This window comes from Pristiophorus japonicus, chromosome 15 (assembly GCF_044704955.1).
Source record: "Pristiophorus japonicus isolate sPriJap1 chromosome 15, sPriJap1.hap1, whole genome shotgun sequence".
NCBI lineage: Eukaryota > Metazoa > Chordata > Chondrichthyes > Pristiophoridae > Pristiophorus > Pristiophorus japonicus.
Genome location: NC_091991.1, coordinates 112572794 through 112638843, shown reverse-complemented (window position 1 = coordinate 112638843; position 66050 = coordinate 112572794). Strand labels below are relative to the sequence as shown.

Below are 66050 nucleotides of genomic sequence, written 5' to 3'. Positions count from 1 at the left end.
ATCTGCTCCCCTCATCCCCCAGACACACTCACTCTCTCCTATCTCTGCCCGCACTCCCCCATTCCCCATCTATCTCTGTCCCCCCTCACTCTCCCCCTCTATCTCTGGTCCCCTCTCACTCTCCCCCAAGCCCCTCACTCCCCCCAGTCCCCCCTCTAACTCACTCCCCTGTACTCTCTTCGCTCCACTCACTCCCTGTACTCTCTTCCCTCCCTGTACTCTCCTTCCCTCCACTCACTCCCTGTACTCTCTTCCCTCCCCTCACTCCCTGTACTCTCTCCCCTCCCCTCACTCCCGGTACTCTCTCCCCTCCCCTCACTCCCTGTACTCTCTCCCCTCCCCTCACTCCCTGTACTCTCTCCCATCCCCTCACTCCCTGTACTCTCTCCCATCCCCTCACTCCCTGTACTCTCTCCCATCCCCTCACTCCCTGTACTCTCTCCCATCCCCTCACTCCCTGTACTCTCTCCCATCCCCTCACTCCCTGTACTCTCCATCCCCTCCCCTCACCCCCTGTACTCTCCACCCCCTCCCCTCACTCCCTATACTCGTCCTCACTCCCCCTATCACTCTCCCCCTCACTCCCTCCCCCTCCGCAGGTTTTACTCACGCTCTCCCACCAGCAGTATCCTCACACCCTCCCCTCACCCTTCCCTTCACTCTCTCCCCCCATCACTAACTCTCCCTCCCTTCACTCCGCGGCGTTTACTCACGCTCTCCCCTCACCTTTCCCCTCCCTCTCCCCTCACCTTTCCCCTCCCTCTCCCCTCACCTTTCCCCTCCCTCTCCCCTCACCTTTCCCCTCCCTCTCTGACCCTATCTCTCTCTCCCTCCCTTCACTGTCCCCGATCACTCTCTCCCTCCCCTCACTCTCCCCCTCACACTCGCTCCCTCACACTCTCCCCCCGCGGAGTTTACTCGCGCTCTCCCCCTCCCTCCCTCACTCCCTCTCTCTCTCTCTCTCTCTCTCCCCCCTCAGGTTTACTCACGCTCTCCCACCAGCAGTATCCTCACGTCTCCCCTCATGGTCGCGCGGCGCGAACCGATCTCCGAGTGCGTTAATGTCAGTCACTTGGGAAACTGGGCACCAATCGATCCCTTCCCAATCGATGCCGGAGGCCGAGGAGCGGTCAGACCGGCCGAGCTCGGCAACTTCCAGAGAGCGGCCAAAGGCCGTTCGGCAACTTCCGGAATAGTTCGGGCCTTTCCGGAGAGCAGGCCGGCCGAGCTCGGCAACTTCCGGAATAGTTCGGGCCTTTCCGGAGAGCAGGCCGGCCGAGCTCGGCAACTTCCGGAGAGCAGGCCGGCCGAGCTCGGCACCTTCCGGAGAGAAGGCCGGTGGAGCTCGGCAACTTCCGGAATCGTGCAGACGTGTTCGACTTTTTTCTGGCTCATCAAAATCTATTGCCGGGATTGTATTTGCCATTTTGAGAATTGCAATATTGGCTCCCCATTCCTCAATGACTAAAGTTTAAAATCTTTATGTTCATTTTAAATCCCTCCATGGTTTCCTCGCAGCCCATCTCTGAAACATAAGAACATAAGAAATAGGAGTAGGAGTAGGCCATTTGGCCCCTCGAGCCTGCTCCGCCATTCAATAAGATCATGGCTGATGTGAGAGCTGGAGCACTGGGCCCTGGAACATCGTGGCGGAGGTGTGGCGGATGAGGGTACTGGGCCCAGAAGAGCCGAGGGCCCAGGGGCAGCACGGGCCAGCCCACACTGCGATGTGTGTGCGCACTCGGTCCGTGCAGCAGAGCAGGTATCCAGTCGTCCTGGTTCAATCCTTGCCACTGGTTAAAGACCTAGCTCTGTCGAGCCTGTGTGGTGGCTGATGTGCAACGGTCACCACACGTTAAAAAAATCCACGCACAGGCATCTTCCACCCCCTCAATTGGAGTTCAGGTCTGGAACATTGGGTCCTTCATTGAAACATCTGTGAACTCTTGTGGAGGCAAGTCATCCTCGTTCGAGCGATGTATGATGATGATGGCTAATCTGATCTTGGCCTCAACTCCACTTTCCTGTTCGCTCTCCTTAACCCTTGTCTCCCTTATCATTCAAAAATCTGTCTACCTTCACCTTAAATATATTCAATGACTCAGCCTCCACAGCTCTCTGAGGTAGAGAATTCCAAACATTCATGACCCTCTGAGAGAAGAAATTCCTAATTTCCGTTATAAATGAGCGACCCCTTATTTTGAAACTGTGCCCCCTAGTTCTAGATTCCCCCACGAGGAGAAACAGCCTCTCTGCATCCAGCCTGTCAAGCCCCCTCAGTATCTTATATGTTTCAATAAGATCCCCTCTCATTCTTCTAAACTCCAATGAGTAGAGGCCCAACCTGCTCATCCTTTCTTCATAAGACAATCCCTTCATCTTAGGAATCAACCTCGTGAACCTTCTCTGAATGGCCTCCAATGCAAGTATCTCCTTCCTTAAATAAGGAGACCAAAACTGTACGCAGAACTCTAGGTGTGGTCTTACCAAGTTGTACCAGAACATCCCTACTTTTATACTCCATCCCCCTTGCAACAAAGGCCAACATTCCATTTGCCTTCCTAATTCGTTACTGTACCTGCATACTAACTTTTTGTTTCATGAACAAGGACCACCAGATCCCCCTGTACCACAGCATTTTGTAATCTCTCCTCATTTAAATAATAATTAGCTTTTTTATTTTTCCTACCAAAGTGGATAACCTCACATTTTCCCACATTATACTCTATCTGCCACATTTTTGCCCATTCACTTAGCCTATCTATATCCCTTTGTAAATTATTAGCGTCCTCCTCACAGCTTGCTTTCTCACCTATCTTTGTATCATCAGCAAACTTGGCTACATTACACTCGTCCCTTCATCCAAGTCATTAATATAAATTGTAAATAGTTGAGGCCCCAGCACTGATCCCTGTGGCACCCCACTAGTTAGTTTGCCAACCGGAAAATGACCCATTTATCCCGATTCTCTGCTTTCTGTTAGTTAGCCAAACCTCTATCCATGCTAATATATTACCCCTAACCCCATGAGCTCTTACCTTGTGCAGTAACCTTTTATGTGGCACCTTATCGAAAGCCTTCTGGAAATCCAAATACACCACATCCACTGGTCCCTTTATCCACCCTGATCGTTACATCCTCAAAGAACACGAGCAAATTTGTCAAACATAATTTCCCTTTCATAAAACCATGCTGACTCTGACTGCATTATGCTTTTCCAAATGTCCTGCTATTACTTCTTTAATGATGGACTCCAGCATTTTCCCAATGGCAGATGTTAGGCTAACTGGTCTATATTTTCCTGCTTTCTGTCCACCTCCTCTCTTAAATAGGGGCGTTACATTTGCGGTTTTCCAGTCCGCTGGAACCTCTCCAGAATCCTGGGAATTTTGATAGATTACAACCAATGCATCCACTATCTCTGCAGCCATCTCTTTAAAGACCCTAGGATGTAGGCCATTAGGTCCAGAGGACTTGTCCACCTTTAATCCTATTAGTTTGCCTAGTACTTTTTCTCTAGTGATAGTGATTGTTTTAAGTCCCCCCCCCCTCCCACTAGCCCTTTGATTATCAATTATTGGGATGCTTTTCATGTCTTCTACCGTGAAGACTGATACAAAATAATTGTTTAAAGTTTCTGCCATTGCTGTTTCCCATTATTAATTCCCCAGTCTCATCCTCTAAGGGACCAACGTTTACTTTAGCTACGCTCTTCCTTTTTATATACCTGTAAAAGCTCTTACTGTCTGTTTTTATATTTCTTGCTAGTTTACTCTCATATGTTATCTTCTCTCTCTTTATAATTTTTTTAGTCGTCCTTTGCTGCTTTCTAAAAATTTCCCAATCCTCTGACCTTCCATTGTTCTTCGCAACATTGTATGCCTTTGTTTTCAATTTGATACCATCCTTTACTTCCTTAGTTAGCCAGGGATTCTTAGAGTCTTTCTTTCTCACTGGAATATATCTTTGCTGAGAGTTATGAAATATCTCCTTAAATGTTTGCCACTGCTTTTCTATAGTCTTACCCTTTAATATATTTTCCCAGTCCACTTTAACCAACTCTGCCTTCATACCTTTGTAATTACCTTTATTTAAGTTCAGGACACTAGTTTGAGAACTAGCTTTTTCACCCTCAAACTGAATTTGAAATTCTACCATGCTATGATCACTCTTCCCAAGAGGATCCTTCACTACGAGATCATTAATTAATCCAGACTCCTTACACATTACCAGATCTAAAATAGTCTGCTCCCTGGTTGGTTTCACAATGTATTGTTCGAAGAAACCATCCCGCATACACTCTATGAACTCTTCCTCCAGGCTACCTTTGCCAATTTGATTTGTCCAATCAATATGAAGATTAAAATCACCAATGATTATTGTCGTACTTTTCTTACAAGCCTGTAGACCACTCCCATCAGTGACTTCCTATCCTTATTGTTCCTTATCTGCACCCAAATTGATTTATCCCTCTCTTTGTCAATTGTGGCTCAGTGGGTAGCACTCTTGCCTCTGAGTCAGAAGGTTGTGGATTCAAGTCTTCCTCCAGAGACTTGAGCACAAAAGGTCTAGGCTGACACTCCAGTGCAGCACTGAAGGAGGTGGAGGTGCTGTCTTTTGAACGAGACGCTAAACCGAGGCCCTGTCTGCTCTCTCAAGTGGACGTAAAAAATCCCATGCAACTATTTCGAAGAAGAGCAGGGGAATTATCCCCGGTGTCCTGGCCAATATTTTTCCCTCAATCAACATAACAAAAAAAGATTATCAGGTCATCATTACATTGCTGTTTGTGGGAGCTTGCTTGTGCACAAATTGGCTGTCGCGTTTCCTACATTGCAACAGCGACTACACATCAAAAAGTACTTAATTGGCTGTAAATTGCTTTGCGACGTGAGCGCTATAAAAATTCAAGTCTTTCTTCTTTCTTTTCCATCTCCACCTGAACACTCCCTTCCTGACTCCACCTTCTTGGCCATCTCCTCCACTTTTTGCCCTATTGGCAACACCTGGGTCTTAATCTGTGAAATTCCTTCCTCTAACCCATCCGCCTCCCCCTTTAAAACCTCCTCAGTACCCATCTCTTCAACCAAGCTTCCGGTCACCTTTCATATAACTTGCAGCACAGAAACAGGCCATTCAGCCCAACTGGTCGATGCTGTCATTTATGCTTCACATGAGCCTCCTTCCCCCCCCCCCCTTTCATCTCACCCTATCAACACATCCCACATCCTTCTATTCCTTCCTCACACACGTGCTTATCCAGCTTCCCCGAAATGCATTTTTGCTATTCGCCTCAACTACTCCATGTGATAGTGAGTTCCACATTCTAAACACTCTCTAGGTGAAGAAGTTTCTCCTGAATTCCCTATTTTCCAATTCCTAATCTTTTCTGGCTCATCATCTGTTCTCCATATACTTAGTTGTGAGACACCGGGAACATAGCTTACCTTAAATAAACAGAAGTTGTTGCATTTGCGGGTCAGATATATATTGCACAGCACAATAATGCTCTTTACAGAAATAAACTTTATTCATTGGTCAAATACAAACACATCCATAAAGTATTGTGTACTGCGTGAAGTCATGGCATGATTCACAAGGCATATTTCAGATGGTGTTCATATTAAATATATTTTATTCTTATATCAACATTTAACAGAGGCTACATTTTCAGTTAAGGTACAAGTTCACAGCCACATTTGCACCAATGACAGTAGGAGCCATTCTTGTAAGATACCCGAGTCGATACGTTTAGGATTTGGTTTAATCTCATGTAATTTCTTTTGACTTATGGAATTGTACTGTAGCTAGAAGTAATGAAATGGTTAAAGTTGTCCATTCCCAGGATGTTTTAGCGGTAGAAACCAGGTCTGATGAAAGGTCATTGACCTGAAACATTAACTCGGTTTCTCTCTCGCCAGATGCTGCCTGACCTGCCGAGTGTTTCCAGCGTTTTCTGTTTTTATATACGTCTTACCAACTGTCAGTCTTGGTGTCAATTTACACCAAAATCCTTTCGCAGTTGAAATGTTCTGCCTTAGTCATAATAAACGCAAGTGCTTATCGAGCATACACATGTACAACTCGTACAACCTATTTCTCCATTTCATGATCACTGTATTCAGAGTTTCCAGCACGTAATCACCGTACATCAAAATCAAAAAAATACATTTCATTCCATTCGATATAACGCTGAACTTAAGTTAAACTTAGCTAAATAGTTTTATTTTATATTAAATTTATATGTTGTTCTGGTTGCACAGGCTTGGCAAATAACTAATAGTTGAAATGTTTATTTTCTTCTAATTGCATAGTATCAGATTCTTCAGAAACATATTGGAGATTTTTATGTCGATATCTTCCAAATTGCTCCATTTTTTCCAGCATCCTCTCTTGGTGTCAATGATATTCTTGCCAAACACGAAGATCACTCAAACGTGGTCCGTACTGGGGTTCGTAGTCAAGGTCCGTGGATCAGGTGTCGTTCAAGCGCAGCAAGGTTCCGGTCGTGGTTGGTATGCTGTTTTGAAAAGTAAAATATATAAACTGGGACTTCTCAGCCCCCAACAACCCAATTGTAACAAGAGATAGAAATGGAACGTTTTCACTTCACGATAGCTTTTAAAGAGGGAAGTGGATGAGTATTTGAAAAATGAAATCATCTTAAAGGGCAAAGGGACAGAACTAAGTGGATAACTCCTACAGAGAGCCAGCACTGTGCAATGGGCCAAATGGCCTTTCTGTGCTGTAAAACTCGATAGAATCAGAGGTTACAGTATCCTTGTCCTTTTTTTAATTTGGCAAAAAAAATCAAATATATTAAAAGACATTTTTGAAACAGATTATTCATTATTTATAGTCCTTTTGTTGTCCTAAAATGTTTCTGTTTTAGGTCCGTCACATATCATCCCCCCAGCTATGATGGGATGAAAGTGGCCTTCTCCCAGGGCCTCTGCAGTTCAGTGAGCTGCGACCAATGCAGCCTTGACAGCAGCCTTGCACTACTCATCCAGGAGTAGCTTTCCTTTCAAACAGAATTTTGCGTGAGGTTCATAGCGTCTCTCCGTCGAAATGGGACACTAGTTCTGCGGGAGTTTGCAAACGTGGCCCTACCAGCCTGTGGCAGAGCAGCAAGAAACCAACCATCAAGGCAGAGCTCCGATCCAGTCTTCGCCCAGTGAGGACACACAGTTACAGCACAGGTCGCTGGATAGAGATCAGGAGCAGGCATCTTGGCCCATTTTCTCCCTTCTGACCTTGGGCGCCGAGGCCAATTGTAACAACCCAGCTAAGATCAGATGACTTAGCAGAGACTGGAAATTGAACCAAGGGAACGTACTTGGTCCGTATAGCTCAGATACTCTCCATTTCATCAAAACTTAAAGACAAATTCCCAGTAACTTTGTGAACACCATATATATGTTATACATTGATTTAACTTAAAGGATATTTCACCATTTCACCAACTCTGCTCCAACGATGTCATGAACGTGATACTGGATCCCCAACTTTACTGCAGAGGTTACTTTCCGAGTTTCCAGGTCCGACTGCAAAACTTCGTTGTACTTGGCTTTCCGGATCATACCAAGAACAGCTTTACGACCTGCAACATGGAACCAACACAGGGGGTTATATTTTAGCAGGCGTTTAACTGTGGAACAATGTCCAAGAGCAACCCAGGCTAACTTGCCCAGGCACCAACCCTTCCTACCCACCCAGGAGAAGAAATGCTGACACAAGACGGGGAGAGAACTCCAGGTGTAAACCTGGATTGGAACACTGCAACAGCATCACACCATATTCCACACTGCCACAGTAATTGCACAACAATTAAACATGGGATTTGAAATATTTCTATCATTTTCTTGAATAAACTTTATTTATTTATAAAAATGTATTCACTAAGAATTAACTTGCATTTCTATAGCGCCTTTCACCGCCTCAGCCAAAGCACTTTACAGCCAATTAAATTAAAATGGAGATGAGGAGGAATTTCTTCTCTCAGAGAGTGGTGAATCTTTGTAATTCTCTTCCCCAGAAAGCTGTGGAGGCTGGGTCATTGAATATATTTAAGGTGGAAATAAACAGATTTTTGAATGATAGGAGAGTCAAGTGTTATGGGGAGCGGGCAGGGAAGTGGAGTTGAGGCCAAGATCAGATCAGCCATAATCTTATTGAATGGCAGAGCAGGCTCAAGGGACCAAATGGCCGACTCCTGCTCCTAATTGTTATGAAATACTTTGAAGCGTAGCGATTATTTTGTAGGGAAATGGGGCATCCAATTTGCACAAAGCAAGGTCCAACAAACAGCAATGTTACAATATGTTTTAACAATTGCGATGGAGGGATAAATATTGACCCAGGACACTGGGAAGAACTCACCTGTTCTTCTTCGTGAGAGGCGGGAGTTCGGGAGGCGAGCGGCCTACAAGAGGCCCGTCAGTGAGCAGCGGGAGTTCGGGAGAGGCGGGAGTTCGGGAGGGAGCGGCCTATAAAAGGCCCGTCAGTGAGCAGCGGGAGATCGGGAGAGGCGGGAGTTCGGGAAGCGAGCGGCCTATAAAAGGCCCGTCAGTGAGCAGCGGGAGTTCGTGAGAGGCGGGAGTTCGGGAGGCGAGCATTCTATAAAAGGCCCAGCCGGTGCAGCTGCAGCAGGGAGGCAAAAAAGTAGAAAGAAATCGAACGGTGATGTCACAACCAAAGGGGTAAGTGATTGGCTGGTGATTGGTAAGTAGCTTTTCTTTTTCTTTTCTATATCAGTAACATTTAGCATTATTGTTGCCAAATTAAGTTTATCTCGGGGTTAAGTCATGGCAGGAGAGCTCGGACACGTGTTATGCTCCTCCTGTACTATGTTGGACCTCATCCCATTTTTTACCTATATCGTTGGTACCTATATGCACCACGACTACTGGCTGTTCACCCTCGCTTTTCAGAATGTCCTGCACCCGCTCCGAGACATCCTATGTAGCAAGTCAGGGACGCTTCCGGTGTCCCTGACGACTACGTGTGCGGGAAGTGCATCCGCCTCCAGCTCCTGACGGACTGCATTGCACCCTGAAGCTGCGGGTGGATTCACTCTGGAGCATCCACAATGCTGAGAATGACGTGAATAGCACGTTTAGCGAGTTGGTCTTACTGCAGGTAAAGGGTACACAGCCAGATAGTAAATGGGTGACCAACAGGAAGAACAGTGCAAGGAAGGTAGTGCAGGGGTCCTCTGCGGTCATCCCCCTGCAAAACAGATACACCGCTTTGGGTACTGTTGAGGGGGATGACTCATCAGGGGGGAGCAGCAGCAGCCAAGTTCATGGCACCGTGGTTGGCTCTGCTGCACAGGAGGGCAGGAAAAAGAGTGGGAGAGCGATAGTGATAGGGGATTCAATTGTAAGGGGAATAGATAGGCATTTCTGCGGCCACAACCGAGATTCCAGGATGGTATGTTGCCTCCCTGGTGCAAGGGTCAAGGATGTCTCGGAGCAGGTGCAGGACATTCTGAAAAGGGAGGGTGAACAGCCAGTTGTCGTGGTGCATATAGGTACCAACAATATAGGTAAAAAAACAGGATGAGGTCCTACAAGACGAATTTAGGGAGCTAGGAGCTAAATTAAAAAGTAGGACCTCAAAAGTAGTAATCTCAGGATTGCTACCAGTGCCACGTGCTAGTCAGAGTAAGAATCGCAGGATAGCTCAGATGAATACTTGAGGAGTGGTGCAAAAGGGAGGGATTCAAATTCCTGGGACATTGGAACCGGTTCTGGGGGAGGTGGGACCAGTACAAACCGGACGGTCTGCACCTGGGCAGGACCGGAACCAATGTCCTAGGGGGAGTGTTTGCTAGTGCTGTTGGGGAGGAGTTAAACTAAAATGGCAGGGGGATGGGAACCTATGCAGGGAGACAGAGGGAAATAAAATGGAGGCAAAAGCAAAAGATAGAAAGGAGAATAGTAAAAGTGGAGGGCAGAGAAACCCAAGGCAAAAAACAAAAAGGATCACATTACAGCAAAATTCTAAAAGGGGCAAAGTGTGTTAAAAAGACAAGCCTGAAGGCTCTGTGCCTCAATGCGAGGAGTATTCAGAATAAGGTGGACGAATTAACTGTGCAGTTAACTGTGCAGCAGTTAACGGATATGATGTAATTGGCATCACGGAGACATGGCTCCAGGGTGACCAAGGCTGGGAACTCAACATCCAGGGGTATTCAACATTTAGGAAGGATAGGCAGAGAGGAAAAGGAGGCGGGGTGGCGTTGCTGGTGAAAGAGGAAATTAATGCAATAGTAAGGAGGGACATTAGCCTGGATGATGTGGAATCGGTATGGGTGGAGCTGCGGAATACCAAAGGGCAGAAAACGTTCGTTGGAGTTGTGTACAGACCACTAAACAGTAGTAGTGAGGTTGGGGACAGCATCAAACAAGAAATAAGGGATGTGTGCAATAAAGGTACAGCAGTTATCATGGGCGATTTTAATCTACATATTGATTGGGCTAACCAAACTGGTAGCAATGCGATGGAGCAGGATTTCCTGGAGTGTATTTGGGATAGTTTTCTAGACCAATATGTCGAGGAACCAACTAGAGAGCTGGCCATCCTAGACTGGGTGATGTGTAATGAGAAGGGACTAATTAGCAATCTTGTTGTGCGAGGCCCCTTGGGGAAGAGTGACCATAATATGGTAGAATTCGTTATTAAGTTTGAGAGTGACACAGTTAATTCAGAAACTAGGGTCCTGAACTTAAGGAAAGGTAACTTCGACGGTATGAGGAGTGAATTGGCTAGAATAGACTGGCAGAGGATACTTAAAGGGTTGACGGTGGACAGGCAATGGCAAACATTTAAAGATCACATGGATGAACTTCAGCAATTGTACATCCCAGTCTGGAGTAAAAATAAAACGGGGAAGGTGGCTCAACTGTGGCTAACAAGGGAAATTAAGGATAGTGTTAAAGCCAAGGAAGAGGCATATAAATTGGCTAGAAAAAGCAACAAACCTGAGGACTGGGAGAAATTTAGAATTCAACAGAGGTGGACTAAGGGTTTAATTAAGAGGGGGAAAATAGAGTACGAGAGGAAGCTTGCAGGGAACATAAAAACTGACTGCAAAAGCTTCTATAAATATGTGAAGAGAAAAAGATTAGTGAAAACAAATGTAGGTCCCTTGCAGTTGGATTCAGGTGAATTTATAATGGGGAACAAAGAAATGGCAGACCAACTGAACAAATACTTTGGTTCTGTCTTCACGAGGGAAGACACAAATAACCTTCCGGAAGTACTAGGGGACTGAGGGTCTAGTGAGAAGGAGGAACTGAGGGATATCCTTATGAGGCGGGAAATTGTGTTAGGGGAAATTGATGGGATTGAAGGACGATAAATCCCTGGGGCCTGATAGTCTGCATCCCAGAGTACTTAAGGAAGTGGCTCTAGAAATAGTGGATGCATTGGTGATCATTTTCCAACAGTCTATCGACTCTGGATCAGTTCCTATGGACTGGAGGGTAGCTAATGTAACACCGCTTTTTAAAAAAGGAGAGAAAACGGGTAATTATAGACCAGTTAGCCTGACATCAGTAGTGGGGAAAATATTGGAATCAATCATGAAGGATGAAATAGCAGCACATTTGGAAAGCAGTGACAGGATCGGTCTAAGTCAGCATGGATTTATGAAAGGAAAATCATGCTTGACGAATCTTCTGGAATTTTTTGAGGATGTAACTAGCAGGGTGGACAAGGGAGAACCAGTGGATGTGGTGTATTTGGACTTGCAAAAGGCTTTTGACAAGGTCCCGCAAAAGAGATTGGTGTGCAAAATCAAAGTGCATGGTATTGGGGGTAATGTACTGACGTGGATAGAGAACTGGTTGGCAGACAGGAAGAAGAGAGTCGGGATAAACGGGTCCTTTTCAGAATGGCAGGCAGTGACTAGTGGAGTGCCGCAGGGCTCCGTGCTGGAACCCCAGCTCTTTACAATATACATTAACGATTTAGATGAAGGAATTGAGTGTAATATCTTAAAGGTTGCAGATGACACTAAGCTGGGTGGCGGTGTGAGCTGTGAGGAGGCTGCAGGGTGACTTGGACAGGTTAGGTGAGTGTGCAAATGCATGGCAGATGCAGTATAATGTGGATAAATGTGAGGTTATCCATTTTGGGGGCAAAAACACGAAGGCAGATTATCTGAATGGTGGCAGATTAGGAAAAGGGGAAGTGCAACGAGACCTGGGTGTCTTGGTTCATCAGTCATTGAAAGTTGGCATGCAGATACAGCAGGCGGTGAAGAAGGCAAATGGTATGTTGGCCTTCATAGCTAGGGGATTTGAGTACAGGAGCAGGGAGGTCTTACAGGACCTTAGTGAGACCTCACCTGGAATATTGTGATCAGTTTTGGTCTCCTAATCTGAGGAAGGACGTTCTTGCAATTGAGGGAGTGCAGCGAAGGTTCACCAGACTAATTCCAGGGATGGCTGGATTGTCATATGAGCAGAGACTGGATCAACTGGGCCTTTATTTACTGAAGTTTAGAAGGATGAGAGGGGATCTCATAGAAACGTATAAGATTCTGATGGGATTACACAGGTTAGATGCGGGAAGAATGTTCCCGATGTTGGGGAAGTCCAGAAGCAGGGGACATAGTCTTAGGATAAGGGGTAGGCCATTTAGGACTGAGATGAGGAGAAACTTCACTCAGAGAGTTGTTAACCTGTGGAATTCCCTGACGCAGAGAGTTGTTGATGCCAGTTCATTGGATATATTCAAGAGAGAGTTAGATATGGCCCTTACGGCTAAAGGGATCCAGGGGTATGGAGAGAAAGCAGGAAAGGGGCACTGAGGGAGTGATCAGCCATGATCTTATTGAATGGTGGTGCAGGCTCGAAGGGCCGAATGGCCTACTCCTGCACCTATTTTCTATGTGTCCATGTTTCGAATAGTGCCCTGGGATCTTTTACATCCAGCCGAGAGAGCAGATGGGAGCTCAGTTTCACACTGTAGCACTCCCTCAGTGCTGCACTGAAGTGTCAGCCTAGATTATGTGCCCAAGTGTCTGGAGTGGGGCTTAAACCCACGACCTTCTGAGTCAGAGGCGAGTGTGCTACCCAGAGCCACGGCCAACACAACTTCATTTTCAGCCATCAAGTAACAATATCTGAGAGACAAACAGCACCACAAAACCATCTGCAGCCTTCTGATCGAGTTCAAAGTAGCTTGTGCCCGTCAGTAACAGTCCCACCAATTACGTTGTGATGGGACTTGCCTTTCACAAAATATTTCACAAATCGGCCTGCGCCTGGAATAGCGAGCCACCAGCTTCCGACATCTCTCACCGTAAGAAGTCCTGCATTCACCAGCTGCCTGCCAACAAAAATGAAAATATTTCAAAAGGAAAGTAACCAGGAAACCATTACATTCACTTCCAGGCGATCACGTTATCGGAACAGAATCTGTTGGCATGGTGCAGATTAGAGCTACTTCATGGGCACGCGTGACGATGAATAAGGTTTTGCAGAGTCTACAACCTGCATAAAACCCATATGCAAATTTACAAGACATTAAACCAAAGGTCCTGTTTGCCTGATCCATTAATCCAAGTGGACATTAATGAACACATGGCACTATTTGAAGAGTTCTTCCAAGTGTTCTGGTCACCAAACACCTCCAAAAACTGATTAACTGGATATTCTTCTTATTGTGTTCCTAACACAGATGAGGCTGCACACAGGGAGGTTAAAGTAACAGTGACCTCAGTCTTTAATAAGACACTCCAGAGTGAGGAACAGGCCTTAGGGGCCGGCTTATATACAGTGCTCCCAAGGGATGCTGGGATCCCTTGGGACTTCAGGGGATGAGCTCCCTGGTGGTGGAACATGGGAGTGCATGCTTTACAGATACACAACATCACTCCCCCCACAAAGTCAAAGTGAAAACTATTTACAAGGTGAGGCGGTCGGGAGCCTTTCTTTCCCTGGTGGACCGCCTCGGTACAAATGTCTGTTCTGGTCTGTTGGCTGTGCCCTCGCTGGGCTGGAGTGTTGTTGACCCTACAGGGCTGCTAGGTGAGCCTGGCCTTGCTGGGCTGTTCGGCGTGATGGGTTCGATTTCCTGCTCCAGCGTGGTGTCGTTGATCCTTTAGGTGTGTGTTGTGCGCTTGAAAAAAGTGGTGTCTGCTGTGGGTTGTTCAGGGCAGTCTGTGAACCGCAGCCTCCTTTGGTCCAGGTGCTTTCTGCAAATTTGTCCATTGTCTAGTTTGACTACAAGCACCCTATTCCCGTGCCCGCGATCCACTTGGGTCCATGTCCATAGTTTAGCACATACACAGGGTCATTCAGATCAATTTCCCGTGACACAGTGGCGCGGCCATCGTTTACATTTTGTTGCTGCTGCCTGCTCTCTACCTGATCATGAAGGTTGGGGTGAACCAGCGAGAGTCTGATTTTAAGTGTCCCTTTCATGAGTAGCTCAGCCGGGGGCACCCCTGTGAGCGAGTGGGGTCTCGTGCGGTAGCTGAGTAGTACTCGGGGCAGGCGGGTTTGGAGTGAACCTTCTGTGACTCATTAAAGGCTCTGTTTGATGGTTTGTACTGCCCGCTCTGCCTGCCCATTGGAGGCTGGTTTAAACGGGGCCGAGGTGACATGTTTGATCCCATTGCAGGTCATGAATTCTTTAAATTCGGCACTGGTAAAACATGGCCCGTTGTCACTGACCAGTATGTCAGGCAGGCCGTGGGTGGCAAACATGGCCCTCAGGTTTTCAATGCTGGCGGTGGCAGTGCTTCCCGACATTATTTCACATTCAATCCATTTTGAAAAAAGCATCCACCACCACCAGGAACATTTTACCGAGAAACGGGCCCGCATAGACGATGCGTCACATGCTAGCACAAGTCTTTTACACGGGTTATACAATACAAGCAGCTTGTTGGAGCATAAAATGTTTCTGGCTTTTTCAAGAAATTATTTGTTTTTTTCCCTATACCCAGTTCTCACCTTTGCGCAATAACACATGTAGGGGCTCTAAAAGGGTGCTTAACCCCAATAGGAAGTTACCAAAATAGTTGGAGTCGTCCCAGGAACGAGCGCAGCTCCGTGATGTTCTGTGGCCTGGGCGCGTTCCTGATAGACTCTGTCTTCGCGTCTGTGGGCCGAATGCCGTCCGCCGCGATCTTTCTCCCCAAAAACTCCACTTCTGTTGCAATGAAGACGCATTTCGACCTCTTCGACAAAGCCCTACGCGATCCAGATGCTGGAGGACCTCCTCCAGGTTTTGTAGGTGCTCGGCGGTTTCCCGACCAGTGACCAATATATCGTCCTGAAAGACCACCGTGTGTGGTACTGACTTGAGTAGGCTCTCCATGTTTCTCTGGGAGATCGCTGCAGCCGACCGAATTTCAAATGGGCATCTGTTGTAGATGAACAGTCCCTTGTGCGTGTTGATGCAGGTGAGGCCCTTCGAAGACTCCTGTAGCTCCTGCGTCATGTAGACCGAAGTCAGGTCGAGCTTGGTGAACATCTTGCCTCCTGCCAGCGTCGCAAATAGATCGTCTGCCTTAGGTAGCGGGTATTGGTCCTGTAGCGAGTAACGATTAATAGTTACTTTATAATCGCCGCAAATCCTGACCGTGCCATCACTTTTGAGTACTGGAACAATCGGGCTGGCCCACTTGCTGAATTCCACTGGGGAGATGATGCCCTCGTGTTGAAGCCTGTCCAGCTCGATTTCCACTCTCTCCCTCATCATGTGAGGTACCGCTCACGCCTTGTGGTGAATGGGTCGTACCTCTGGGACCAAGTGGATCCGCACCTTCGCTCCGGAAAAGTTTCCAATGCCTGGAAAGGGAAGGAAATTTGTTAAGAACCTGGGTACATGAGGCCTCATCGACATGTGATAGCGCTCGGATGTCATCCCAGTTCCAGCGGATTTTACCCAGCCAGCGCCTTCCAAGCAGTGTGGGGCCATTGCCCGGGGCAATCCAGAGTGGCAGTTCATGCACCGTGCCCTCGTAGATGACCTTGACTATGGCGCTGCCTAGGACAGTGATAAGCTCTTTGGTGTACGTTCTCAGTTTCGTGTGGATGGGGCTCAGGGCTGGTCTGAATGCCTTGTTGCACCACAGTCTCTCAAACATCTTTTTACTCATGATGGATTGGCTAGCGCCAGTGTCCAGTTCCATGGCTACGGGTAAGCCATTGAATTTTACATTTAGCATTATAGGTGGACATTTCGTCAAAAATGTGTGCACCCCGTGTACTTCAGCATCTGCCTCCTCTCTCTGAGGCTCGAAATTGCTTTGATCCACCATGGACCGATCTTCCTCTGCCACGTGGTGGTTAGCAGGTTTTGCAGAGCTTGCAGCTCATTTGCAAGCTCGTTGGAGGTGCCCCATTGTTCCACAGCTCTTGCAAACATATCCTTTGAAGCGGCATGAATAGGCTGAATGGAAGCCTCCACAACGCCAACAAGGTGTGAATTGCCTTGCATTCATCCTTTGTTGGGGACTCGGAGTCATCTGGGTCACTTGAGGCCTGCTGGCAGTTGCAGATTCGTGGGTTCTGCCCTGTACATTTCTGCTCGCAAACACAGTTCCAGTTAATTTATGAACATTGCCAGCACTTGTGTGCTGTGAGATTAGTTTAGTGTTATCACTGGTGGACATAAACGCCTGTGCCATCGCAATGGCCTTACTGAGGGTCGGTGTCTCTGCAGTCAAAAGTTTTCATAGGATGGTCTCGTGGCCAATGCCCAGTACAAAAAAGTCTCTGAGCATTTGCTCCAGGTAGCCATCAAACTCACATTGTCCTGCAAGTTGCCTTAGCTCGGCGACGTAGCTCGCCACTTCCTGACCTTCAGATCGTTAGCACATGTAGAACCGATACCTCGCCATCAGCACGCTCTCCCTCGGGTTAAGATGCTCCCGAACCAGTGTACACAGCTCCTCATACGACTTATCTGTGGGTTTCACCGGAGCCAGAAGATTCTTCATGAGGCTGTAGGTCGGTGCCCCGCAGACTGTGAGGAGGACCGCTCTCCTTTTTGCAGCGCTTCCTTCTCCGTCCAGCTCGTTGGCTACAAGGTACTGGTCTAGCCGTTCGACATAGGCTTCCCAGTCCTCACCCTCCGAGAACTTCTCCAGGATGCCCAGTTTGCTGCATCTTTACGTTGGATTCGTATTCTCGTCGCCAGTTGTTGTGTTCCTAACACAGATGAGGCTGCACAACGGGAGGTTAAAGTAACAGTGACCTCAGTCTTTAATAAGACACTCCAGAGTGAGGAACAGGCCTTAGGGGCCGGCTTATATACAGTGCTCCCAAGGGATGCTGGGATCCCTTGGGACTTCAGGGGATGAGCTCCCTGGTGGCGGAACATGGGAGTGCATGCTTTACAGATAAACAACACTTCTGATTGCCGTCATTACAATGAAAAAAAGAGAAACCTCTCCGTGAAGCAAATGGAAGCAATGCTTCAGCATGTCTTTCACACTCGGAGCCTGGTTAGAAACATAGAAACATAGAAAATAGGTGCAGGAGTAGGCCATTCGGCCCTTCGAGCCTGCACCGCCATTCAATAAGATCATGGCTGATCATTCCCTCAGTACCCATTTCCTGCTTTCTCTTCATATCCCTTGATCCCTTTAGTCGTAAGGGCCATATCTAACTCCCTCTTGAATATATCCAATGAACTGGCATCAACAACTCTCTGCTGCAGAGAATTCCACAGGTTAATAACTCTCTGAGTGAAGAAGTTTCTCCCCATCTCAGTCCTAAATGGCTTACCCCTTATCCTAAGACTGTGTCCCCTGGTTCTGGACTTCCCCAACATCGGGAACATTCTTCCCGCATCTAACCTGTCCAGTCCCGTCAGAATCTTATACGTTTCTATGAGATCCCCTCTGATCCTTCTAAACTCCAGTGAATAAAGGCCCAATTGATCCAGTCGCTCCTCATATGTCAGTCCTGCCATCCCGGGAATCAGTCTGGTGAACCTTCGCTGCACTCCCTCAATAGCAAGAACGTCCTTCCTCAGATTAGGAGATTAGAAGACCAAAACTGTACGCAATATTCCAACTGAGGCCTCACTAAGGCCCTGTACAACTGCAGTAAGACCTCCCTGCTCCTATACTCAAATCCCCTAGCTATGAAGGCCAACATACCATTTGCCTTCTTCACTGCCTGCTGTACCTGCATGCCAACCTTCAATGACTGATGAACCATGACACCCAAGTCTCGTTGCAGCTCCCTTTTTCCTAATCTTCCGCCATTCAGATAATATTCTGCCTTCGTGTTTTTGCCCCCAAAATGGATAACCTCACATTTATCCACATTATACTGCATCTGCCATGCAGTTGCCCACTCACCTAACCTGTCCAAGTCACCCTGCAGCCTCTTAGAGTCCCCCTCACAGCTCACACCGCCACCCAGTTTAGTATCATCTGCAAACTTGGAGATATTACACTCAATTCCTTCATCCAAATCGTTAATGTATATTGTAAAGAGCTGGGGTCCCAGCACTGAGCCCTGCGGCACTCCACTAGTCACTGCCTGCCATTCTGAAAAGGACGCATTTATTCCTACTCTTTGCTTCCTGTCTGCCAACCAGTTCTCTATCCACGTCAATACATTACCCCCAATACCATGTGCCGTAATTTTGCACACCAATCTCTTGTGCGGGACCTTGTCAAAAGCCTTTTGAAAGTCCAAATACACCACACCCACTGGTTCTCCCTTGTCCACTCTGCTCGTTACATCCTCAAAAAATTCCAGAAGATTCGTCAAGCATGATTTCCCCTTCATAAATCCATGCTGACTTGGTTCGATCCTGTCACTGCTTTCCAAATATGCTGCTATTTCATCTTTAATGATTGATTCCAAAATTTTCCCCACTACTGATGTCAGGCTAACCGGTCTATAATTACCCGTTTTCTCTCTCCCTCCTTTTTTTAAAAGTGGTGTTACATTAGCTACCCTCCAGTCCATAGGGACTGGTCCAGAGTCGATAGACCGTTGGAAAATGATCACCAATGCATCCACTATTTCTCGGGCCATTTCCTTAAGTACTCTGGGATGCAGACTATCAGGGATTTATCGGCCTTCAATCCCATCAATTTCCCTAACACAATTTCCGGCCTAATAAGTTCCTCCTTCTCACGAGCTTCACTATCCCCTGGTACAATCGGAAGGTTATTTTTGTCTTTCTTCGTGAAGACAGAACCGAAGTATTTGTTCAATTGGTCTGCCATTTCTTTTATTTAGGTTTTTTTGCGATCAAAATAACAAATGATTTTCCATCAGTGAGCAAAAATCAGAACACTTCCTAAAAGAGAATGGCTGTAAATAAACCCGTTTGAATTGTTACTTTAAAAAACTCAAGAGGCTATTCATGTCAGAAAAATACTTACACAGTGTACTCATTGAATGGCATAACAGGCTTGAGTGGCTGAAAATCCTACTCCTGTTCCTATCAGACAAGAGGCAATTCTTTCGTGTTTGATTCCTTTGCATTATCCTGGGTACTCACGTTATTTCTTGGTCATGAAACGAAAACTCCTTCAGCATTTTATCTTCGTTGAAACCAATATCTGTACAGGAGGTCAGCACGGTCTCCAGAAACCTTTGTACTGTTAGAGCACTCTCTCTTGTCGCTGTCGCAGCCAAAACTTTACTTTTATAATCTTCACTAAATACAACGCCGAACACATCCGTGTCAAATCCAAACTGGAAAATCCGAACATCTCCCAGATCCTTCATCTCATTCTGATCAACATACAGGAATGAAGACATTGACATTATTTATTCGGTTACTTGTATTTTAAATTTAGGTAGATTTGAATATCCTGATCTGCCTTATCTTTGCTTATGTTCTTTCAACTTTGGCAGTACCCTGCAATATTGACTTATTTAGAGGGTAAACCTAGGCAGTGACATGCAATAAAGGCATGAAGATTGATCCTTGAGGTCACCTTACAAATACAGTTTGGAGCAATTCTTGATATTAGAGAGGTGACTATAACTAGTCACTGTATCAGCCTTGGCTCAGTGGGTAGCACACTCACCTCAGAGTCAGATGGTTGCGGGTTCAAGTCCCACTCCAGGGACTTGAGCACATAGTCCTGGCTAACACAGTACTGAGGGAGTGCTGAAGAAAAGTCATACGCCTGAAATGTTAACTCTGCTTCTCTCCCACAGAGGTTGTCTGATCTGCAGACTGTTTCCAGCATTTTCTGTTTTTACTGAACAAGGAATTCAAATGGATATAAAGTGACTTGTAAGAACATAAGAAATAGGAGCTGGAGTACGTCCTACAGGCCCTCGAGCCTGCTCCGCCATTCAATAAGATCATGGTTGATCATCGACCTCAACTCCACTATCCTGCCCGATCTCCATATCCCTTGATTCCCCTAGACTGCAAAAATCTATCTATCTCAACCTTGAATATACTCAAAGACTGAGCCTCCACAGTCCTCTGGGACAGTGAAATCCAGAGATTCACCAACCTCTGAGTGAAAAAATTCCTCCTCACCTCAGTCCCAAATGGCCTACCCCTTATCCTGAGTTCTAGACACTCCAGTCAAGAGAAATAACCTCTCAGCATCTATCCTGTCAATCCCTTCAGAATCTTGTATGTTTCAATGAGACCATCTCTCATTCTTCTAAACTCCGGAGAGTATAGACCCATTCTACACAATCTCACATCATAAGGCAGCCCTCTCATCGCAGGAATCAATCTAGTGAACCTCTGTTGTACCGCCTCCAAGACAAATATATCCTTCCTTAGATAAGGAGACCAAAACTGTGCACAGTACTCCAGGTGTGGTCTCACCAAGGCCCTGTACGATTGTAGCCAGACTTCCTTACTCTTATACTCCAACCCCCTTGCAATAAAGGACAACATGCCATTTGCCTTCCTTATTGCTTGCTGTACCTGTATGCTAGCTTTCTGTGTTTCTTGCACAAGGACACCCAAATCTCTCTGAACATCAACATTTAAAAGTTTCTCACCATTTAAAAAATATTTTGTTTTTCTATTCTTCCTACTAAAGTGAATAACCTCACATTTCCCCACATTATACTCCATCTGGCACCTCACTGCCCACTCACTTAGTCTGTCTATGTGAAGCTTTGTGTTCTCCTCACAGCTTACTGTCCCACCTAGCTTTGTATCGGCAAGAAACAAAAAGGGCCACACTACATCATAATTCTAAAAGGACAAAGGGTGTTAAAAAAACAAGCCTGAAGGCTTTGTGTCTTAATGCAAGGAGTATCCGTAATAAGGTGGATGAATTAACTGTGCAAATAGATGTTCACAGATATGATGTGATTGGGATTACAGAGACGTGGCTCCAGGATGATCAGGGCTGGGAACTCAACATCCAAGGGTGTTCAACATTCAGGAAGGATAGAATAAAAGGAAAAGGAGATGAGGTAGCATTGCTAGTTAAAGAGGAGATTAATGCAATAGTTAGGAAGGACATTAGCTTGGATGATGTGGAATCTATATGGGTAGAGCTACAGAACACCAAAGGGCAAAAAACATTAGTGGGAGTTGTGTACAGACCTCCAAACAGTAGTAGTGATGTTGGGGAGGGCATCAAACAGGAATTTAGGGGTGCATGCAATAAAGGTGCAGCAGTTATCATGGGTGACTTTAATATGCATATAGATTGGGCTTACCCAACTGGAAGCAATACGGTGGAGGAGGATTTCCTGGAGTGCATAAGGGATGGTTTTCTAGACCAATATGTCGAGGAACCAACTAGGGGGGAGGCCATCTTAGACTGGGTGTTGTGTAATGAGAGAGGATTAATTAGCAATCTCGTTGTGCGAGGCCCCTTGGGGAAGAGTGATCATAATATGGTGGAATTCTACATTAGGATGGAGAATGAAACAGTTAATTCAGAGACCATGGTCCAGAACTTAAAGAAGGGTAACTTTGAAGGTATGAGGCGTGAATTGGCTAGGAAAGATTGGCGAATGATACTTAAGGGGTTGACTGTGGATGGGCAATGGCAGACATTTAGAGACCGCATGGATGAACTTCAACAATTGTACATCCCTGTCTGGCGTAAAAATAAAAAAGGGAAGGTGGCTATCAAGGGAAATCAGGGATAGTATTAAAGCCAAGGAAGTGGCATACAAATTGGCCAGAAATAGCAGTGAACCCGGGGACTGGGAGAAATTTAGAACTCAGCAGAGGAGGACAAAGGGTTTGATTAGGGCAGGGAAAATAGAGTACGAGAAGAAGCTTGCAGGGAACATTAAGACGGACTGCAAAAGTTTCTATAGATATGTGAAGAGAAAAAGGTTAGTAAAGACAAATGTAGGTCCTCTGCAGTCAGAATCAGGGGAAGTCATAACTGGGAACAAAGAAATGGCAGACCAATTGAAGAAGTACTTTGGTTCGGTATTTACTAAGGAGGACACAAACAACCTTCCGGATATAAAAGGGGTCAGAGGGTCTAATAAGAAGGAGGAACTGAGGGAAATCCTTATTAGTCGGGAAATTGTGTTGGGGAAATTGATGGGATTGAAGGTCGATAAATCCCCAGGGCCTGATGGACTGCATCCCAGAGTACTTAAGGAGGTGGCCTTGGAAATAGCGGATGCATTGACAGTCATTTTCCAACATTCCATAGACTCTGGATCAGTTCCTATGGAGTGGAGGGTAGCCAATGTAACCCCACTTTTTAAAAAAGGAGGGAGAGAGAAAACAGGGAATTATAGACCGGTCAGCCTGACATCGGTAGTGAGTAAAATGATAGAATCAATTATTAAGGATGTCATAGCAGCGCATTTGGAAAGAGGTGACATGATAGGCCCAAGTCAGCATGGATTTGTGAAAGGGAAATCATGCTTGACATATCTTCTGGAATTTTTTGAGGATGTTTCCAGTAGAGTGGACAAGGGAGAACCAGTTGATGTGGTGTATTTGGACTTTCAGAAGGCTTTCGACAAGGTCCCACACAAGAGATTAATGTGCAAAGTTAAAGCACATGGGATTGGGGGTAGTGTGCTGATGTGGATTGAGAACTGGTTGGCAGACAGGAAGCAAAGAGTAGGAGTAAATAGGTACTTTTCAGAATGGCAGGCAGTGACTAGTGGGGTACCGCAAGGTTCTGTGCTGGGGCCCCAGCTGTTTACATTGTACATTAATGATTTAGATGAGGGGATTAAATGTAGTATCTCCAAATTTGCAGATGACACTAAGTTGGGTGGCAGTGAGAGCTGCAGAGTGACTTGGATAGGTTAGGTGAGTGGACAAATGCATGGCAGATGAAGTATAATGTGGATAAATGTGAGGTTTATCCACTTTGGTGGTAAAAACAGAGAGACAGACTATTATCTTAATGGTGACAGATTAGGAAAAGGGGAGGTGCAACGAGACCTGGGTGTCATGGTACATCAGTCATTGAAGGCTGGCATGCAGGTAAAGCAGGCAGTTAAGAAAGCAAATGGCATGTTGGCCTTCATAGCAAGGGGATTTGAGTACAGGGGCAGGGAGGTGTTACTACAGTTGTACAGGGCCTTGGTGAGGCCACACCTGGAGTATTGTGTACAGTTTTGGTCTCCTAACTTGAGGAAGGACATTCTTGCTATTGAGGGAGTGCAGCGAAGGTTCACCAGAATGATTCCCGGGATGGTGGGACTGATGTATCAAGAAAGACTGGATCAACTGGGCTTGTATTCACTGGAGTTCAGAAGAATGAGAGGGGATCTCATAGAAACGTTTAAAATTCTGACGGGTTTAGACAGGTTAGATGCAGGAAGAATGTTCCCAATGTTGGGGAAGTCCAGAACCAGGGGTCACAGTCTAAGGATAAGGGGTAAGCCATTTAGGACCGAGATGAGGAGAAACTTCTTCACCCAGAGAGTTGTGAACCTGTGGAATTCTCTACCATAGAAAGTTGTTGAGGCCAATTCACTAAATATATTCAAAAAGGAGTTAGATGTAGTCCTTACTACTAGGGTGATCAAGGTGTATGGCGAGAAAGCAGGAATGGTGTACTGAAGTTGCATGTTCAGCCATGAACTCATTGAATGGCGGTGCAGGCTCGAAGGGCCAAATGGCCTACTCCTGCACCTATTTTCTATGTGTCTATGTCAGCAAACTTGGATACATTGCACTCGGTCCCTTCATCTAGGTCATTAATATAGATTGTAAATAGCTGAGGCCCCAGCACTGATCTTTGCGGCTCCCCACTAGTTACAGTCTGTCAACCTGAAAAAGCCCCATTTATCCCTACTCTCTGTTTTCTGTCCTTTAACCAATCCTCCATTCATGCTAATACAGTATAGGTTGAACTTCCCTTATCCGGCACACTCGGGACCTGGCCTGTTCCGAATAAGGGATATTTCCGGATAATGGGAGGTCACATGTTTTCAGTGTGTGTGTGTGTGCCGATTGGCTGAAACAATTGTCAATCAGACAGTCAGTGTGATGTTGGCGGGCCGAGCGAGCCCTGAGGTGTCAGCGGGCCGTCGGGCCCCCAGGTGCTCTAGGTTGAGAGGGTGGGGCTTCTGCTCCTGCTAATAACTTTCTTTCTAGTAAGTGTGTGGATTTTCTGTTTAGGTGAATGATTTAATTAAATAAGAGGAAAGGTTTCACCGTTGTGCCAAAAAAGGGAATGAGAAACCTGTGGTGGGGGTTCGGAGTTCTGCGCATGCGCCATCTGGTGGCCGGGAATGGTGCCGGACGAGGGGTGGTGCCGGATAAGAGAGTCCAACTGTACCTCCAATCCCATGAGCCCTTATCTTATGTCATAATCTTTTATATGGCACCTTATCGAATGCTTTTGGAAATCCAAATATACTACGTCCACTGGTTCCCTTTTATCTATGCTGTTACATCCTCAAAAAATTCTAAATTAAATTTGTCAAACATGATTTCCCTTTCATAAAACCATGTTGACTCTGCCTAATCATGTTATGATTTTCCAAGTGCCCTGAGACCACTTCCTTTACAATGGATTCCAGCATTTTCCCCGACGACTGACGTTAGGCTAACTGGCCTGTAGTTCCCTGTTTTCTCTCTCCCTCCTTTCTTGAATAGCAGTGTTATGTTTGTCACCTTCCAATCCGCTGGGACCGTTCTAGAATCTATGGAATTTTGAAAGATCAAAACCAGTGCATCCACCATCTCTGCAGCTACCTCTTTTAGAATCCTAGGATGTCGGGCGTCAGGTTGAGGGGATTTGTCGGCTTTTAGTCTCATTAGTTTCTCTAGTACTTTTTCTCTACTTATATTAATTACATTAAGCTCTTCACCCTTATTTTAGGTATGCTTTTTGCATCTTCTACTGTGAAGATAGATACAAGATATCTGGTTAACATTTCTGCCATTTCCTTATTCCCCGTGATAATTTCTCCTGCCTCATCCTCTAAAAGACCAGTGTTTACTTTTGCTACACTCTTCCTTTTTACACAATTGTAGAAGCTCTTACAATCTGCTTTTATATTTCTTGCAAATTTTCTCTCCTAGTTTATTTATTCCTTTTTATAATTTTAAATTTTCATCCTTTGCTGGTTTCTGAAACTCTCCTAATCCTCATGCTTACTACTATTCTTTGCAACATTATAAGCTTCTTCTTTCAATCTAATGCTATCCTTAACTTCTTTAGTTAGCCACAGATGGATCACTTTTCCTGTGAAGTTTTTGTTTCTCAATGGAATGTATTTTTGTTGAGAATTATGAAATGTTTCTTTAAATGCTAGCCACTGCTTATCTACTGCCATACCTTTTTTCCAATCTGACTTAGTCAACTCGCCCTTCATACCTATGTAACTGGCTTTATTGGCCAACATACATACATTTCTATCTTAGCCAGTTCCCCACATACTTAGCCAACGCACACAATAGCTTTACACAGTGATGGGACTTACCAGCTGGCGATCAACTGTGGTTTTGTCTTTAACAATGCTGTAAAGTTGGTGTTTTAGAACTATAGGTGGAAGAGAATCATCAAATAACTTACGGGGGAACAAGGATGCTAGAAAGATCAGCGCAGATTTAGTATCATTTGGCACACCTATTAAAAAAATTTGTAAAAAAGTGAAGAATTGTCATTGTTCAGTTTCAAAATCCTTTACAAAAATAATTTTAAAATAATTACACCACTGAAGTAATCTAAAGGAAAACTATAATTTGTGCGCATTTTAAATAGGTTAGGCAAGCTATTGAGGGCTTTCTTTCAACTACAATAAACTAACCTGGATTCAAAAAATTTGAGATCTAGCAGAAATATCTAGTATGGATTAAGTCAGTTATTGTCATCATTTGGATTGTCCAGGGTTTTTTTAATAGCTTGGACTTTGTTTATATTCTTAGGATATTGGATAAAACTGGAAAGACCAGTATTTATTGCCCATCCCTCGGTGCCTTGAGGAATTAACAGGGAACTGGAGTTATGTGTAGGCCCAAGTCAGGTAAGGGTGGCAGCTTCCCTTCCCTGAAAGACATTAGTGAACCAGTTGGGTTTTCACACCAATCCAGCATGGTTTCTGATGCCCGCCCAGATTACCAGATTTATTAAATTAAATTTCACAGCTTGCCATGGTGGGAATTGAACTCATGAACACCGCAATCACTAGGCTACTGTACTTATCAATGAGGATTTTGAAATCAATGCACTGAGAGATGGGAGCCTGTGGCAACAAATGAAATTAAAGAATGCATTTTATAACTATATTACTTGAATATAAATAGCGTTACCTTCAAATATTTGTGCTTTCTCCTTATCCAACAACTTAAAATTTCCCACTAATCCAAATTTACGTCTCTTAACCTGCCGGAAAATGTCTGGTATCAGGTTTCTCTTCCGATCCATTGCTGCAAGGAAAAAAAATGAAAAAGATAGCAATTGAAACATTGCACAGTAAAATATACCGTATCTGTAATGTCATTTTCAAAGTGCAGCATAATTTGCTCCTAATGACCATCCATAATACATCATGTGCTAATTAATACAATTCAACCTGCTCTACAAGAACTTGAGCCATTTCACCTAAATAACTTGCATTTATACAGCAGTTTTCACGACCTCCAGATGTCCCAAAGCGTTTTACAGCCAATAAAGTACTTTTGAAGTGTAGACACTGTTGTAATGTAGGAAATGCAGTCGCCAATTTGCACATAACAAGCTCCCACAAACAGCAATGTGATAATGACCAGATAATCTGTTTTTAGTAATGTTGGTTGAGGTATAAATATTGGGCAGAACATCAGGGAGAACTTCCCTGCTCTTCTTCCAATAGTGTCCGTGGGATCTGTTACATTCACCCGAGGGAGTTGTTGAAAAGACGTTAGACAGAGCAGCACTCCCTCAGCACTGCATTGGGAGAATCAGCCTGGATTATGAGCTCAAGTCCCGGCAGTGGGACTTGAATCCACAACCTTCTGGCTCAGAGGATACAATAAGAAACACAAGTAAATGCCATCTCCAGTTGGACCAGAGTGGAAGCGGTGAAGTTGTCACATGGCATCTCATTAATGACAGTCACAGTTCACAATAAGGGGTCGGCCATTTAGGACTGAGATGAGGAGGCACTTCTTCACTCAGAGGGTGGTGAATCTTTGGAATTCTCTGTCCCAGAGGGCTGTGGAGGCTCAGTCTGAGTATATTCAAGACAGAGAGCGATAGATTTTTGGATATTAAGGTAATCAAGGGAAATGGGGATAGTGCAGGAAAGTGGAGTTGAGGTAGAAGATCAGCCATGATCTCATTGAATGGTGGGACAGGCTCCAGGGGCCGTACGGCCTACTCCTAATTCTTATGTTCTTGTGACAACAAAGCATTATTTGCTCCTGACCAACAATCTGACTGTGAAGTTTACTTGAAATGACAGGGGTGGCCCACAACAGGCCGCGCTGCCCCCCGCCCCGCGGGCCTGAACCCGCCTCTCCTTTCACCCGATGCCCCTGTGAAGGAGAGTCGGCCGTTCGCACCTTCCCCGAGTGCCCCGGCCTGTGTCAGCCCCGGGCCAGTAGGCGAGCAGCTTCTCCTCCCCGACCACAACAGCGAGACACGCAATCTCCCCGCGACACCCGCCGGCACGACTGGATGACGTCAGTTGTGCACCGCTAAATGCTGCCCGGCCCAGAGTGGGAATTGTTCATTTCCATCTGTAATCCAACACGCAAACAAAACCGGAAACCAAAACCCTCGCCTGGCATTATGTAAATGGTCTATTTGACGGTGTAGACATTTAACTATGTTTGTTTCCTCCCCAACAGTTAAGCATTGGCCGATCTTGTACGGGAGTGGGACACACCGTGTTTGGCGGGGCGGATGTTCCGGGCGGAAGCTGAAGGCGGTGGCGCTCGGGTTGTCCGCTCAGTGGCGGCGGGAGGCGCCATTTCTCCCCGTGTGTCCGAGCGACTGTCCGGCGGCGCCCTGCTCCATTTCCCGGTGAGGGGGGAAAGGCCCCGTTACCGTGTTCAAGCTGGAAGCGCGAGTTTGTGTGTCCTCTCTCTTCCCCCACTTCTAGTCAATGAAGCCGTCCCAGGGCCTCGGGGAACAGGCTCCGCCGCCGCCACTGCTTCTTCACAGACCCGGGAGCACAGGCCTGTTGGAGCAAAAGGGGCCGCGGCCTCTCCGCGGCTGAAAGGCCCCGAAAGGAAGCGGTCTGGGTGTGTCTGAGAGAGAGAGAAAGTGTGTGCGGCGGCGGCGGACGGCGATTTAACCCGCGCCTCCGGCGATGGCGCCTTTCTGAAATCCAACCCCGACTCCCGCCATTTCTGCTCGGGGGAGGTTAGTGTTGGGCGAGCGGGACAAGTGCGGCCAACAAACACTCCCACTGCCGGCCCGGGGGCTGCTCGGCCAACAATGGCCCCCTCGACCACTGCAATATTCTCCCGCCCAGTGGCTGGTTTTAGCGGTGAACTCACTCCCTCCCCCCCCCCGCTTGAACCTTTGCCCAAACCCATTTGCCGTGGGATTCTTGCAGCCAGCAGAGAGAGTGAGTGAGGAGAGAGACTTTCATCCCATCAGCCACGGCTCGATTTGATCTCAGATCCGAGAAGTGAAAGGCCAGTGTCTATAAACTCACTATATCATCTGGTTTTTAAACTTGGAAGTCAGTTTTCTTTTAACTGTTCTTTGAAATTGTAGGGATTGTTGTTCTGGCTGTGTTGCTTTGTCATAACACCGATCCTTTATAGCTATGCAGCCTGTAATTGTCTCACATTTTGAAATTAAAAGGTTTTGTTGATCTTGATGTAGTTCCTGGACATGGTTTTCTCAGAATTGTATGGCATTTTTTTTTTTAAGTTGCAACCTGGGATTTTGCCAAATTTTCTGGTTTAAAAAGGTGACAACTCTCCTGTAAATAAGTCAATAAATAACATTTGGCAAATAATGGTTGTGTTTGTTTCTTGGCAGCAAGTAATGAATCATCTGGTGATCTAGTCACTATACAGAAGTAGAGAAAGTGCTATTGCTGTTAATCTTAGCCACGCCATTTAACAAATGGATGGCCCTTATATAAAAAGTGCAAACTGGTTCGCACTCGCTGTGCTCACGCATGAAGCATTGCCACTTGGGCGAACTATTTCTCAGTCTGCTAGCATGTACTCCGTAACCACTCATTGCATTTAGTAGAAGAGGGGAAGAGAATTGGAAGTGGAGGTTGTCCTGAGTTCCTCATTAATTGTAAAAGGGAAGAAAAGTGTTGTGGCTTCAGCACTGTATTTTAACTGTTGTACTAATTTGTTTACTAATTGATCTGTTGTTTTTTTAAAAAAAAAGTTACATTCCCATAGTGTAAACCAGTTGATTGAATTTATGAAACTGATATCGGCAGAAGAAGAAAAGGCACGTGACTGCTGAAACAATTCTTTATAAACAATAACAAATATTAATTGGTTGAGCTAGTTATTGATAGGGAGATTAATATTTTTCTTAAATAAAAACAGAAAATGCTGAAAACACTCAGCATCGATGGAGAGCAAGAAACTGAGTTAATGTTTCAGGTCGATGACCTTTCAATAGAATTGTTTTTAATCCAAGCTGAGCCAGCATTTGGGATGCTATATTTGATCTCCAACCCTGAAAATTAGTTCCCATTCCTGATCACTATCCAGCAACCAATATTGGAAAGTGTATCTTGGATGACAGGATTGAGCATGACTGTCCATGTTCAAATAGCCTGTTGAAACTCACTGCCTAGGCTTGCGTGTGAAGAATGCCCAGTCAGAGTGAGGGGCCAGAGGGCAGCCATTAGCAGAGGAACATTAGCCCAACAAAATTCAGCACCTTTAGGGAAAAAAACTGCCCAAGAAAAATAGTTTACTGATATCAAAATTCCACCAATTATCACTGAAGCAAAAATGCACCGTCTTGGTAATATTTCTGGAACATTAACTAGTTGCACCTCCACAGAGCTAGGACCAATATCCTCGTGGGGGTGGGGGGTTGCTAATGCTGTTGGGGAAGGTTTAAACTAGCTTGGCAGGGGGATGGGAACCCGAGAATAGATTCTGCAGGGAGGGGAGTAAAGCTGGAATTGGAAAGCAAAAACGTAGAAAGTGAATTTGAAGGATAGGAATCAAGCAGGGAAAAATGGTTTAAAAAAAAAAATTAAAGCTCTTTGTCCAAATGGACGTAGCATTCATAACAAAATAAATGAGTTGACGACACAAATAGATACAAATGGGTATGACCTGGTAGTCATTACAAAGACGTGGTTGCAAGGTGACCAGGACTGGGAACTAAATATTCAGGGGTATTTTACAATTTGGAGGGACAGACTGAAAGGAAAAGGAGATGGGGTAGCTCTGTTAATAAAGGACGAGATCAGTGCATTATTGAGAAATGATATTGGCTCGGAGGATCAAGATGTTGAATCAGTTTGGGTGGAAATGAGGAATAATAAAAGGAAAAAGTCGCTGGTGGGTGTAGTCTATAGGCCCCTTAACAGTAGCTACAATAGCAGTAGTTTGGAGTATAAATCGAGAAATAATGGAGGCTTGTAATAAAGGGACGGCAATAATCATGGGTGATTTTAACCTTCGTATTGATTGGACAAAGCAAATTGGCCAGGGTAGCCTTGAGGAGGAGGACATCGAGTGATCTGGGATAGTTTCCTTGAACAATAGGATGTGGAACCAACCAGGGAGCAGGCTCTCTTAGATCTGGTACTGTGAAATGAGGCAGGATTAATAAATGATCTCGTAGTAAGGGATCCTCTAGGAATGAGTGACCATAACATGGTTGAATTTCGAATTCAGTTGGAGGGTGAAAAAGCTTAAATAAAGGGAGACCACAAAGGTGAGAGCAGAGTTGGCTAAAGTGGATTGGGAAAATAGACTAAAAGTATGGGATGGCGTATGAGCAGTGGCAGACATTTAAGGAGATATTTCATAACTCGCAATAAAAATATATCCCAATGAGAAGGAAAGACTAAGAGAAGGGATAACCATCTGTGGCTAGCTAAGGAAATAAGGGATGGTATCAAATTGAAAACAAGGGCATACAATGTGGGAGGCCAGAGGATTGGGAAATTTTGAAAAGCCAGCAAAGAACGACTTAAAAAAAATGATAAAACATGAAATATAAAAACAGATTGTAAGAGTTTCTACAGGTGCATAAAAAGAAAAAGAGTGGCTAAAGTAAATGTTGGTCCCCTAGAGGATGAGACGAGGGAATAGGGAAATGGCAGAGACGTCGAACAAATATTTTGTATCGGTCTTCACGGCCGAAGACACTCAAAACATCCCAATAGCGTATAATTAAGGGACTATAGGGAGCCTGGACCTGATGGCTTGCATCCTAGGGTCTTAAAAGAAGTGGCTGCAGAGATAGTAGATGCATTGGTTGCAATCTATCAAAATTCCCTGGATTCTGGGGCGGTCCCAGTGGATTGGAAAACTGCAAATGTAACTCCCCTATTTAAAAAAGGAGGCAGACAGAAAGCAGGAAACTATAGACCAGTTAGCCTAATATCTCATTGCAGAAAATGCTGGAGTCCATTATTAAGGAAGCATTTAGCGGGACATTTGGAAAAGCATAATTCAATCAAGCAGAGTCAGCATGGTTTATGAAAGGGAATTCATGTTTGACAAATTTGTTGGAATTCTTTGAGGATGTAATGAGCAGGGTGGATAAGAGGAAACTAATGGATGTGTATTTGGATTTCCAGAAGGCATTCGATAAGGTGCCACATAAGAGGTCACTGCACAAGATAAAAGTTCACGGGGATGGGGGGTAATATATTAGCATAGATAGAGGATTGGCTCACTAACAGAAAACAGAGAGTCGGGATAAATGGGTCATTATCCGGTTGGCAAACAGTGACTAGTGGGGTGTCGCAGGGATTGGTGCTGGGGCCTCAACTATTTACAATCCAAATTAATCACTTGGATGAAGGGACTGAGTGTAATGGAGCCAAGTTTGCTGATGATACAAAGATGGGTGGGAAAGCAAATTGTGAGGAGGACACAAAAAAATCTGCAAAGGGATATAGACAGGCTGAGTGAGTGGGTAAAAATTTGGCAGATGGAGTATAATGTGGGAAAATGTGAGGTTATCCACTTTTGCAGAAATAATAGAAAAGCAAATTATAATTTAAATGGAGAAAAAATGCTGCAGTACAGAAAGACCTGGGGGTCCTTGTGCATGAAACACAAAAAGTGAGTGTGCAGGTACAGCAAGTCATCAGGATGGCAAATGGAATATTGGCCTTTATTGCAAGGGGGATAGAGTATAAAAGCAGAGAAGTCCTGCTACAACTGTACAGGGTATTGGTAAGGCCACACCTGGAGTACTGTGTACATTTTTAGTCTCCGTATTTAAGAAAGGATATACTTGCATAGGAGGCTGTTCAGAGAAGGTTCACTCGGTTGAATCTGGAGATGAGGGGGTTGACTTATGAAGATAAGTAGGTTGGGCCTGTACACATTGGAATTCAGAAGAATGAGAGGTGATCAAAATATATAAGATAATGAGGGGGCTCGACAAGGTGGATGCAGAGAGGATATTTCCACTCATACGGGAAACTAAAACTAGGGTACATAGTCTCAGAATAAGGAGCTGACCATTTAAAACTGAGATGAGGAAGAATTTCTTCTCGGGGTTGTAGATTTATGGAATTCTCTGACCCAGAGAGCAATGGAGGCTGGGTCATTGAATATATTTAAGGCAGAGATAGACAGATTTTTGAGCGATAAGGAAATAAAGGGTTATGGGAAGTGGGCAGAGAAGTGGAGCTGAGTCCATGATAAGATCAGCCATGATATTGAATGGCGGAGCAGGTTCGAGGGGCCAAATGGCCGACTCCTGCTCGTATTTCTTATGTACTGCAGGTAAAGGTCACTTGGGTTTCCTTCATGTACTTAATTTACAATCCAATTATTTTGCTGTTGTGGTTCAGAGGTAGACATGATTAGAATTTGGTACAAACCAAAATAAATACAGTTTAGCAAATTAAAATTCTTTTGTGAGTTGTAACAGATGGGGTACTGCAAGGATTGGTACTGGGGCCTCTGCTATTTACAATCTATATTAATAGAAAATAGGTGCAGGAGTAGGCCATTCGGCCCTTCGAGCCTGCACCGCCATTCAATGAGTTCATGGTTGAACATGCAACTTTAGTACCCCATTCCTGCTTTCTCACCATACCCCTTGATCTCTCGAGTAGTAAGGACTACATCTAACTCCTTGGATGAGGGGACCGAGTGTAATGTAGCCAAGTTTGCTGACGATACAAAGTTAGATAGGAAAGTAAGCTGTGAGGAGGACACAAAGAGGCTGCAAAAGGAGTTACGTTAAGTGATTGGGCAAGAACATGACAGATGGACTATAATGTGGAGAAGTGTGAAGTTATCCACTTTAGTAGGAAAAATAGAAAAACAGTATATTTTAAATGGTGAGAGACTGGGAAATGTTGGTATTCAGAGGGACCTGGGTGTCCATGTACACGGATCACAGAAAGTTAACAAGCAGGTACAGCAAGCAATTAGGAAAGCAAATGGTATGCTAGCCTTTATTACAAAGGGAATGGAGTACAAGAGTAAAGCAGTCTTATTATATAGGGTCGCGGTGAGTCCACATTGGAGTATTGTGTACAGTTTTGGTCTCCTTACATAAGGAAGGATATACTTGCCATGGAGGGAGTGCAATGAAGGTTCAACAAACTGATTCCTGGGAAGTAGAGACATTGAGTAGAATAGGCCTATCCCTAGAGTTTAGAAGAATGAGAGGTGATTTCGTTGAAACATATCAATACATTCTTGAAGGGCCTGACAGGGGTATATGCGGGGAGGATGTTTCCCTTGGCTGGGGAGACTAGAACCAGGGGTCACAGTCTCAGAATAAGAGGTCGGCCTTTTTGGGATTGAGATGAAGAGAAATTTTTTCACTCAGAGTTGTGAATCTTTTGAATTCTCTACCCCAGAGGTCTGTGGATGCTCAGCTGTTGAGTATATTCAAGGCAGAGATAGATAGATTTTTGGATATTAAGGGAATCAAAGGATATGGGGATCGGGCGGGAACGTGGAGTTGAGGTAGAAGATCTTATTGAATGGCGGAGCAGGCTTGAGAGGCAGAATGGCCTACCCTTGCTCCTATTTCTTGCATTAAATGCAAAACAGATCTAGGTCCTTTGTTGTGACTGAATAATTTTGCCTCTTGCTGTTCATGAACACTTGTAGCACGAGATTTCACTGTCATGATTTTTCAAAATTCCTATTCATTTATATCTGACGTTACTTGTTACTGACAAACATCTTGTACATCATTTACATGCACATTTGTTCTTGACTAATTTCTTGACACAGCAGTTAGAACTGAGAGACAGCACAATTAAAATCTTTACAAAAGTTTAGTAGCGTTCACTGAAAAATAAGCAACTCGTTATTTTTACTACAATTTTAACCTTGGATGTTTCTCGAGGTTAAAATCTAATTGTACGTAACTCTCAACAAAAATATATTCCAGTGAGAAGGAAAGACTTTAAGAGAAGGGAGGACCATCCGTGGCTAACTAAGGAAGTAAGGGATGGAATCAAATTGAAAAACAAAGGCATACAAAGTGGCCAAGATTAGTGGGAGGCCAGAGGATTGGGAATTTTTAAAAAATCAGCAAAGGACGACTACAAAAATAATAGAGAGAAGATGGATTATGAGAGTAAACTAGCAAGAAATATAAAAACAGATAGTAAGAGTTTCTACAGGTATCTAAAAAGGAAGAGAGTAGCTAAAGTAACCGTTGGTCCCTTGGAGGATGAGACTGGGGAATTAGTAATTGGAAACAGGGAAATGGCAGAGACTGAACAAATATTTTGTATCTGTCCTCATTGTAGAAGACACTAAAAACATCCCAGTAATTGATAATCAAGAGGCTATAGGGAAGGGGAACTTAAAACAATCATTATTAGTAAAGAAAAAGTACTCAGTAAAATAATGGGACTAAAGGTGGGCAAGTAGCCTGGACCTGATGTCTTGCATCCTAGGGTCTTAAAAGAAGTGGCTGCAGAGATCGTGGATGCATTGGTTGTAATCTACCAAAATTCCCTGGATTCTGGAGAGGTCCCAGTGGATTGGAAATCCGCAAATTAACGCCCCTATTTAAAAAAGGAGGGAGACAGAAAGCAGGAAACTATAGACCAGTTAGCCAACATCTGTCGTTTGGAAAATGCTGGAGTCCATTATTAAGGAAGCAGTAGCAGGACATTTGGAAAAGCATAGTACAGTCAAGCAGAGTCAGCATGGTTTTATGAAAGGGAAATCATGTTTGACAAATTTGCTGGAATTCTTTGAGGATGTAACGAGCAGGGTGGAAAAGGGGGAACCAGTGGATGTGATGTATTTGGATTTCCGGAAGGCATTTGATAAGGTGCCACATAAAAAGTTACTGCACAAGATAAGAGCTCATGGGGTTGAGGGTAATATATTAGCATGGATAGAGGATTGGCTAACTAACAGAAAACAGAGAGTCTGGATAAATGGGTCATTTTCCGGTTAACAAACAGTAACTAGTGGGGTGCCACAAGGATCGGTGCTGGGTCCTCAACTATTTACAATCTATATTAATGACTTGGATGAAGGGACCGAGTGTAATGTAGCCAAGTTTGCTGACGATACAAAGATGGGTGGGAAAGCAAATTGTGAGGAGGACACAAATAATCTGCAAAGAGATACAGACAATCTAAGTGAGTGGGCAAAAATTTGGCAGATGGAGTATAATGTTGGAAAATGTGAGGTTATCCACTTTGGCATGAAAATTAAAAAAGCGAATTTTTATTTAAATGGATAGAGATTACAAAATGCTACAGTACAGAGAGACCAGGGGGTCCTTGTGCATGAAACACAAAAAGTTAGCATGCAGATACAGCAAGTAATCAGGAAGGCAAATGGAATGTTGGCCTTTATTGCAAGGAGGGTAGAGTATAAAAGCAAAGAAGTCCTGCTACAACTGTCCAGGATATTGGTGAAACCACACCTAGAGTACTGCGTACAATTTTGGTCTCCTTATTTATACATTGTAGGCAGTTCAGAGAAGGTTCACTCGGTTGATTCCTGAGATGAAGGAGATGACTGATGAAGAAAGGTTGAGCAGGTTGAGCCTATACTCATTGGAGTTTAGAAGAATGAGAGGTGATCTTATTGAAACATACCAGATTCTGAGGGGTCTTGACAGGGTAGATGCAGAGAGGATGTTTCCACTCGTGGGGGAATCTAGAACTAGGGGCCATAGTTTCAGAATAAGGGGTCGCCCATTTAAGCAGAGATGAGGAGAAACTTTTCTCAGAGGGTTGTGAATCTGGAATTCTCTGCCCCAGAGAGCTGGGGTCATTGAATCTATTTAAGGTGGAGATACCCAGATTTTTGAGCGATAAGGGAGTGAAGGGTTATGGGGAGCGGACAGGGAAGTGGAGCTGAGTCCAAGGTCAGATCAGCAATGATCTTAGTGAATGACGGAGCAGGCTCGAGGGGCCGTATGGCCTACTGCTCCTATTTCTTATGTTGGCATTTATAGTAGGACTAAAATATGTTAGCAATAATGCCTCCTTGTATATTTTTTAAAAAGCACAGTTCCACAGACAACATCAGCCGTCTAGTACCTTGTCCAGGATGCCATATGTCAGGAGACAATCTGACAATTGGGGGGAAGGGGAGAAAGGAGCAAGGGTTGTATTATGGTGGAGCCTGTTCCTATCCCCTTTCAAGTGCAGGGGTCATCGCTAGCAATCAGAAGTAGGGGCCAATTGTAACCTCACCCCTCATAAACTAATCCAGCACAAGGACCCTCCTGGTCTGTTTGCCTCAGTACCACAACACATGATACATGATGCTACGTATAAGTTACACTAAATTCTACCGGATGGAAAATATGTAACAAGTTGATATTTAAGGAAATGGCAAATGATTAATGCTGAGCCGCATTATATTCTGTTTTTTTAGGGACAAAGTATGCGTGATTGACACTAATTTTGATTATCGGGTGGAGTATGATGAGGATTTGTGAATGGTCCAAAAATTGATGTGTAAAAAATCTGCAGTGAGATCCTTATTACTAAAATTAATTGCATGTCAGAAGGCCGTGCCAGGAGCAAGGATGTGGGATTGAGTCTGAACAATATACTAGTAAGACCACACTTTCAATATTGGATTAACTTTGGTCACCAAAGGGAGCAGAGGAGAGCGACAAAGATGATCAATACCAGCTCATCAGGCCAAGGAGGTAAGATTAGTGAGAATGAAAGGACACGTGTTTTGAAGGAAATACTTGCACGGCCCGTTACCGAGCCTGGTGCTATATGCAGCAATAAATAATTTTTAGCAAAGGAATCTGGACAACGATGTGAGGCACACAGGGCAAGTTGGTGATAGGTCTTGTCATCTGAGGGAGGGGGTGTGAAGGAACTGGAGGACATCGATGCACAGGATCCGACTGCAGCACTCCAGACCGAGAGTATGAATGGTGCACTGGGCCTAAACTCAAGCAACACAAAGTTTATGAAGTGTGTGTACAAACCTATTGATTGGATTAAGATCACACTCACCACTCAGCTGCACGTTCTATTCACACACTATCGAGTGATGGGAAACATCAGGAGTCACTCCTTGAAGTGTATTCCCATTGCTGACTGTCATGCAGGATCATAGACTGCAGCTCCCCTGATCAATATCCGCACCATATTGTAACTGCGCACCCATGTCCCGATGGGTTGGGGGGATAGACCAGTTGGGCTGAGTGGCCTGTTTCCGTGATGTAACTGGTGGATCAAATGTCCTTTTTTGTATTCAGTGCAGAATATTTAAAAGTTCCATTCTGCCAGTACAGTCTTAATTCAGATTATCTGGTTATTCAAATTTTTTTAGTGCAAAAAAGACTAAGCAGATTATAATCATTAGGAATTTATTGCTTTAATACAAATACACTGAGTTTTAAATTCAATTTTATTTTTGAAACAGTCACCTGTTTTTCTTAGACGTTGCCATTAAGTATGATGCAGGGAAGAGGAATTTTTGTATCCATGGAATTTTGAGAGAGGCATTACAACATTGTTGACTTTGCTACAAGGTAGTTCAGTGTATTTACATAATCATTTCAATTGACTTTATGCCAGTGTTTTAAATATATTTATTGTCCTCACCATTGTTTTAGAGGTGAATATAAAATACACTGCTTTGTGTAAAATATACATTTGATACCTAGGTGTGTGTCTACTTGATCAGTTTAAATGTATCGTTTATCTCTGGTCCTGGTAGAAATGATTAGGAGAGTCCAACCCATTTTTCTCCCTCCTCTCTTGACTCACTCAAGCTGGGACACAGTTCCACAAGTACCCAAGTGGCCATTCTTCAAGTCTGAGCATAGACAGTGAGTGCCGGCAGGCTATTTGACTGCAGCAGGACATTGGATGGCAATCAGGTGCCCTGGCTGATTATTTTTCTTTCCTCCTTCCTTGCCCAGAGACAGTGAAGCCAACTGTTGCACCTAGGTCAACGCACTCAGCATTGACTGTGAATCGAATGTGGGAGTTTATGGTCACTGCTTAGTTACATACTGCCTTTACCAACTGAGCCACTGAAAGATGCACAGTCTAGACTAAACATGTCCCATAATATTGGTAGTTTCTGTCGATTATATTTCACCTGTTGATTTTTGTACATTTTTTTGCAGGCTTTCTTTTATTAAATCAAAAAGCGTGAAGCTATGGATCAGCACTTCAATACCAGTAGGGAATCGTCCAGGGGAGTCTTTAAACGAAAAGCAGATGATATACAAGAGAGTCAGATTAAGCTACTGCGGGCGGACACTGATAAACAATGCACGTCACACACAAACAGAAACAATGACAACAAATATGAACTTGCCCTCCCAGTGCAGCCAGACTGTTACGACAAGAACTTTCCTGATTACAGGCAGCCTGTCGAGATCGGCTGCTTCTCCTTGGATTCCCGTCGCCAGCTCTTTAATGATGCCCGGCAGCTGAAATACTGCGTGGAGCCCACCAGTAAGAACCCCAATTTCAATCTGCGAGACGGTTACAAAGACAGATATATCAAAAGGAACGATAACGTTAAGGAAAAGCTGGACCACATCCTGAAGTGGATATTACTGAACAAACACAAATTCCCCATGCTGTCGGGGGAAGACAAATCACCTGCTCTGACAAAGTAAGTTGTGGCATTTCGCTTTTTAATTCTGTTAAATAGTAAAATAATATATTTGTAGTCTAGGTTTATGATGCGTAAAACTATCCATTTCACTTCCCTTTTTTTTTAAAATCACATGAATTTTCCACTTATAGAATAGAATCGTAGAAATTTACAGCACAGAAGGAGGCCATTTCGGCCCATCATGTCCGCATCTGCCGACAAAGCTATCCAACCTAATCCCACTTTTCAGCTCTTGGTCCATGGCCCTGTAGGTTACGGCACTTCAAGTGCATATCCAAGTACTTTTTAAATGTGGTGAGGGTATCTGCCTCTACCACACTTTCAGGCAGTGAGTTCCAGAACCTCACCACCGTCTGGGTGAAGAAATTTCCCCTCAAATCCCTTCTAAACATTCTACCAATTACTTAAAATCTATGCCCCCTGGTTGTTGATCCCTCTGCTAAGGGAAATAGGTCCTCCCTAGTTACTCTGTCTAGGCCCCTCATAATTTTACACACCTCAATAAGGTCTCTCCTCAGCCTCCTCTGTTCCAAAGAAAACAAGCCCAGCCTATCCAATCTTTCCTCATGTGGACTGGAACACTTTCTATTTCAGACACCCATCATCATCAGCCAGCGCTGTGCAGTTAATAGCAGAGTGAAGTTCCTTCGATTCTGCCCCGACCATATCCTCAGTTTCAACCTCAAGAGCATGCCCCAAATGCACACCAGCCACGGAGTGAAAGTGCCGGTTTATTGCTGAATCAGGGCCACCAGGAAATGATCACGCTCATTTTAAATACGGCCCTTACTATCAGCTAGGATCCATTTGAGCCCAGGTCCAGGGCGAAAAACCAAATCCTGGCCTATTACGCCATCCCATTCCCCCAGTCAGGAAATACATGCAGGTGTAACATTTCTAATGATACAGATGTTTATTTCATTATGTCTGTAAATGGAAAACATCACTTTGAAGAAACCTAATTTGTTTTCTGGCAGGAACTGTATGATACTTTGTGGCTGTATGCATTTACGATGGAGTAGTCTTTTAATAATGAATATGGTCTTGACTTCCCGACTTTCTCTCCCTTGCCTTTACGTTTCAATGGTACCTGAGACACTTTGTCGATAGATGAACAAAATAAAATCAACGGAGGGAAAAACTGAACCACTGATTCCTCATATTTAACAATCATTTCCACACCAGACAGATTGATGAATACACATATGTGATTGAGGTCAACAAGTTGTATAAAACAGTCCTAAATGACTCAAACAATATTTTCTAAAATAGACATTGATATTCCACTGACCAGAGGGGGGGCTTTTTACTCCTCGACTTTTACTTTTCAATTTTTCCCTCCATTGGTTTTATTTACAATGTCAATGCTCCACCCCACATAAGAAATAGGAATCGGTCATTTGGCCCCTCGAGCCTGCTCCGTCATTCAATAAGATCATGGCTGATCTGATTTTGGCCTCAACTCCACTTCCCCGCCTGCTCCCCTATTAAAAAATATATAGAAGCAAATAAAATGGCATTACAGTACATAAGAACATAAGAAATAGGAGCAGGAGTAGGCCATTCGGCCCCTCGAGCCTGCTCCGCCATTCAATAAGATCATGGCTGATCTGATCATGGACTCAGCTCCACTTCCCTGCCCGCTCCCCATAATCCTTTATCGTTTAAGAAACAGTGCTCTGGCCTTTAAAAAAAATCTGACTGGGGTCCTTGATTTAAGTCTCAATAGTCTGCCGTTTATCCTATTGCGGTGGATAAAAAGAGAATCATATCTTAAGAGGAGGAGTAAGCAGGCAATTGTGCACATTCCATGCCAGACTATTACAGTATGCATCTTTGGATAGCCCTGGCTGTTTGGCAATGGAAATGGACATCACCCAAACGGACCAGCAGTGTGTTTAAAGGAGAAGGATCTCTACCAGTTGCTCTTCCATGTGTGTTTGTGTTTTGCTGGTGTGAGACATTGTCCATTTTTACTTGCAGTCAGCTGCACACAGACTTCATCACATGGAGAGGACACCTGACAAAGATTCTCACCACCCCATATGAGAACCGGGAGGGCTGGCTGATGGCGGTGACCCGGTTTAATGGAACTTATTACATGAGTGAGGTGGAGACAGAAGAAGCCAGGCGGCAGAGAGAGCAGCGGACCGAAATGCAGGAGGAATTGATGTATGGAGGGTATAAGTTTGAGCAGTACTTGTGTGCAGGTGAGAGATTTGTCCAAAACTTTCATTGCTTTGGCCCAGACCGATGTCAGATCAAAGGAGTGTAATGATCAGATGAAATTAGTTAAGGAAACGTTACCTTTTCAGCAGCTAATTGACTTTGTGTCAATTGCCATAACCTCAAAGAGCTACAAGCACACTCAGCCTATAAATAACCGATAAAGTTAACGTTGCCATTAATCACCCACTGCACTAGTAATGTGACTAAGGTCACTAGCTTATTTAATGTGTTGATAGCCATAAGCCATACGCTATGGGGGGAAATTGCATTTATGCATTGAATGCTCTTAATAATTTCACATTTCTCCTGCGCTGCACCACCTATAGTTATCAGTGTTTCAGTCCTGCATTATAAAGCTCGAGAGTGTCTCCAGCCACAAGCAAGTTTGAAAGGACATAATCTATAATTGTGTCGCTGGGTGTTTTTCGCAGTACACGTGGACACAGAATGAAATGTTCCCACCATCGCACTTTATTGAAATCCTAACCAAGGCTAGTGCATAGCCAATCTAATTTGAAGGATAAAGAGATTACATTTGTAACTCTGAACTGAATAGTAGCTGTGGTCGCTGTTGTTTGTCTGTGAAAAAGCTGAACAAATATCTGTTCGGAACAGAACTCGAGGTTATAAAGATAAGCACAGATAGAAGTATACCAATTCCTCACAGAATTCCCCAAATAATTACTGAGAGCCCATACTATCAAAGAATAGAGGTGTTTTGTTTGTAGTTGTCTGGTTTGTACTGGCAATCATTCCTTAAATCTTACTTGTTATAGACCAATAAAGATCCGGTCTTTGTGGTGTTCGCTGACCTCAGCCAGGGCAGCATCTGAGGCACGGAAATCTGCACATGTGTAGATATTAGCTGATGCCTTCCGTAGTCAAATAGCTGACAACACTCACTGTACAGCCTTATCCCTGAAGAATAGCCACATGAAAAGAAAAATTACTTGTATTCCTGTAATACCTTTCACGACCACCGGAAGTCCCAAAGCACTTTACAGCCACTTAAATACTTTTAAGTGTAGTCACTGTTGTAATGTAGGAAACGCGGCAGCAAATTTGAGCACAGCAAGCTCCCACAAACAGCAATGTGATAACGACCAGATCATCTGTTTTAGTGATGTGATTGAGGGATAAATATTGGCCAGGACACCGGGGATAACTCCTCTGCTCTTCTTTGAAATAGTGCCATGGGATCTTTTACGAGGGCAGATGGGCCTCGGTTTAACGTCTCATCCGAAAGACGGCACCTCTGACAGTGCAGCGCTCCCTCAGCACTACACTGAGAGTGTCAGCCTGGATTTAAATGCTCAAGTCTCTGGAGTGGGACTTGAACCCACGACCTTCTGACTCGGAGGCGAGGGTGCTGCCCACTGAGCCACGACTGACACACATGAATGAAATACTGAAGGCCATCTATTACTCCTCGAATTGTACCCTAGCAAGAGTGAGTGCCATCCCCTCAACGTTTAGGATAAGAAAGTGGAAAATTGACTAATATTCACAGTATTTCTTTCAGACAAACCAGGTGGGAATCCTAACCCAGCAGGTGTGGTAAACACCAACGAAGCATTTTGTTGTGTGGTTCGAACTCGGCTGAACGGCCACTCACTTGTATTCTCTGGTGAGGTGGACTGCAAAGACAACTCTGACCCGAGCTTAAAGGCCCCACAGTGTTATCTGGAGCTAAAGACAAGCAGGGAGATTTACAATCCCAATCAAGAGAGGAGTTTTCATAGGTTGGTAGCTTTTGCCTCCTGCACTTACACGGACGCGGAAATGATCCTCTTGTCAATGCCAGCCTACCTATTGCACATCCAGCTAGTGAACACACTCCCATAAACACCAGCAGGCCACAGCGGCAGGATTGTTTCAGATGCTTGACTGCAGTGGTTTTAGAGAGTCTTACAAATAGTAAATATGCACGTATGTGGTCCGCCACACAGCGATCTCGAGTTGGTGGAATCTGTGCAAGTGGAACTTAACCAGTGCTCTGCTCGGTTTCCCAGACATTTTCAAAATTGGAAATAGTTCATTTTTAAAACAGTAGAATTATGGTACTTTTGGTAATGTATTGATCAAATTTTCAATTGAAGAACATGAAACCACCAACACGGTGTCAGTCACTGCTGTAGGCGGAGACTGGAAGATAGTAACAGGTCAGCACAGAGGCTGATTTATACACAGCCTTGGCTGGAGTCACCCTGTAGAAAGATGGAAGCCAGAGTAAAAAGTCACAATTCACAGAGGGAGAAAGCAACAACTCCGCAGTGAGGAGGCGTTTGTTTAAATGAGTGTGTCCATTGGCTGAATGATCACGAGGGGAAAATACAAGCAAAGCAAACCTCTTTTTAAAAAGAAACAATTTCATTCTCCTCTTCATCATAGTTCACAATAAAAACCTGCTCTTACCTGAATTTGTCTGTGTGCAAATTAAATATGAACTGTTCATTCTGAGGGGGGCAGATCAACCCTCTCGCTATCCCAAGGGACACTGTGGAGACCTTTCTCTGGATCCTCGAATCTAAAGTATGCTTTCTCCATCCTGTAATGCTGTCAGTGGTCTTCGGTGATCATACTACTCCTGTTACTCACACCATTACACAGTTGCCACAGTCCTGTTTTGTGTACAGTGAGGCTGCTGGAACATTAGCTCCAATTGCAAAACGTAACGTTTGCGAAATGGGATGCAGCATCGCAATGCGCACAGCAAAGTCATTTGGAATTTCTGATGATGTCAACTTTGTCTGTGCAGATTTAAACTGATCAAATGGTGGGCACAGTCCTTTCTGCCTGGAGTACCTCGGATAATCGCAGGCTTTAGAGATGACAGTGGGACAGTAGTTTCACTTCAGTCTTTTGAAACAATGAAGATTCATCACCTCGTCAAGGTTTGTGCACAAAAACTCATTCAAAATCATTCTTAAAGTTATGGACTGCCAGCTGTATAATTATTGAGAAGGGGGAATAAAAGATAACCATGGCTTTTACCAGCAACACCCACAGAATTGACAAACATTATTGGAGTAAGCAATTAACAACAGCAACTAACTTGTATTTATATAGCGCCTTTAACATAGTAAAACGTCCCACAGTGTTTCACAGGAATGTTGACAAAAATGTTACACCAAGCCACATCAGGAGAAATCAGGGCAGATGACCAAAAGGTTTTAAGGAGCGTCTTAAAGAAGAAAGAGAGGCGGAGAGGTTTAGGAGGGATATTCCAGAGCTTAGAGCCTAGGCAGCTGGAGGCACGGCCACCGATGGTTGAGCGATTATAATCAGGGATTATATGATCAAGAGGGCCGAATTAGAGGAGCACAGATATCTTGGGTGGGGCGGGGGGGGGGGAGCTGGAGGAGATTACAGAGATAGGGAGGGGCGAGGCCCTGGAGGGATTTGATGGATTAAATGGTAAGCATTGCAGAGGTGCTGAAACAGGAACAGATGAACAAAAATCCTAATCTCCTGAAGCATTGCCCAACGTTCTAGCTAACTTCAGTTACAGGCAGCCAGATATCCCCAATGATAAATCTATCTTTTGGAATTAGCAAGCAAATTGTTCTCGACTGGATTTCCATATCTTCATGTAGTTTCTGCTGCAACTCAGAGTGGGAACAGTCAATTTGTGAAGCCTCACATACCCAACAAAAGCACCTTCTTAAATAATAATATTCTCAACAGTAACTCTGCACTCATTTATTGATCTGGTGCTGAGGCCATCGATCAGTGCAGTTCTGTATAGATGGTAGAAACTGGAACTTGCCAGACATGAGCAAAGTTCTTGTAAGAATCACTGCTTAACATTTGAGCCGAGATCAAATATATTTAAATAAGTTTTGTTATTAAAAAATTCATGCAAAATGGCCATGTGATATAAGGTGATTTCTAATTAGTATGGTGGATATTGCAATAATTTTCTTCTCTAAACCTGGCTGCAGCCTTTTAGTCCAACTTGATCGGTTCCTCAAAGCCTGCCATCGGACCGTGTGCATAAACAGGGTGGGTCTGTTGTCCTTTTGTAGGAGGTGTAATCTTCGAGCTGTTTGAATGAACTACAGTGCTGACCCATTGGAAAATTTCCCTGAGCTGTCCGTACAGACCAGAAGGTCCCACGTTTGATTCTCAGTCCAGAGTAGGGCAGCATTTGGCCTCCGCACTCCAAGGAGAAGATTGGGCCCGATTTTGATTCTCGCTCACGGTGGTCAATTGACCGCAAGACATTAAGTAACTTGGGCAGATGCCACAATTGTGCTAATTGTGTAGAAGCAGTGAGCTGAATGGCCTATTTCTGTATTCCTGGGGTGGGGGTTTCATGTAATAATGTGATTGGTCTTAATTTGATTACTGGAGCAGTGCCTCTCTGTTCATGCCAGACTTCAGATTAAAGACAGTTACATTTTGCTCCCATCTCAAACAGAATGAACGGAATTGCTGGAAGCCTGCAGTCTGTCTAAATTTCTGCAACGCTTTTCTGTCCTTTGTGAAGAAGGTGGTGACCCAAGATGATCACCGGTAGGAATCTATTTAGTTGTCCTTCAGGATTCTGTGAGCCTTTTGTTTTAGTGAGAGGTTACTTCAGTTATTGATAGGGCTTGCGAAAGCACTTACAGACCTATCAAAAAAAGCTTTGCTGTGACTACCCCAATTGCTGTGACTAAGGTAACCATTCAGTCCATTGATTTTAATTCACCAGACTAACACATTATATATTCAGTGTAGGAAAATGTTTAAAACAATCTGTGACTAATGACCTAATCAGGTCAAACCTCAAAACATCTGATTGGCTAAAATTAATAGCGTTCTGAATTTTTGAAGCCAATGGACTGTGTGAGCTGGGGCTGTGTTCAAGAATGAAGACAGAGGTAAACTGGTTAAGTTCTGTAAACAGTTTAAAATAAATAAAAATCTCTAATTAAATAGAATGTATAGAAGGAAAAGGTAACTGGCGAAGGAACAGACAGAATAAATGTAATAGTGGATGGGATAAAATCGATGGTTGAATTAGTACTTATTTTCATTTAAGATGACTTACCAACTTTATAGTTAAAATACTCAAATGGGCGGCGACAGTGCAATATTATTCTCCCCACTTTATTCTCTATCTCCTCCACATATTAATACGGATGGAAGCCCTAAAGACACAGACCTCTCAATAACTGCATACGATTGATTTTCTTGGGTCTAATAAGCTAATATAATTATCAGTTACTGTGCATTGTAATTATGGCTGGTTACTATGGTAAATATATATCTTGTGCAACAGTCAAGTCTCTTTAGAGGCATCAAACATGTCTGCTTTTGTTACCACGGATCTTAATTAAAGCACCACGCCATGTGCCAGGTTAATATCCTCTATTACCGTTACTTTGTCTTAGGATGGTGACCCTTTTCTCCTGGGAACCCGGTAAAGACACTTCATATTCAGTGCACAGGGACCGCACGTATTCCTTCCTACCAGACTGGTATGTGGAAAATATGGTCGTGCAGAAAGGTAACTAGTGCACTGTGGGCGAGAAACAAGCCCATCATCTGACTCAGTGTCGAAGGAAATGTGATGCTGAACTGCTGTTGTTATGTATTTTACAGTTCTGTACAAAGTGACACTTTAAAAATGTACACAGTCCGTCAAAAGAACCTTCATAATAAAAGTTTTATAAAATACGCAAGTATAGCTCTTCCCAGCCATGGAAACCGCCTGTTCTTTTGTTTCAATAATGTACAGCTTCCATAGCTAACTTCTCTTGTTTGAGGATAATATAATAGTGCACACAGAGTAACATTCAAACATCTCCAAGCTGAGAGTCAGCATGTTCTCTAACTCCGCTTTTATAAACAATGTCCTTCCTTAACATTGCAATTACTTCGTACCCCATTGAGATGCAGGACAGATCAATTTTAGCCATTGGGCTTGACAACATCTAGTGACATAATAAAAATACAACTTAGAAGCAGAGAGCCACTGTTACAAATAATATTAATGGAAACATCCAAGGTGACACCTGTATTTTAACTTTTTTTTTAAAATACACACTTTTTCACCTACCATCCACAACAGTTTTATCTCCACCATTGCTTGTTTGTTTTAAAAAAAATAATGAACCGAGTGGCTGTGTTCTGTTCCGTGCTGTCCCCTTTGTGCTTTCTGTACTTCTGTTCCTCGGTGTTATAGCTGCTTTTCAAACTTAACACATGTTACAAATGTACACTCATACACTCAACAGTGCAGTTCCCACCCCCCATTAATGCAGTCCCTTGAAGGAAGCTTTAAGGCTACTTCAGCAGTAAATCAGAGGCTGAACGGAATGTCAGTGGGATTCGGGTGTGTTTTCAGACTGTTCACTTAGTGCTTGGCCATCTTGGACAATCCCATGATTTTAAAGGTAACCCCTGCAATCCTCTCGTAGACCAGAAACATAAGAGCGGCAGCAAGAACGGTCTGAAGAAACTTGGCTTCAAGACCCTTGTAGAGTCATGAGAAACCATCTTTTCTGTCAACAAGAAAAAAAAGCACATTTTAAAAACTTCTCGTTGAATAGTTTGCTGAAAATTACAGGGACGGTTTGAAATTATCAGTAGCTTGCTAGAAAGAGCAGGACAAAACTAAATGCTGTAGATCAGATTAATGTCTTAGGCTGGTCCTTACTTAATCCTCTTGGATAGCAGGTTAATGACTGCACGGACACTCTCCCGGAACGTATTCTGCGACCTCTTATTCAGTTCAAACTGCAAGAGAGTGGGGGAGAATAAAGCTGCAAGAAAAGGCATTTATGTAACAGCTGAGTATTTGATGTGTGTAACTTTGCTCTTCGTACCCGTAGTATAGCCTGCACGGTCTGCAAGGGATAGGTAGCTGTTGTGGCAATCGCCTTCGCCAGGGCTCCAATCATAAGTATTTCCCAGGAAGAAATCTGCAGAGAGATTCATCATATCTGTTAAAGTCCTGCGTTGAAATACTGCTTTGGTAATTACCACACCTTTCAAAGCAAGAACGATCAGTCCAACATCATCTGCCTCCACACAGTTAAAGCAAAGAAACAATTTCATAACTACAATTGTGTAATTGAAATATTACCACTCAGGCAGTGAGGACATGAGTTTGAAAGTGCTAAACCCTGCACATACCCGTCTCCCAGCTTTGCCGACTTTTCGTTTCAACCCCTCATAAAACATGAAATGGATTGCGGGATTACAGACCAAGATAAGGACGGTAGGATCCCATTCCAGAGAGTTCTCACACCTTCCTTTGTAATGATCTGTTGAAAGGCATCTAAAGAGAAAAGGACAGTTAAGTTTGGCTACACTCACCCCGCCCTCCCCAAACATACCTCCGCTTCTGACCTACTGCATGTTTATTACAATCCCCGCCCCACACAGCAAATATAATGGCCTGTAGAGTTCCTCGGTATGGCACAGCAAGTGTTCTGTGTGGCTAACATATTATAAATGCAGGTTTGTGGTACCTAAATACCAGCTTGCTTTATAAATTTAGAATTCAACTAAACCAAAGAGAAGGTGAACAGTAATTGCACCTAGCTGTGTAGATAGTGATTTTAATCGAAGTGACTCTTTGCGCCCCCGCCCCCCCCGAAGAAAAAAAACACTGATACAGAAGCAAAATACTGCGGATGCTGGAATCTGAAATAAAAAGGGAAAATGCTGGAAATCTCAGTTCAATAATTTCAGACCATAACCTCTGCCCATATTTGCTTCCTTTCCATCTTTTTTTTTTAAACCCCCCCCCCCCCTGATCTTATGTACTTTTTCTCTCTCTTTCCCAAGGCAGCTGGTCATTATTCCACCATTCACACCCTATCTAGACTCATCTTTTTCTAACTCCTGCCATTACCATCTCAAGTCGGCCCATCGTCCCTTTTGCCTCTCTAATCTCTCCTGCCTTCCACCCTATCACAGACCTTCCCTTTTGTTCTTTCCTCCCCTCCCCCTTTCAGTGCTCCTTAAGAATCTGTTCATTTCGAACACTGTCCAGTTCTGACGAAGGGTCATAGACCTGAAACATTAACTCTGTTTCTCTCCACAGATGCTGCCTGACCCGCTGAGATTTCCAGCATTTTCTGTTTTTAATTATAGAAAAAAAACACTGTCTCCCAATCGATTCGATCCCTCAGCCAAATGCTGTGAATATTATGAAGCTTGTTTTTCTTTGAATAAACAATCTACAAAGTACAATTTTTAATATTTAAAACTGGTGTTGCAGCTTTGGTGCACTGACAGACAGCGCCGCCCGCTGATTGCGTGCTACTCCACACCGTTCTCGATCCCAGACAGGTGACAAATGTCACGGTGTGTGTGGAGCAGACGAAGGGGCGAGCAATCCAACGGTGAGGGTCTCTGGCACCTCGCTGCAGGGGGTTCTGGGCAGCCCACCAATCGTCATTGTGGCAGCAGGTCAGGTGGACAATAGGCAACAAATATACAAACTAAAGGGTTGGCAATTTACCCAAGTAATCCCATAAAAATAAAGCAAAATAATTGATTGGATTTTTTTTTAAAGCTGTTCTAATGATGTTACTTTTCCTCCCCACCTTATGATGATAGATTGAGTAGACTGGGTCTTTACTCGTTGGAGTTCAGAAGGATGAGGGGTGATCTTATAGAAACATTTAAAATAATGAAAGGGATGGACAAGATAGAGGCAGAGAGGTTGTTTCCACTGGTCGGGGAGACTAGAACTAGGGGGCACAGCCTCAAAATACGGGGGAGCCAATTTAAAACCGAGTTGAGAAGGAATTTCTTCTCCCAGAGAGTTGTGAATCTGTGGAATTCTCTGCCCAAGGAAGCAGTTGAGGCTAGCTCATTGAATGTATTCAAATCACAGATAGATAGATTGATTTTTAATCAATAAGGGAATTAAGGGTTACGGGGAGAGGGCGGGTAAGTGGAGCTGAGTCCACGGCCAGATCAGCCATGATCTTGTTGAATGGCGGAGCAGGCACGAGGGGCTAGATGGCCTACTCCTGTTCCTAATTCTTATGTTCACTCAGTCAAACCAGAATCAAGTTCCGATTGAAAATGAGGAAAGAATTGGGGCTGGACTAATATATTCTGGGCTGCTCTCACAGTTTGATCACTGGAACGAGAATATGTTGGTTTCAGATAATAGGGCTATGATGGTTTGGGGAGGGAAGGGGGGAACCCCAGCTTCAATATTTATTATGTTTACAGAACCAATTCTGAAGATTTTTTTTTCAATTACTAGAATTAAAATTGATACAAAACAAAGTGGTCTGGTGTACATTCTGATTAGCACACCACCTTCAATTGCTCCCTTTAGTCAGTACTGTTAGTTTCTTCAACCTAACAGTGAAAGGCTTCCATTTCTCTTTACTTTTTGACAAACTCACACACCCTTTTTAATTACCACAGTACACTTTTACTCTTTGTGTTTCTAACCGCTGAAGCAGAAATGAGTTACTGAAGACAGTGCATTTCCCAGTTGGTGACTCACCTAGAATACCCTTGTACTCTGTCTGATGGATATCCTCCTTTCTAAATATTGCCCCTTGCAGTTTCAATCTTGTGTTGACGACCCACATTGGTGTCGTTAGGAGAACGTTAGTGGCACCTAACAAAACAAATGGGATGTTATTTGTAAAGAATCCCACGAATTGTCCTTTAGTGAGTATGGGTTGGTCATTGTATGCCAATGTACAACTTATGAGTCTTAAATTGCTGCATCGTACCCATTAAACAATACTCATCTGGAAATTTAAGTAAAGCGCAATGTCAAGATTTCACCGACGATTTAGATTTAATTTCAAAATAGATCCTGACAGCAAAGCAATTGCATTGTACTGTTTTATATCCTCTAAATGTTGAGTACATTCAGCTTTCCAATAGGACAGTTGAGATCTATTGTTAAACAATCACGAATTATGCCAACTCCCTGTCACAAATCAACTTGCGAGAAAGATTTGAATATTTTATATAACACTTTGAGACATTTATCGAATTTAAAGGCGCTTTATAAATGCAACTTCGTCTCGTTGGCAGACACCATCCTCTTGGAAGGAGGTGAAAATCAGGGACCCCACCATCTTCAGTATTTATTTTAAGGAATACTCAACTGGGGTGGGTAAGGATTGTTTTCAACTTTTTAAGTATATAAACTTTTACAATAATGAAATGCAACAAGCTGCATTTCCTATCCATCAGTTTTCTCCTCTCTGCAAGGTGGTGATTCTTTAAGAAAGAAAGACTTGCATTTATATTGCGCTTTTCATGACCACCGGACGTCTCAAAGCGTTTTACAGCCAATGAAGTACTTTTGGAGTGTAGTCGTTGTCGAAATGTAGGAAACTCGGCAATCAATTCGCACACAGCAAGCTCCCACAAACGGCAATGTGACAATGACCCGATACTCTGTTTGTTGTGTTGATTGAGGGATAAATATTGGCCAGGACACCGGGGATAACTCCCCTGCTCTTCTTCGAAATAGTGCTATGGGATCTTTTACGTCCACCTGAGAGGGCAGATGGGGCCTCGGTTTCATGTCTCATCCAAAAGACAGCACCTCTGACAGTGCAGCTCTCCCTCAGTTCTGCACTGGAGTGTCAGCCTAGATTTTTGTGTTCAAGTCTCTGGTGTGGGACTTGAGCCCACAACCTTCTGACTCAGAAGCGAGAGAGAATGCTGCCCACTGAGCCACAGCTGACACGAGATTACAGTTCCATAGATGCTGGTGGTACCTTGCCGACATGGCCACTTTTGGTGAGTGAACTTTACGGGAGACCCCTCAGTCAGTTGGGATGGAGAGCAGGGAGAGAGCGAGAAATGAGAGTAAGCCCAATCCTTTCCCTCATGCAATGTCCACAGAAGTGCACTTCAAGCAGGACAGAGAGCAGTCGTGGGCCCCATACACAGTTTTATCCCTCTCTAACTCAAGGGGAGCAGGTCCAGTGGAACCTACCCCCAGCTGAGATCAGCTCATTCAGAACAGACCAAGGAACTGAATTTGGGACATTCCTTATCTGCACTGCTGAGCTCCTCAATGGATAAAACCAACCAGTCAGCAAAAGCCTGCCTTATAACTCTTACCTTATACCAACCCAACTAAACAAATTGCAATGCTTACCCCACCCGTCCCCTGCCAAAAAAGGTTTCTAATTTGAAACAAAGTTCACGAATTCTGGTTCTCACAGTCCACCCAGCGTCCCTCCGCTTTCACCAGTCATAGCCCACAGCTCCTCTTCAGTTCTACAGGCCAGCTTGGGCCTCATTGTTCAAGCACAGGCTTCCTTTCATTTGAGAACACAATCGCTTGTTTTATAGCCTTGGCACTTGTTCCAACACATGCATGGTACAGATTTTTAAATTAAAATTTCAGGAACGCAAGGAGCAGCTGAGTGTATTGTGAAGTTGTACAAAGTAAAAGTCATCTTTATTGTGAAGACTTATTTTGTCAGTGTTTGTCCTTAACCATTCAGGAACTATCAAGAACATCGCATGTACGAACTTTAGGGCTCTTGGGGTTTCTTGATTCTATACTTGTGCATCAGTTGGGATACTGAAACACCAACAACTTCCATTTATGTTGTGCCTTTAATGCTAGAAAAACGTCCCAAGATGATCCAAGGATGCACCAGGAGGGAAAAGTATTAATATTGCACTCCAGTATTTCATCCATCTCAATTCCACTAATGAATAATGGTGAAAGCCCTTAAAGAATTGTCTGATCTGCAAATACCTCAAATGTTCGCTCGCCCCCCCCCCCCCCCATCTTGCCCAAGTAACACTGATCTTCGTCAGCAGGTTACCTGCCCACAGGGGCCACCACAGCGGAGTTTGATCCTGCCCTCCACACACATTGTCCATCAGGAATTACTGGATAGTCATCAGAAGTTGCACTCCTGGCTGATCTTTTTTTTTAAAATGATACCTGCTAAATCCAATTTTAGTGTCTTGATCAGAATCTGCTAACACAGCCGCGTGGGAATCAAACTTGTGCCTTACACATCTACTTACTTACACTGGGATGGCCATTTTTAATTGATACGAGGTTATTCACTAATGCACCATTCTCCGAGTCCCTCAGCTGTATTGTCTTGCAATTCCCTGTCTTACTATTTGCTGTATGCTCTGGGTTTCAACATAAACTATTAAAATGATGGAACCAGAATTAAAGGGATAATGAAGCTTCTCATTTTTCTCTTCACAAAATATAGTTTACATTAAGACTGATATTTTAGCACTGTTCTTAACTGATTAGGATTCAACCATAGGAGTGCCTAGAATCTAGCAATTCAATGAACACGGACTGTATTTGGTACATTGGGCAGTGTGCAACCCTATTAAACATCGCTCTGCACCTGCAATGCAGCCCATGAGTAGATCTTTGCCCGGCATGGCCCTGGCATTACCCTTCGCCCACATCGCTTTCAGGCTGTTGAATGTGTAGAAGTAAACAAAGTTTGAACAGCAGAGGCTGGAAATGATGGGGAACCATCCACGGTACAGAGCCAATCTGGAACAGATGCAGAGAAGAAAGACTCAGCATTTTGTGGTTGACATTTTGAATCCCTTCCAGCAAACCGAACTGGCAAGTTTATAACAATCAACTGTCTCTAAATCAATTAGACACAACACATTCCTACACATGCCTCCTTCGTGGATCAGAGCAGCTAGACCTACACATGCTGCTGGGAACTATTTCTGATTTTCATTTGAATCATTTGTAAGTAGACCCTTTTCATGAAGGTCAGTCAGCATCTGGAAAGAGGGACAAATTTCCTGTGTGTGTGTGTGTCCATCCTCCATCAGAGAGTGCAGTTGTCTTATGAAGAATACACACGGGAAACTCCAGAACCCGTCCTCTCCTCCCAAGTGCTGATCCATGTATTTCCAATGTTTCCTTTTTTAATTTTACTTCAAGAAGAGCACCCAATAAAAACTTGGGGGAAAAAACTCACCATTTAATCTGTTTGAATAGTGTTGGCACGAAATAAACAGTCACATTTGGACCTCCCCACTTACTCCTGAAACTGGGCTCCCGATAATGACAACATAAAACAGGAACAGGCAAAAGCAAAATAAAAACAGAAAATGCTGGAAATCTCAGCGGGTCAGGCAGCATCTGTGGAGAGAAACAGAGTTAACGTTTCAGGTCGATGGCTCTTGGTCAGGTTTACTTTGCCCCCAGACAAAGCTGTTGTGGCGAGCATCGCTTACAAAATAAATACACTGCATAATTACACTGCTGTTAAAAGATCAGCATTCTGAAGGGGAGAAAGGAATAGAAGGACAAAAGCAAAATACTGCGGATGCTGGAAATCTGAAATAAAAACAGAAAATCCTGGAAATACTCAGCGGGTCAGGCAGCATCTGTGGCGAGAGACAGAGTTAAACAGGAATAGCTGGATATGCTGATGCGGTGGGGCAGAGGCTAGTGTGGAGCAGAAACACGAGTCGGGCCGAATGGCCTGTTTCTGTGCTATAAACCAATACTCACAGGCCTTCCTCTTTCACAATCTCCGCCAGTATCCCAGGCGTGGAGCAGGAGTTCCGTTTTTCATCAACTAAAATAAATGAAATGAAGAACAAGAGTGAGAAGCTGGAGTCACTACTGTGGGACAATATACATTACTGGCCAAACATGCATTGACCTCAGAATTTAGACCAATATTGTATTGGGTTTCCTTGCTCTTAATATTAAAATATCTGCATCCCATGGTGACTCTGGCCCAGAGGGGTGTAAAGTACTACACCAATGCACAGACAGACTCAATAAGTATACCTATACAAATTAACCAAAATGTTAACCAGTGTCCAACTGTCCCTTTTACATCAGATCCTTCATTCCTCCCTGGTTCAACAGCCAGTTGTTTTCACATTGAGCAGGCAATGGTTTATTTTATAGAAAGGATTATGCTGCAGGTTTGGGTGTAATTGACAACTGGATTAGCAGGACGGGTGGTCAAGGCCAGGACACGTGGGAGGGTGGTCTTGCTGGGACTGGGAAAGGATGAGATCAGATGAGCTGAAGGACCTTCTCCATCCAAAGCAATCTTTTGATCACAGGACTGCCAAGGAGATAACTGGAATGTTGCCAAATAGCAGAGGATGCCGGACTGAATTCATTTTCATCAATGAAATTGAAGGCCCATTAAACAGTACATTATCACAGTGTCAGCAACATTGAGGTTGTAAGTTAGTGTACCAGGATGTCCCTGGAGATGGAGCACGCAGTGTCCACTGGTACGCTCGCGGCCTTCCGCGAGAGGTGGGCACCGGAGGGACTGGAGTGCATCATCACCCCCGGTATCCAAATTTTAATTTGATTCTTGAATGTTAGAAGCTTAATTTGATTAATTTTGTTGCTTTAGTGCCTCTTTAATAAGGGGGCACTTGTATGTTCAAAATAGTTGTAAGTTAGTGTACGTTGGCGTGCATTTGTTCTTGATCGGCTCTACTGACCCTGTAACTCAATCCTGAGATCCTCATTTCATCTTCAAACACCCCACTGATTTTGCCGCACGCCATCTCACTGACCTCCTTCAGCACCATGTCCCCATTCACAATCTTCATTCATTCACCAGCCCCCTCATTTCACCACACCTCTGCCCATGGGAATACCCAATCAAAATCTGCAACTCTCTTCCCCCAAAAATCTGTTGCGGCCAAGGGTTGACTAATAGATTTTAGCATTGCAAGGGTATTAAGGGTCACAGAACCAAGGCGAGTCGATGATACAGATCAGCCATGAATGGCGGAACAGGCCCGAGGGGCTGAATAGTCTCCTCCTGTTCCTAAAACACCTCCACCTTATTCCCTCCCTCTGTTTTCTCTTCCACTACTCCTCCTTGGTGCCCATTTTATTTTCAAAATCTATAAAGCCCCGGTGCATCTTTCAAACACTGTCAGAGCTACATAAAACACAAACTACCACAAAAGCAAAATACTGCGGATAAAATACAAAATAAAGCTGAAATAAAAACAGGAAATGCTAGAAACACTCAACAGGTCAGGCAGAATCCGTGGGAGAGACAGAGCTAACGTTTCAGGCCAATGACTTTGTTTCTTTACTTGTTCCATTACCATCTCCTTTTGCCTCGCACCATCATCCCTTTTGTCATTTAATCTCTCCTGCCTTCCACTCTATCACAGACCTTCCCTTTTGTTCTTTCCTCTTCTCCCCCTTTCCCTGCCCCTACACTTGCTTAAAAACCTGTTAGATCCCTAACTTTTTCCAGTTCTGTCAAAAGGTCATCGACCTGAAACGTTAACTCAGTTTCCCACAGATGCTGCCTGACCTGCTGAGTATTTCCAGCGGTTGTGTTCGGGGCTATAAATAGAGCTGGAGCGCCGGGCCCTGGAACATCGTGGCGGAGGTGCGGTGAATGAGGGTATGGGGCCCAGAAGTGCCGGGGGCCCAGGGGCAGCACGGGCCAGCCCACACTGCGATATGTGCGCACTAGGTCCGTGCAGCAGAGCAGGTCTCCAGTTGTCTTGGTTAATCCTTGCCACTGGACAAAAGCCTAGCTCTGTCAAGCCCGTGTGGTGGCTGGTGTGCAACGGTCACCACACGTTAAAAAAATTCACGCACAGGCATCTTCCACCTCCTCAACTGGAGTTCAGGACTGGAACATCGGGTCCTTCATTGAAACACCTGTGAACTCTCGTGGAAGCAAGTTATCCTCGTTCGAGGGACTGCCTATGATGATGATGATTTCCAGCATTTTATGTTCTTATTTTAAAACACAAACTGTTGGTTTGAATTGTAAGTACTGCTTAGTTGGAATATTTTAATCAAATCAAAAATAATTTCAGATAATAAACAAGCTCCATTATAAAATACACAAATTGCACTGAAAAAACTGCAGTTTGCTTTGTAATTCTATGCAGTGATTTGGGCCATAAAATGTATATTTTACTGTACACAGTCTAGATTCATGATAATCCGGTTTATTTGTTACAATGCCTACCTTGAAGTCGGATCCTCGCAGTATCCAAAGGGAAAAATGTTGTTGTGGCAGTCACACTGCCCTGCAAAACATTGAGTGGGGGAACAAAAATGGTGTTATTCTACTTATAGGTACACTTTGCAAAAAGGGTCATGGGATGGTAATTAGAAGAGGGAATGCTGGCCTATATTCCTCTCTCTAGCCATAGGGTACTGGCCTAACCCAGCTAACTCCGGCCCAGTACCACACCTGGTGACCATTGGGAGCAGGTCCCATCTATATGGTTAATCAATCATATCCTGGGGGTCCTAGTTCACATATTCAACACAGTTTTAAAAACTGGAATGAGGCAAAACATAATCACACTAATGGTCTTAAATCAGTTCGAAAGAGGCAGTTTTCTCAGGATGTGGGCAGCACTGGCAAGGCTGTTACATCAGTGAGTTAAGTGACCAGTTAGTCCATTTTTGGTGGTGTTGGTTGAGAGATAAATATTAACCAGGACACTGGGAGAACTCCCCTACCATTGTTCAATTAGTGCCAGTGGATTGACCTGTGAGGTCAGGCGGGATCTCAGTTTAACGTCCCACTTCAGCCAGCAACCCCTCAATACTCCACTGGACCACAAGTCTAGATTGTGTGTTCAAGTCCCAACGTGGGGCTAGAACTCTCAACCTTCTCAGTAACCGCTGTAGCTCAGTTACTCCATCATGCTTATGAGCTCAAACAAAACCCAACCAGATGAAATACTGTTTGAATAGTAACAATTAACAAGAAAACTTTACAGTGACCAAGCCTTAAAAGATGTGGTTGAGATAGAGGCAGGTGATGTGAATGTAAATTCTAAACTTAGAACTGGTTACAGGGTCAGACACGTATTTTAAAGGGCACTAGCTTCATGTTTTTAAAAAAAAGAGTCTTCCATAATACCTTTTACTGACACACGCTCATTACAAGAGGGAAAACCACTTCAAAACCCCCAGCCACAGGGGAGATGACAGAATAACCCACACTTATACAGCCCCTTTCAATATTACAGAAATGCCCCGAGCAGGCAGTAGGTGAGGGGACGGTTAGTGAGATGAATGATCGCAGAGTGGGGCAGATCACAACCCCACTCAACCCCGGAGTTAGTTTCTAAAGGCTTGAGATACATCAAACCATGTACCAACATGGATGAGGGTCGGGTAACAGGAGGGAGCCTTTCAGCCTCAAGTACATGGACTTGTATTGCAAGCAACCGTCCCCCACAAGGAAGAGTTTTATTTGACTTGTTCATGAAGACTGATCTTTAATAGTTTTTGGGGGGAACAATTCCGCTCTGAATTTGCATTGAACAGATAGACGCTTCAGCACATCACTAAGCCACACACAGTCACTGCACTTCCGCCTTGTGAAGTGGGATGAAGTCAGGGGTTGCTGCACCCGGATACAGCTCAGACTTAAAGCTCCCCATCACATACAACCATCCAGGCAACACAAGCTGGGCTCCTAACCGTGCAATTCCCCCATGGAAGAATTCATCTCCAATGTTCATCCAAACCGACACATTTACTCGTTCTTAGCGAGGTGAAGGAGAGGGATGGGGCGAGTTATTCGTCTCTAACAGGGTGCCTCTGGCCAGCCTACCGTAAAGACCCGTTCAAACTCCGCGGTTCTCGCAACTTACCACCACCCCGGCCGGCGTGGACCAACGTCTCGTAGGAAGCCAGGGGAGAGCCGGCAGGAGCCTTCATCGTCAGCTCTGCAAACCAGAGCAAGGCTGCAGGAACTGAGCGGGGAGAGGAGAGAGACTTCCTCCAATACTGCCTGGGCTCCTCCCTTCTGCAAACGCCCCACTCTCTCACTCCGAGCATGCAGCAGGTCCGTGGACACACACCAGAGACACACACACACACTCCTTTGCAGGACAGAATGTGTTGGGCTGATGATTTCCAGTGAAACGCACGGACCAGCCACAGGTGTGATTATGGGGACACCGTTTTTGCCACTTGCACTAATTTAAGTGGAAAAGCCCTTACACACAATGCAGGTAAATGTACCTCCCATGGGTATCTTTACACAACAGATATCTGCCACCATCCATTGACCAAGGAACTCAAGCAGCCACACCGATCTCAAGTCAATCGCACTGTGTATTTCATCTTACCAACAAACACACAAGGTTAAAGTTCACATTCACACTTGGTTCATTATCCAGTTTTCATTCACTGATCAGAAATGTTCCCAATTAGCCCCATGTGGTTAATGTAAAGGACAGCACTGTGTTGGGGAAGAACAGTGTTTGTGTTTAAAAAAGGATTGAGAAGGAACATTATATTGTAGGCACTTCTTGGTGGGCAGCCAATTATCAACACAGCCTTATTTTTATATTTTCAAGAATGCAAATGCTGGAACTCTGAAACAAGAACAAAAATTGCTGCGAGCACACAGCAACTCAATCACTTTCTGTAGTAGGAAATAGAGGGTAACGTTTAATCAAAGGGGTATTATCGACAAAATGATTATCTGCACAAACATTTTTGTGTCCTTCTGTGCATGCGCGCGGCCACTGAAGCCGCGCACGCGCACACTGCCCCACAGTTGCGGCTGCAGTGTGGCTCCGGGGGACAAATCGTAGAGGGAGGGGGAGAGAGGTCAGGAACTCGGGGCGGGGGATAAAGAGTACAGAGGGCACAGTGGGGATGGAGGAAGAACGTGATCCAGGTCTAATGGTGTGGGTGAGGGTGGGTTGAGAGCGAGAACGTTATCCGGATAGTAAGACTGGACAAAATCCAGAAGTCACGACACTGTCGCTATTCACTTCATCATCATCATAGACAGTCCCTCGGAATCGAGGAAGACTTGCTTCCACTCCTGAAGTGAGTTCTTTGGTGGCTGAACAGTCCAATACGAGAGCCACAGATCCTGTCACAGGTGGGACAGATAGTCGTTGAGGGAAGGGGTGGGTGGGACTGGTTTGCCGCATGCTCTTTCTGCTGCCTGCGCTTGTTTTCTCCATGCTCTCGGCGACGAGACTCGAGGTGCTCAGCGCCCTCCCGGATGCACTTCCTCCACTTAGGGCGGTCTTTGGTCAGGGATTCCCAGATGTCGGTGGGGATGTTGCACTTTATCAGGGAGGCTTTGAGGGTGTCCTTGTAACGCTTCCGCTGCCCACCTGGGGCTCGCTTGCAATGAGTCTCATGTCTGGCATGCGAAGTATGTGGCCTGCCCAGCGGAGCTGATCGAGTGTGGTCAGTGCTTCAATGCTGGAGATGTTGGCCTGAATGAAGACGCTGATGTTGGTGCGTCTGTCCTCCCAGGGGATTTGTAGGATCTTGTGGAGACATCGTTGGTGATATTTCTCCAGCGACTTAAGGTGTCTGCTGTACATGGTTCATGTCCCTGAGCCGTACAGGAGGGCGGGTATTGCTACAGTCCTGTAGACCACGAGTTTGATGGCAGATTTGAGGGCCTGGTCTTCAAACACTCTTTTCCTCAGGCGGCCGAAGGCTGCACTGGTGCACTGGAGGCAGTGTTGGATCTCGTCGCCGATGCCTGCTCTTGTTGATAGGAGGCTCCCGAGGTATGGGAAGTGGTCCATGGTGTCCAGGGCTGCACCGTGTATCTTGATGACTGGGGCCAGTGCTGTGCGGTGAGGATAGGCTGGTGGAGGACCTTTGTCTTAAGGAGGTTTAGCGTAAGGCCCATGCTTTCGTACGCCTCAGTAAATACGTCGACTATGTCCTGGATACCCAATAATAGAATCAAAGAAAAATTACGACACAGAAGGAGGCCATTCGGCTCATCGTGTCCATGTCAGTCAAAAAAGAGTTACCCAGCCTAATCACACTTTCCAGCTCTTGGTCCATACCCCTGTAGGTTACGGCACTTCAGGTGCATATCCAAGTACTTTTTAAATGTGGTGAGGGTTTCTGCCTCTACCACCCTTTCAGGCCGTGAGTTCCAGACCCCCACCACCCTCTGGGTGAAGAAATGTTTCCTCATCTCCCCTCGAATCCTTCTACCAACTACTTTAAATCTATGCCCCCTGGATATTGACCCCTCTACTAAGGGAAAAAGGTCATTTCTATCCACTCTAGGCCCCTCATAACTTCATACACCTCAATTAAATCTCCCCTCGGCCTCCTTTGTTCCAAGGAAAACAAACCCAGCCTATCCAATCTTTCCTCGTAGCTAAAATTTTCTGGTCCTGGCAACATCCTCGTAAATCTCCTCTGTACACTCTCTAGTGCAATCATATCTTTCCTGTAATCTGATGACCAGAACTACACGCAGTACTCAAGCTGTGGCCTAACTGGGGTTGTATACAGTATACCAAAGGGCAAAAAACGTTAGTGGAAGTTGTGTACAGACCTCCAAACAGTCGTAGTGGTGTTGGGGAGGGCATCAAACATGAAATTAGGGGTGCGTGCAATAAAGGTGCAGCAGTTATAATGGGTGACTTTAATATGCACATAGATTGGGTTAACCAAACTGGAAGCAATATGGTGGGGGAGGATTTCCTGGAGTGCATAAGGGATGGTTTTTTAGACCAATATGTCGAGGAACCAACTAGGGGGGAGGCCATCTTAGACTGGGTGTTGTGTAATGAGAGAGGATTAATTAGCAATCTCGTTGTGCGAAGCCCCTTGGGGAAGAGTGACCATAATATGGTGGAATTCTGCATTAGGATGGAGAATGATACAGTTAATTCGGAGACCATGGTCCAGAACTTAAAGAAGGGTAACTTTGAAGGTATGAGGCGTGAATTGGCTAGGATAGATTGGCGAATGATACTGAAGGGGTTGACTGTGGATGGGCAATGGCAGACATTTAGAGACCGCATGGATGAACTACAACAATTGTACATTCCTGTCTGGCGTAAAAATAAAAAAGGGAAGGTGGCTCAACCGTGGCTATCAAGGGAAATCAGGGATAGTATTAAAGCCAAGGAAGTGGCATACAAATTGGCCAGAAATAGCAACGAACCAGGGGACTGGGAGAAATTTAGAACTCAGCAGAGGAGGACAAAGGGTTTGATTAGGGCAGGGAAAATGGAGTACGAGAAGAAGCTTGCAGGGAACATTAAGACGGATTGCAAAAGTTTCTATAGATATGTAAAGAGAAAAAGGTTAGTAAAAACACACGTAGGTCCCCTGCAGTCAGAATCAGGGGAAGTCATAACGGGGAACAAAGAAATGGCGGACCAATTGAACAAGTACTTTGGTTCGGTATTCACTGAGGAGGACACAAACAACCTTCCGGATATAAAAGGGGTCAGAGGGTCTAGTAAGGAGGAGGAACTGAGGGAAATCCTTATTAGTCGGGAAATTGTGTTGGGGAAATTGATGGGATTGAAGGCCGATAAATCCCCAGGGCCTGATGGACTGCATCCCAGAGTACTTAAGGAGGTGGCCTTGGAAATAGTGGATGCATTGACAGTCATTTTCCAACATTCCATTGACTCTGGATCAGTTCCTATGGAGTGGAGAGTAGCCAATGTAACCCCACTTTTTAAAAAAGGAGGGAGAGAGAAAACAGGGAATTATAGACCGGTCAGCCTGACATCGGTAGTGGGTAAAATGATGGAATCAATTATTAAGATGTCATCGCAGTGCATTTGGAAAGAGGTGATATGATAGGTCCAAGTCAGCATGGATTTGTGAAAGGGAAATCATGCTTGACAAATCTTCTGGAATTTTTTGAGGATGTTTCCAGTAGAGTGGACAAGGGAGAACCAGTTGATCTGGTGTATTTGGACTTTCAGAAGGCTTTCGACAAGGTCCCACACAAGAGATTAATGTGCAAAGTTAAAGCACATGGGATTGGGGATAGTGTGCTGACGTGGATTGAGAACTGGTTGTCAGACAGGAAGCAAAGAGTAGGAGTAAATGGGTACTTTTCAGAATGGCAGGCAGTGACTAGTGGGGTACCGCAAGGTTCTGTGCTGGGGCCCCAGCTGTTTACACTGTACATTAATGATTTAGATGAGGGGATTAAATGTAGTATCTCCAAATTTGCGGATGACACTAAGTTGGGTGGCAGTGTGAGCTGCGAGGAGGATGCTATGAGGCTGCAGAGCGACTTGGATAGGTTAGGTGAGTGGGCAAATGCATGGCAGATGAAGTATAATGTGGATAAATGTGAGGTTATCCACTTTGGTGGTAAAAACAGAGAGACAGACTATTATCTGAATGGTGACAGATTAGGAAAAGGAGAGGTGCAAAGAGACCTAGGTGTCATGGTACATCAGTCATTGAAGGTTGGCATGCAGGTACAGCAGGCGGTTAAGAAAGCAAATGGCATGTTGACCTTCATAGCGAGGGGATTTGAGTACAGGGGCAGGGAGGTGTTGCTACAATTGTACAGGGCCTTGGTGAGGCCACACCTGGAGTATTGTGTACAGTTTTGGTCTCCTAACCTGAGGAAGGACATTCTTGCTATTGAGGGAGTGCAGCGAAGGTTCACCAGACTGATTCCCGGGATGGCGGGACTGACCTATCAAGAAAGACTGGATCAACTGGGCTTGTATTCACTGGAGTTCAGAAGAATGAGAGGGGACCTCATAGAAACGTTTAAAATTCTGACGGGGTTAGACAGGTTAGATGCAGGAAGAATGTTCCCAATGTTGGGGAAGTCCAGAACCAGGGGACACAGTCTAAGGATAAGGGGGAAGCCATTTAGGACCAAGATGAGGAGGAATTTCTTCACCCAGAGAGTGGTGAACCTGTGGAATTCTCTACCACAGAAAGTTGTTGAGGCCAATTCACTAAATATATTCAAAAAGGAGTTAGATGAAGTCCTTACTACTAGGGGAATCAAGGGGTATGGTGAGAAAGCAGGAATGGGGTACTGAAGTTGCATGTTCAGCCATGAACTCATTGAATGGCGGTGCAGGCTAGAAGGGCCGAATGGCCTACTCCTGCACCTATTTTCTATGTTTCTATGTTTCTAGCATATCTTCCCTATTCTTATATTCTATGCCTCGGTTAATAAAGGAAAGCATTGATATGCCTTTTTAACTACCTTATCGACCTGTCCTGCTACATTTAAGGATCTGTGGATATATACTCCAAGGTCCCTCTGTTCCTCCACACCTCTCAGTATCCTCCCATTTATTGGGTATTCTCTTGCCTTGTTGCAAGGGAACCTCTGGATTGAATTTCATCTGCCACTTTTCTGCCCAACTGACCAGTTCATCGATATCTTCCTGCAGTCTGGAGATTTCCTCCTCACTCTCAACCACACGGCCAATTTTTGTATCATCTGCAAACTGCTTTATCATGCCCCCCCTATATTTAAGTCTGAATCATTAATATATACCACAAAAAGCAAGGGACCGAGTACTGAGCCCCGTGGAACCCCACTGGAAACAGCCTTGCAATCGCAAAATCACCCGTCAACTATTACCCTTTGCTTCCTGCCACTGAGCCAATTTTAGATCCAATTTGCCCTCTCCCTTGGATCCCATGGGTGTTTACTTTTTTTGGTCAGCCTGCCATGTGGCACCTTGTCAAAAGCCTTGCTAAAATCCATGTAGACTACATCAAATGCACTGCCCTTATCGATCCACCTTGTTGCCTCCTTGACTGTCCTTGATTAATTTGTGGCTTTCTAAATGAAGGTTTACACTGACCTTCAGAATTGATTCCAATAATTTCCCCACCACCAAGGTTAAACTAACTCGGTTTATCGCTTCCTCCCTTATTAAACAAAGGTACAACTTTAGCGGTTCTCCAATCCTCTGGCACCACTCCTGTAGCCAGGGAGGATTGAAAAATGATGGTCAGAGCCCTCGCAATTTCCTCCCTTGCTTCTTTTAATCGCCTCGGATATATTTCATCCAGTTCTGGTGATTTACCTACTTTCAGAGATGCTAAACCCCTTAATACTTCCTCTCTTACTATGTTTGAAATCCCCCACTATTACTGCCCTATTGTTTTGCACTTGTCAGAAATTTATCCACATATTTGCTCTTCTATCTTCCTCGGACTGTTTAGGGGTCTATAATACACTCCCAGTTGTGTGATTGCCCCTTTTTTGTTCTTCAGTTCAACTCATATAGCCTCATTTGATGATCCTTCAAACATATAATTCCTTCTCACACATGTAATTGTTTCTTTAACCAATACCGCCATCTCCCCTCATTTTTTACCCCCCCCCCCTCTCTATCTCGTCTGAAAACCCTGTAACCAGGAACATTGAGCTGCCATTCCAGCCCCTCTTTAAGCTGTGTTTCAGTAATCATTAAGATATCATACTTCCACATGTCTATCTGTGCCCTCAACTCATCTGCCTTATTCACTATACACCTTG

General features: G+C 44.4%; 2 protein-coding genes and 1 pseudogene across 12 annotated transcripts; 1 reads left to right on the top strand and 2 right to left on the bottom strand.

Annotated features, from left to right (window-relative positions):
* Positions 1-5508: 5508 nt before the first annotated feature.
* On the bottom strand, positions 5509-28461 carry LOC139280976 (inactive serine/threonine-protein kinase 19-like). 5 transcript variants are annotated; one of them, XM_070900812.1, is made up of 7 exons: positions 28248-28461; positions 26689-26805; positions 25860-26005; positions 19501-19736; positions 13247-13344; positions 7456-7603; positions 5509-6520 (listed from the first exon to the last, which is right to left on the bottom strand). In XM_070900812.1, exons 1-7 carry the CDS (start codon positions 28330-28332, stop codon positions 6475-6477), a joined length of 876 nt encoding a protein of 291 aa, XP_070756913.1. In that variant the 5' UTR covers positions 28333-28461; the 3' UTR covers positions 5509-6474. The 5 variants fall into 5 exon arrangements, with proteins under 5 accessions (XP_070756913.1, XP_070756915.1, XP_070756916.1 ...); XM_070900814.1 differs by lacking the exon at positions 28248-28461 and adding an exon at positions 27922-28042; XM_070900815.1 differs by lacking the exon at positions 28248-28461 and adding an exon at positions 27810-27909.
* dxo (decapping exoribonuclease) lies at positions 28281-47496 on the top strand. 7 transcript variants are annotated; one of them, XM_070900807.1, is made up of 9 exons: positions 28285-29004; positions 37375-37654; positions 38389-38497; positions 39101-39597; positions 41584-41810; positions 43352-43571; positions 44588-44723; positions 46253-46347; positions 47211-47496. In XM_070900807.1, exons 4-9 carry the CDS (start codon positions 39134-39136, stop codon positions 47332-47334), a joined length of 1266 nt encoding a protein of 421 aa, XP_070756908.1. In that variant the 5' UTR covers positions 28285-29004; positions 37375-37654; positions 38389-38497; positions 39101-39133; the 3' UTR covers positions 47335-47496. The 7 variants fall into 7 exon arrangements, with proteins under 7 accessions (XP_070756909.1, XP_070756911.1, XP_070756908.1 ...); XM_070900806.1 differs by lacking the exon at positions 38389-38497 and having other exon boundaries at positions 28285-28384; XM_070900804.1 differs by lacking the exon at positions 38389-38497.
* Positions 47497-47885: 389 nt separating this feature from the next.
* On the bottom strand, positions 47886-59488 carry LOC139281586 (peroxisomal membrane protein PMP34-like; annotated as a pseudogene).
* Between the last annotated feature and the right edge of the window lie 6562 nt (positions 59489-66050).

Coding starts and splice junctions, on each gene's coding strand:
- LOC139280976 (XM_070900811.1), bottom strand. CDS start 27,110: ATGTGCAAATTGGCGACTGCATTTCCTACATTACAACAGTGTCTACAC. Junction 26,806..26,980: donor TATAAATGCAAGTTATTTAG/GTGAAATGGCTC, acceptor TTTTCCTTGCAG/CAATGGATCGGAAGAGAAAC. Junction 6,521..7,455: donor GGAGCAGAGTTGGTGAAATG/GTGAAATATCCT, acceptor TTTTCAAAACAG/CATACCAACCACGACCGGAA.
- dxo (XM_070900808.1), top strand. CDS start 39,134: ATGGATCAGCACTTCAATACCAGTAGGGAATCGTCCAGGGGAGTCTTT. Junction 39,598..41,583: donor AAATCACCTGCTCTGACAAA/GTAAGTTGTGGC, acceptor TTTTACTTGCAG/TCAGCTGCACACAGACTTCA. Junction 41,811..43,351: donor TGAGCAGTACTTGTGTGCAG/GTGAGAGATTTG, acceptor TATTTCTTTCAG/ACAAACCAGGTGGGAATCCT.